General features: G+C 43.6%; 3 protein-coding genes and 1 long non-coding RNA gene across 6 annotated transcripts; 1 reads left to right on the top strand and 3 right to left on the bottom strand.

Moving 5' to 3' along the window:
- Window positions 1–2,835: 2,835 nt before the first annotated feature.
- Window positions 2,836–3,919, bottom strand: LOC123413553. Its single transcript, XR_006613765.1, has 3 exons — window positions 3,842–3,919; window positions 3,262–3,752; window positions 2,836–3,185 (listed from the first exon to the last, which is right to left on the bottom strand). It is a non-coding gene; the product is annotated as an uncharacterized LOC123413553 (long non-coding RNA).
- A 22,016-nt stretch (window positions 3,920–25,935) lies between these two features.
- LOC123443981 (cytochrome c-type biogenesis CcmH-like mitochondrial protein) lies at window positions 25,936–35,948 on the bottom strand. 3 transcript variants are annotated; one of them, XM_045120584.1, is made up of 4 exons: window positions 35,875–35,948; window positions 27,775–27,942; window positions 26,989–27,120; window positions 25,936–26,466 (listed from the first exon to the last, which is right to left on the bottom strand). In XM_045120584.1, the coding sequence occupies exons 2-4, from the start codon at window positions 27,913–27,915 to the stop codon at window positions 26,281–26,283; spliced, it is 459 nt and encodes a 152-aa protein (XP_044976519.1). In that variant the 5' UTR covers window positions 27,916–27,942; window positions 35,875–35,948; the 3' UTR covers window positions 25,936–26,280. The 3 variants fall into 3 exon arrangements, with proteins under 3 accessions (XP_044976519.1, XP_044976504.1, XP_044976510.1); XM_045120569.1 differs by lacking the exon at window positions 35,875–35,948 and adding an exon at window positions 28,914–29,267; XM_045120575.1 differs by lacking the exon at window positions 35,875–35,948 and adding an exon at window positions 28,914–29,267 and having other exon boundaries at window positions 27,775–27,972.
- On the top strand, window positions 35,453–36,211 carry LOC123443999 (cysteine proteinase inhibitor). Its single transcript, XM_045120596.1, has 2 exons — window positions 35,453–35,807; window positions 35,899–36,211. Exons 1-2 carry the CDS (start codon window positions 35,664–35,666, stop codon window positions 36,076–36,078), a joined length of 324 nt encoding a protein of 107 aa, XP_044976531.1. The 5' UTR covers window positions 35,453–35,663; the 3' UTR covers window positions 36,079–36,211.
- Window positions 36,212–36,461: 250 nt separating this feature from the next.
- Window positions 36,462–41,219, bottom strand: LOC123443976 (transcription regulator complex subunit bur6-like). Its single transcript, XM_045120560.1, has 6 exons — window positions 41,048–41,219; window positions 39,329–39,401; window positions 37,939–38,032; window positions 37,479–37,592; window positions 37,365–37,413; window positions 36,462–37,207 (listed from the first exon to the last, which is right to left on the bottom strand). Exons 1-6 carry the CDS (start codon window positions 41,078–41,080, stop codon window positions 36,722–36,724), a joined length of 849 nt encoding a protein of 282 aa, XP_044976495.1. The 5' UTR covers window positions 41,081–41,219; the 3' UTR covers window positions 36,462–36,721.
- Between the last annotated feature and the right edge of the window lie 30,870 nt (window positions 41,220–72,089).

Genomic DNA, 72,089 nt, shown 5'->3' on the forward strand with positions numbered 1-72,089 from the left:
GACCGCGTGCTCCCTGACGCGCCCACCCGTTCCTGATATGAGCCCGGCACTGCCTGCCGCCGCACGCGCATTCCTCTACGTGGCCGCGCGAGCTCCCCCATCCCTGCCCCATTCGTCTTCGGTGTCGCCTCGCCCTGATTCAGGCCGTCCGTAGCTTGCTCCATCCAGTCCGTGGACGGTCTCGCCTCGGGAGTGGAGGTCGAGTTGGCCGCAATCCGGACCGGCCGCGACAATTTAAGACGTGCAACAGCTTTTTCCGACATGCGAAGATGGATTTCGGTAAGTTCCAGGTAAATTCCGGCCAGTTTCGCCGCGGCGCGGTTGCTCCGGCGAGGTTTGACCAGTTTACATGTTAAACTATATACTCCCTCCGAAATTGCACATACAAGGTCTTCGTGGATGAATTTACCGTGCTCTTAAAAATTTTACGGGCGGACAAGTTTTACGGGTTCTGATCCGCACCTTTTTTCGACCGAAACTGTAAACACGCATTTTTTACGGGTTTGATCAATTTAGAGGGTTTGTTAGAGATGCTCTAAGTCCCCATTGTCTTCACATACCCTGTCACTGTTCGTTAAGACTCGAGATCTCCGGTGCACGTCTCTCTGTACAGTCGTGCCGACCGTAATCATATCGACACGAATCCCGTATGCTTAGCCTGAATCTTGCACTCGGTTGTTGGACCGAGACAAAACCTCCGAAGAAACTTTTCTAAAAAAGAAAGCTCTGAAGAAATCGCGCGCGAGACGACGGAAACACATTACCGGAGCTTCGGCACGGATTCCCGCCCGGCGTTTGGGGCAAAAAGCCCTGCGCTTTTTAATCGCGAAAAAAAAAGAAAAAAAAAAAGCACGGCGCTTTGACGCGTCTCCAGGGAGGGCATGGAAGGCATCAAAACGGTGACACTGTCTGCTCCCTGCAATTTTCTTTTCAGGTCAGTCAGAACAAGTCGTCGGCCGATCTCCCGCCGCTGCTGCCGACGTCGGCCACTTTTTTCTTTTACCCCCTGCTGCTGCACAGAGACCGCTGCCGCTGCACCGCGCACCGGAAATATGACGTACTCCTACGCCCTACGCGGCCATATATAGGCCGATTTTCCCCCCTAAACTTTAGTGCAAAAAACACAGATCTGACCCTAGTTTAAAAATACGTTTAAAATTAACCTCTTTACGTGACGCCGACGTCTCTGACGTCTGGGTTGCACAGAAGACGTCAGGGTTTCTGACGTCTGGCTGGGCCTAGTCGATCAGCCTGCCGTTGACCAGCCGACGTGGCGAAGGGGCCACACGCCCCTGACGTGGTCACTCGCGTCTCATAAGTCCAATTTAGTGTAAATCTACTGATGTTTGTTGTGCGCATCCAGACGTCAGGGTCACTGACGTCTGGTCCTGGGCCAAACGCGAGGGACCTGGCATCTCATATGTCTAATTTAATGCAAACCTAATGGTTTCTGTTGTGCGGCATCCTGGTCCTGGCCACATGACCATACGCCAGGGGTCCCCGGCGTTTGGCTCGTGAACCCAACTAGACTATGTGGTGGACTGTTGGTGTGGGTCCCACCACACTCACTTTCCCCTACCATTGATGCTTCATTTATGCTCTCTTCCTATCTCCTTTCCTTCAAGACCCCATCGAATCCGAGCAAGAAGGTGATTCCCTAACATAAATCTGTCCATAAACTTTGTTCCTTGTAGTATTCTCCTCCCATTCATTCAATTTTTTTGTTGAACCTCCTTATTATGATACATTTTGTACATCTTACATTTTTTACATCTTAGAGAAACCCTAGCTAAATTTAGTGTGTATTGAGTAGTTAGTGTGTATTGAGTAGTTAGTGTGTGTTGAGTAGTCATTTTCTAAAATACAAGATGATACCGTCCATTTACGTTGAGGCTTCTGCTGAGGTGGCGACGAAGCGTGAACGCGAATTTATTGAGGAAAAAATGACCTACTGGGTGGCTGACGTTGATGCATCGAATGCCGCGTGTAGAGCCTTTTCAAACTACTGTTTCTGTAAGGACGTTGCCAAAAGAATAATCGATAAAAAAGAGAGCGAGATCAAGAAACTGAAGAAGAGGGAAAAAGATTGTCGGCGTGATCTTGCAATGCAAGTTGCATTGTGTGCAACAAGGGAAGAACATCAACACTTTAACATTCAGAGCCATGGCTAGGTCATTGATTGGTTAGTGAGGCAACCTTTTTCGGCACTGCCGAAGCAGGTTTCTCATTGGGCATGGGTCAAAGAAAGAAATGATGTCATTTGCTACAATCTTGGACCTAACGACAATTAGCCTATGTAATCTTTGTCATTTGGAACTATAATGACATGTATCCACCAGCCTGTTATGTAATCTTTATCATATGAACTATGTAATCTTTATCATTTGAACTATGCAATCTTTATCATTTCAACTATGCAATCTTTATCATTCCAACTATGCAATCTTTATCATTCCAACTATACAATCTTTATCATTTCAACTATGTAATCTTTATCATTCCAACTATGTAATCTTTATCATTCATAACAAGTACACAAATTAAAGATAACATAATAGATGCACTTCATTTCATTTCATGACATGTTCACGAATTCAAGATAACTAAGGTGTTCACTACATGACAACTTCAAGAATTCAAGATAACATAGGTATTCACTACACGACAAGTTCACTTCACGACAGGTTCACAAATTAAAGATAACATATCAAGTGCACTTCACTTCACTTCCTTCTTCCTCTCTTCGCGGCTTTCCCCTTTCTGGTAGGCACTTCCTCCTCCTCTTCTTTGCTAGACTCCTCTTCTCCCTCTACCTCTTCCTCTTCTATATCTTCCTCGTCTTCCTCTTCCTCGTCTTCCTCTTCTTCAATATACCGCATCCCCTTAGGCAAATTCTTACGATTATACTCCGGACTACGAAACCAAGAATTTAATCTCTTCTTTCTCGCCGCATGTGGTGTCTTCTTCTTCCAGGACTGTGACGGCTGTTACGATTGTGGAGCATCAATATCTACCTCATGCTCCTGTGTCGTCTCTTCTTCTTCCTCTTCTTCTATGTCATCGACGGTCAGCTGACGACGTCGAGATCTAGAGGAGCGGCTTGTACAACCTGTAAACACGTCCACGGACTAAGCACCGTGGCAAGAAAGCATAACTGCCCACTTGTGGAACCTTGACTTAAACTTCTGAGAAAACACGAAACACTATGTTAGACGCAAATAAGTAATTCATCAAGACAAACATTTGTAAACATGATCATACCTCCAACGTGGTCCTAAGAGTTCTCTCAGATGATGCACCTTCTCGGGGATGACTAAGTGCTATATTGGCATCGTTCACGCACATAACGAACTCCCTACCCTTCAATTAACTAACACAACAAACATTCAGAATTGAAGAAGACAATGTAATGCTGGTTGGTTCTGATTCATTCACTTACCAGTTCGTCATGCATAGGTGCATAGTCCACTTGACTCCCTCCGGTCTCTCGCACAACCATGTTGAAGGCATGATACCCTTCTACAGCAGATGGATCTTCTCACACCAACTCAGACCACTCTTCCTTAGTCCAACCGGGCTTAAGCTTCAACCGACAACGCTCCACATACCACACAAGATATTTCTGGTAGGCAGAATCATTGTGGAGTCTATTCTCCACGTCAATTAACGTCTCTTTCTGATTCCACATTGCTATCCACGTTTGGTGTTTGGCAACCCAATCCGATATATCCCGATTGTTCCTTCGACTGTACCTAAAACGATGCACGGTAGTTTAAACGATTATCAAACATAAACTTTCACAATGCTATAGTGCAAAATCTCATGAATCATTTTGGCTTACCGATGCAGACTTGTGATTACACTCTTGGTCTCCTCAGTTGGAATACCTTGGCGTTTCCCAAATTGCCTGGCAACACGGTCTACAAAGTGGAACTCGACAGCGTAAAAGCATATAATTGGACAGCTAGACCTCCAAATATTACTATCACGCGTGCACATATGGTTGAGGTTGTACTCACAATCTTCCTCATAAGTCTGCCAGAAAACCTACAACAATAGGACGAGCTGAGATGTTAGGTACACGTTCTAATATGGCCATCAAAAAAATCTACAATACAAGGAACTAAAATGTTGGTACCTGCTCAGCAGTTAAGGTGTCCAGCTCGTTCACATAACACCTCTATCGCACATGAGAGCTTCCTGTGTAAACAGACACCTGATCCCAATGATAGGCAACTGTCGGGCGACGATATGGATCTTCATGATGAAGCCCTTCATGAGGATTGGGGTTTGGGTTATCACGGTTCTTTAACATGGGCCGTCCAACCGGCAACGGCTCCCACATCCACACAGAGAGGCTCCACACAAACCCACATAATGAAGATGATTCTCTTGTCCTCATTGACGCCTGATCCAACTGCAATTAAACATAAATGTTAGCAATGTGTGACACATGACAAATTAAAAAGAAAAATGTCTGCAGATAGCTCTCACCTGACGATACAAGTATGATAGTGCTGCTGAACCCCAGCTAAACGGAATATCTCAGTTCCTTAGGCGCTCCAAATACATCCAGAGTGCCGAGTTACCGGTTGCGTGTGTGAAGACTACTTTGGTTAGTATATACCAAAGATAGGCCCGAGCATATTGCTGCATGACAATATCATCGCCATCCGCAGGACACGGTCGTCCTCTCACTTCTTTTAACCAGGAATGCTTCACTTTTGAGGCATCAGGCTTGGCTGGCAGAGGGGGAGGGGGTTCAACACCAATTAAGATGCCCATCCGCTGTCACCAGTTAACGGCACTGACATGACCCGTAACGGCATCGCAGTTGAGAGGAAGGCCGCTTATCAGTCCGGTGAGCGCTGCATGGTTCACCGGTGGTGGGTTCCTCTTGAATTGCAAAACAAAGGACAACAGATCCAACCTTGCAATGTAGGGCTCGTATCGCACGTCACAGGGAAAGTCATTTGCAGCATGACCCCTTGTAACGACCATGATGCGGTCCTTTCCGATCTGGGGGTCGAGGCCCCCGAATAGGAAAGAAGCGCATCTAAGCGTTTCGCAAGCAAGTAAACATAGCACATAATAATAATTACAGTAGACAATCTGGGATTCAACTGTCTTCTTATTAATAATACATAGTTCAACGCAGATACAACCAAGGTAGTTTCGGTACGGACTACAAAACAAGGAAAATGCTATGCTACCCGCTGCAGGCCCACGATCACGACCACGGCTCAGTCCTCTGGATAGTTCACGTAAAGGCGATCTGTCTCCTCGTCGTACTGCCACGCCAGCTGGGTGCCATCGGGATCATCCGTCTCTGGGGTACCTGTACCTGCTGGGAGTTTCGGAGGAATCCGTGAGCCACGGGGACTCAGCAATCTAGGACCTTGGTACCAAAACTAGTCACGTTATTTGGGTAAGGAAGGGATGAAGTGTTTCCGGCTGCTGCAACCTATGATTGAATAAGTGGCTATCTTATGCAAAAGAGAAGTGAAAGTGGTCTACGCTAACGATCGGGAATACTTGCTCAGAAAGTGATCCTGAACACCTACCTACGGCAATCATAACCCCACCGTGTTCCCGATCGAAGAGAGATCTTCGAAGGGACAGTCACGGTTACGCACACAGTTGGCATATTTTATTAGTTTATGTTTAAGTTCTCTAATACCGGATGTTAACAAAATATTCCAAGTTGCCACATAACCGCGGGCACGGCTTTCCGAAAGATTAAACCCTGCAGGGGTGCTCCAACTAGTCCATCACAAACGAACACAGGCCGCAAAGGCATCCTCTATCACGAATCTCGTGATCTCGTCGGATTCCTTAGAGGAAAACCTCAACTCTGGGTGAAACCAAAGCTTCACTGGGATTCCTATACGCAAGATATACCGCTAAGGTAAGACAAGACTAGCAGGACCTCCCGACGTGTCGACGACCCTGATAAGAGCCGCGTATCTCAGTCTCAGGACACGCCGGATGAGCACAGCGTACGGTGGCCTGATAGACATCTCCCGAGTTGCCCCGGGTTGGCCCCGCACACGACTCAAGTTTGGACCAACGCTCATGAGGAGCACTGGCCCGGGTTGTTGATTAGAATCCTCGGGGTAGCTATTCCCTATGCAGTTTATTATTAAGTGATTAGCAAATTAACACCAAAGTTGGGTCCTGCCGGACAAGCTTTAGCACTACGCGATTTATCAAGGGGGTCCCCATAACAACCCAGAACGTGTTAGGAGCGATCATTATGGAATCAAACACCGGTAACCGGTAACTAAGGCCGCAAAGACGGAACAAGACACCCGGCAAAAGGCTAGGCCTCCCGTCTTTTACCAGGTATATAGATACATTAATTAAATAACAGAAATTAATATAGTGATATCAAGCTCATGTCATCACATGAGTTTAAAACACCTGCAACTAACAATGCTAACATTAGTAGCTGAGCAAGCCTACCTAGCCATGCAAGTTTGCTAGGAAAGAGTAGGTGTTTAGGCTCATGGCATATGGAGAGGCAATATAAGTTTTAGTGGTAGGCAGCGAGTAATTTGTTATGGAACCGAAGCTAACATAACAAGTCTAGAGATGGGATCAAGGTCATATCATCTTGCCTGTGATATTCTCAGCTTGGAATGGTTCTGGATCGTCCTGCACGTACTCTCCTGACTCCACGTATTCGTTCTCTGCTCCCGGTGCTACCCAACATAAGAATAACAGCCAATGAATAGCAACACCACAAAATGCAACACTCATATGATGCATGAGATGAAAGTTGAGCATGCACCACTATTTCTATCACTAGCACAAGCAAAATAAACTACAACAAGTTTCTGGACAGAACTTTGCACTAACTATTTGTACATGCATGGGAATGATATGAGCAGATTCAGCTCGTAAAAACGGTGCAAAACCATATAAATAACTTTGCAAACGGAGGTACGGATCAACGGGAATCAACGAAACACGATATGAAGCCCTACGTGAAAGATTCAACATCACACACACAATTGGCACAAATCTGGTGTTCCCAGGTTTCCAAGACATATATTAACCCAACATGAATGAAATGGAGCAAGGTAGAACAACACAACATCAACTAAGCACAAGCTTTGAACAAAATGGCAAAACTACGCAATCTGCCAGTTTCTGCATCTTAGCTGTTTGTGAGCAACATGCAACATAGCTACAGGTCTTCAAATATGACAAATAATATATGTGGCTGTTGCCAACCAAGAACACTACAAGTCCCAGCAAGAATCACAGCAAAAGGAATTAAAATCTAGAAGATACAAGGCCACAAACTTTCCCAAAACCATCATATCTCAGGGACTTGGTGAAAATTCCTGCACCTGAGTTTCTGTTTCTGTTCTGAAGCTTTTTGACAGCAATCAAAACACAAGCTACTGGACTCCAAATGACTTGCAAATTGACAGGAAGCTTCACAAGCATACCAGGTTCAAAATACTAGCACTGAACTAAGTACAGTTCTCAACAGAATGACCAGCACATCCTCATCTACAGGGGAAGAAAATGTTTCCAGCATTCCAGACTTAGTGAAATTTTCAGAGTTCAAAAATCTGGAATTTTCCAGCCACATGCCCACTTTGTCTAGGCATAGTTTGCACACACATGTCACCAAGAGGTGATTGACACCACTATGGTGTTGAGCACAAACCCCTACTACTAACACACAAAGATCCATGCCCTTGGGCTCCATCTATACCATGGAAACAAAGCCCAAACTTTCAACAAAATGTAAATGCAACTCCCTAAGGTATTCTTCTAAGATGACAATAACATAGGTGAGTTTTATGTGCACAATGACAAAGTGACATGGGGGTTTGAACCACATGTTTGTGTCATGCACATCAACAACACCAACGCACACAATACCTCACTAGCTCTAGCATCAAGCTCAACACAAAAATAACTCTAAGCTACCAAGAGAGTATGCACTCCCCCACATATGGGCATGTGATGGTACACACTCTCACATGCATTACTAGGATCTTCCTAGGAATCATGTCATCCTCAAAGGGCAACCCCCACAACAATCTACCCTAGCTTAACTAGGAAACCACACCTACACATGCTAACATAGATAGCCACCTAGTGCATCTCATCACCTCAAGTACATGTGGTGAGTGGGAGGCATCCACCCCACTAAATCCATGCTAGCACAAGAAACTACAAGATCAACTTAGTCCACCTAAAACTCAAAAGATGGACTACACATGATACACTAGTGCTACTTTCATACCTTAAGAACAACACTCACAAGAAACCACATTATCATGCATAACTCCTACCAAGTGTAACTTCACACCACAAGATGCACTCCTCATAAGCATCACAAGGTTAGCATCATCTAACAAACACTAGTGTGCAAGACACACACACATTTAAATCTAACCTAACTATTCCAACAGAAACAGTAATTTAACACCCCTAATCCTAAGAGATGGTTAATCAGCAGAATTAACAGCAAAACAACCACTTTGTAAAGGAGTTAGGAAAAACAGAAATTAAATAGACAAAAAAAGAAAGGACAGCAAAAGGGACACAGAGACTACTGGGATTCGAACCCAGAACCTCTGGTTCTAGCAACAGCAACACACCACCACACTACTGTCATCTATTCGACAGGATGGAGGAAAGGAACAAGGTGAACTGCTCCCGGTCACTGCACCGAATTAGCAAAACAAAAATAGGCCGAGAGGGGGATCGAACCCAGAACCTCTCATCAGGCGCACACTCTCGCTACCACTGCACTATGGGTCGAAGTCTGAACAGGTACACGCGAGAGAAGTAAAGAAGGGATACCCACGACGTATCCGCCCTCTGATCTATCCTACTCGCCGGAGACAGAGCAGGCCAACCAACCGAACGTGTTAGCGACGACGAGGAGGTCTCCTGGCCACGGTGCTGCTGGCATGAGGGGGGAGATCCACCTCCTACTACAACGAGTCTACCAACGATCTGAACCAAAAGAAACTCACGAACAGCTGCTGGCTTGGGTTCCAACGGGCAGTAGCCTCCCGTCAGAGAAGAAGGCACGCACTCGGCCGCAACAGCCCCTCGCGCTGGGTGGAGGCGAGCCCCTGCTCCAACCTCTTTCCAACAACAGCAACACACGACACTACTACGGCACTACACACACACGCAACCACTACTCCCTGACGAACGGCAACAGAGGAGAACAAAGAACCCTGCCTCGCATCTGGTCCGAACCGAGGAGGAGGAAGCACGGGGCGATGGTCCTCACCTTGGGGAGAAGAGGGAGCGCCGAACGGGGAGGAGGAGCGCCGGAGGGGAAGAAGACGAGCCGATGAAGTCGTCCTGCCGTAGACCGAAGCAGGGGAAGGAGTTCGCCCGGAGCTCGCCGAAGACAAGGACGGTCTCGACGGGAGGGTCGCTCCCCGGGGCTCCTAGCGCCACGAATGGGTCGCGGGGAACCACCCCGAGCCCCCGGACATGGCGGCCGTGCCGCCCGACGACGCACGCGGGGTAGACGCCGACGAACTCTCCCCTCTCTGCACTCTCTGCTACCTACAGGAAGCTTACCTGGGGAGGAAAGGATGAGATGGAGGGGAAGGAAGGAGATGGTGGCGGCAGGAGAAAACCCTATTCGAGGGGAGGCTTGGACGCCCAGATATATAGGGGCCCTCGACGTCCGTGCCACGGCACCGTCAGCTCCTCCCTCTCTCTCACGTGCTGACGGAAAGAAGAAAGCGGGGAAGGAGAAGGAACGCCGTCAGGGAAAGAAAGGAAAGGAGGGGGCTCTCGCGTGGGCTCTCGCTAGAGGGGAGAGCATGGGCCAGTGAACAGGAAGGAGGCCCATGTTGTCCAGGGAAAAAGAAAACGCAGGGGAGGGTTCTTCTATTTAGTTAAAAACACACAGAGGAAAAAAAATAATCCACAAGATAAGCTACCGTGTTAAAAATCAAAAGGAATACCTCCTGGTCATAAGGATTTATGGCCCAATAGGGAAAAAATAGGAAAGTAATATTCGGAGCCATTTGAAATAAATGCAAAACAGTAATTAATTTACTGTTTTGGGTTTATTTGCACCTTTAAAAATCCAAGAACAAGTCAGCAAAAATGCACCTCCTCATAATCACAATTTAATCTAACCACCAGACATTTTAGAATCATTTTTGGGAAGAAGGAATTTTTTACATGAGATAAAAGGAGAAAAAGTATTTGAAATAGCTAAGAGCTTTGAAGTGGCTAGCACTCACTCCTACATTACACACCCCATTATCACATGAGCATCTACACAAAATATTACTAAACCACACCCTCACACCTATCAAGATCACATGCATTATCTCACCACAATACTAACTCCTAGTAAGAACATATGCCACCATGATCATGACATGCAATCATAAGGTATGGCATAGAATCAAGGTATGGCAAAGATGGTATGGCATGGATACATTCATGCAAGAAAACTAAAAATAAGTCACATGAAATCACAAGATCAAGGAGATGACATGTTATGTTATGCTAAGCATGCATGCAAGGAAGATATGCAAGGGACACAGAAAATCATAGACACAAGTGACATCAACATATATCTGACAGGGTGGACCCACATGCAACAGGTTCCAAATAGGGAAGGTTCCACACTTGGGGCATTACACCCCTCATGCGCATAGCTACTACATTCTGCCTTAATCAATCATACCTTACGTAGACAAATAATTGACAAGTCTTCGATTAATCCATCATACCTTACAATTCTCAATTGCACGACCACGGTGCACTCTGTCAAACTTTTCTATTAATCCATCATACCAAGGGCCATTATCATCCGCCATCCTTTGAAAAAATAACATACATAGAATTTTATCATCTCTCTTTTGCAAAAAAATAACCAGAAAACAATACATAAACCTACACATACATATCTAAAAAAATATGCCTAACATATATCATCCAACTATATAATCTAACATATGTCTAACATATATCATCCACTATGTTATACAAAAAAAACCATTATCATCCAAATAACCTATGCCTAACATATATCATCTAATATATCTAACACCTACACATACATATCATCATCTAACATATTTAACTACACAACATATTCAACTATATAATCTACCTAAAACTAAGAACTACATAATCTAATCTACACATACTTATATGTCTAACTATATTATCTACACAAACATATTCAACATAATCTACCTAAAACTAAGACCTACATAATCTAATCTACACATACTCATATGTCTAACTATATAATCTACACAAACATATTCAACTATACACATATTCAACATATTCAACATACAACTACATAAAATCTACCTAAACATATTCAACTATATAATCTAACAACCATCAAACAATCCCTAAAAGTAAGAGAAAATCATCTAATCTAACATAACCTAATATACCAAAATACTATCAAAATATATTGTTAAAATAAAAAATAATTGGATAGTTTGGAAAAGATTACCTCAATGAAGCTCGGGAGAGTCCGATCTGTTAGTTTTGGTGAAGGAGGGAGTAGATCAAGGGGGGTGGTGAGGAGGAAGGTGGGGACGAGAGAGAGACAGAGAACAGAACAGAGAGAGGGAGGGGTGAGGAGGAAGAAGGGGATGGGCATGCGGTAGTTATCGGGGCCAGACGCGAGGGTGCGCGGCGTTTTGGTCTGATCGGGGTCGACACGCCATGGCCCCTCACGTCTGGCCCCTTTGTCACGTCAACCGGTCAACGGAAGGGGAAATGAAGTGGGGCCGTGCCAGACGCCGGATGCGTGACGTCTCCTATGCAACCCAAACGCCGCCATGGGTGGCCCATATATACTGACTACTGTACCCCCAACTTGAAATGGCTAGAATCACGTAGTACTCTACTCTACACGCGACGGGAGGGATCCAGGCCAATTGCGGTGGGGTGGAGCTGTCGTACTCCCCTATCATCCATGGGCATGTCACGGGCACGCGAGAGGGGACCGCGTCGCGTCGTGTACTCCTACTTGCGTCGTGCATAACGAGTCAAACGACCGGTCGTTTGCATCACATCACATCACGTCGCCGAACCCAACCTACCCGGGAGCGCGACCCAGCCAAGTTGTTGTTTTTTTTTAGCTGTTGACCCCGCGCCCGCGTGGAGAAACTCCCAGGCGGCTACGCCTTGTTCGGTGCAGTTCGGTGGGGGTGCCACGCACGGTCGCTCGCCCCGGCGACGAGCGGGCCGGCGTGCGTGACTTTGCGCCGTGGACTCACACACACGTCCCCCGCTAGCTCGGCCAGAAGATGGGTGGTGAGTGGTGACAGGCAGCACCTTGTCAGCTCAGGCGTGCCGGAGTGGGCGAGGTGTTTGTGGTGGTGTAGCCTGTGTATGGAGAGACGTTGAGGTGTGGATGGATGGACACCTTCCATCTTCCATCTTGGTTCTACTATTATACAGCAGTGAGTAGTTCTACTAGTGCTCCTGCGATACACTACTGATGCAACCGACATGGAACAGATGTGACCGAGGCGAGCAGAGGACTTGGCCTGGGTGAAGCGCGCGCGGTCTGTTTCCATGGCACTATGGCATCGGCTCCAAGTTGTTGTATGTGGATGCGGACGTTTCCTTGTGGACGGACGGGGCAACTTCTTCTTCCGGTTCGGGTAAGCTAGGCCTTGATGTTGATGACTAGTACTTCCTTTGTCCTGATTTTTTTTATTTTAGATTTGTTTAGATATGAATGTATCTAGTCATATTTTATTATTTAGATACATTCATTTCTAAACAATTCTGAGACAAGAAGTTTGAAACGGATGGAGTATACTATATTCTCGTCGCGAGGTAGGGTGTGCTCTTATTCGATCCTGATGCAGCCACCGCAACCGACGCGGTCGACACGGCTCCGGAGACGACGATGCCCGCAGCCCATCAGCCGAGCGCCCAACTCTTTCGCACGTGTGCAGTGATGCATTGGTGCTACACTGCCATGGCATCAACCCGACGAGCAGCGTGTTGTGTACTTCATCTGTTTCAAAATAACTGTTTCAACTTTGTACAAGCTTTAGTACAAAGTTATATTAAACTTAAGACACTTATTTTAGATGGAAGGAGTATTAAAAATCAAGAGTCTCGACGGACAACGTGGCCATGGATATGGATGAATCAATGGCCGGCTGAAGCGAGATCCACCGCTTGGAAATCCCGAATCGGGGCGGTTCGCAGCAGCTGAGACGGCACGGCGAGAAATAATAGTAATAAAAGTCGATCGAGGGCGATGGGTTGCAGCCGGAGCGGGTCAGCGCGGCGACATGCTACTGGTAGGTGTGCGAGTGCCACGACAGTGATTCGCCTCTCGCCACCACACATCTCGCTCGTTCACGTCCATTGAATTTTCGTGCTAAAATTCATTCAAAATACCACGTAATTGACTTCCTCGTCGTTGGTCGCAGCTGCTGCCTGCTGGACGTGCCAACCTCCTGCTCTCGGCCATCTCGATCCCCTCTCTCCTCTCTCTGCCTCGCAGAGGAAAAAACCATGATGGACTCGTAGTAGGCCGACGCAATAAGGCCCGCGCATCTTCAGCCCATTTTGAAACCGAGGAAAATTGCAGATAGATTTGCAGGTATTTGCTATTTCCCGCCTTAAGCACTCCATACAGTTTATTTTGCAACTTGGCGCACACCTTCGTCCACTCTATCCGACCCATTTTAACATCTCTCTCTCTCTCTGTGTGTGTGTAAATCGATACAATACCAACACTGAAAGCAATGACCGAGTCGCCCACCCCAGCTGATGTGTTAGGCTTGTGTCAATGCATCGTTTCTTAACACGTTGTTATAGGAGCATTAATAACTTATAAGAGACTACCAGCCAAATGCATTGTTTCCTAGAGGTTGTCTCTAAATTTGATGATTTGGTGCTCAAGAATAGATGTGATTGAGCTATTAACCATTTTTATCAATGGTGACGTGCAAATGTTCATGCCTTTTGTGATTTAGTGCTCATGCAAATGACGTCCAAATGTTATCTAAGATAGAACCCTACTCTCTCTCATCATTAACTAGTGTGACACATCAGCAAAATGTCTATGAATCCGCGCTAAAAAACCTCCGTTGGCACAGGCCTTAGATTCCTTTTTTATTCTTAAACACAACCTGTAAAAGACGCACGTTCATGCCTTTTTATTCCTTTTTCTTTTCATAAATGCACTTATTTTATAAGCTCGTGATTTAAAAAAATGATGAACTTTTTCAAAATTCGAAAACTTTTTCTTCAAAATCGATGAACCTTTTCCCAAATTGTTGAATTTATTTTTTTCAAATTTCTGAACCTTTTACCGAATCTATGAAGTTTTTTGTAAAATCGATAAAACTTTTTTCAAAGAGAAGAACGTTTTTCAAAAGTGTGAACTTTTTCAATATTGATGCACGTTTTTGTTTGCAAAATTGATGATCTTTTGAAAATGCACTTTCTGCAAAACGGACTTCACTCGTAAACAGCCCAAAGAAAGGGAACCAACTTGTAAGAGCATTTGTGCGGGGGAAATCAAGATGCAATCTACAATCTCTCTTGGCATTTCTTGGATTTCCATCAAATAATCAACGCATTAAGTTTGCATCTTCCATACAAGAATAACTTGGTTAAGAAAGGAATCTTAGTTCGTATTTTGAACTCACCTTTGGGGCATCGGTTTCGCATACCAAACGAAAAGAACAACTTCATTTTTCCGTAATTTGATCAGAACTAAATATTATTTTTTGGTTTTGATAATTTCTCCTAAATTCAAACAAATATTTGTGATTTTCAAAAATGGTTCAGAAATTCAAAATATGTTCCTGCTTTTTTTACTTTCATTCGCAAATTCATAATATGGTCACGATAAAAATATATTTACGTTTCCTAATTTTGTTGTAAGTTCCAATTTTTTGAAAATTTCAAGAAATATTCCATTTTCAAATTTTGTAAACAAATTGAAAAATGCTCGGCAATTTCTAAAAATGGTAGCATTTCCTCAATTTTGTTCAGTGTTTCAAAATTATGCTCAGATGCAAAAAAATGTTCCCTTTTTTCCATAAGTCTTCAAGTTTCTGAAAACTGTTAATTTTTTATAAAATTATTCCAATTTTTAATTCTTGCCACAAATTATAGAAAATTCATATATGTTCAAAACTTGTTTGTGTTTGTCAATAATTGTTTGGAATTCAGATTTTGTTTACAAACTAATAAATTGGTCGCAATTTTTTGATACTTGTTCGTGTTTGGCAACAAGTGGTTGGTATTTTGAATAACATATTCAAATTTTGCAATAAATGTTTGAAAAATGAAAAAAAATATGCAAAACTGCCGATATACTTTGTTCTAAAGTATTCACCTTGCGTATTCATCGTAACCAGCGACTATCACCAGCGGCTTGGGTACGTGTGTCTGATCGGGGAAAGGCGAACCAACATGTGGTTGAATAACTAGAGGAATAATGGTTTCCCCAGCCCATCAGATTTTAAGTCATGGTGCTCGCATTATTTCTGGTTTTATTTCAGGATTTTCGGCAAATACGCATTCAGTGGGAGGAGACGTTTTCGTCGAGGACAATGCACCTACGATGACTTCGTAAATCTTAATATGATATGTCGGCTCAGTCTTTTAAAGATGCTAATGGATAAAATGTACATGTATACATTCATAAGGATTAGGGATGAATATATGTATATATATATGTGTGTGTGTGTGTGTTTGCGTTTGTACTGTGTTTAAGAAGATAAAAGAGGAAGATGTCATGAGTTTTAATCATGGCTTGGCTAAGGCGCCACATTTTTGCGATGTTTTTACACCCCTAGAGGCTACTACATTGGTCTAGTTTTGTATTCGGGTACAACTTTAGATAATTTGATGAAATTCTATCCAACGAAGTTGCATATCAAAACGACATATTCTATAGAAGTGCATGTTCACATACATGAGAATATTCAGGTAATCAGGTTCAAACAAAGTCAGTTCAGTATAAGTGTGTATTCACAAACATCAGAACATTCAGGTTCAGAGAAGGCAGCTTTGGCCGTTGAGTTGAGTCCTCTGCGGCCCTCCCCGGTAAGCAGAGCTTCGATATGGCGCTCCTATGTTGCCTTTGTTAGGACTGCCGGTTGTGTCCGCCTGCCCGGTGCTCTCGCCGTTGCAAGCTACCTCTGTGACGACCATCGCTGCAGTAGGGCCATGGCGGACGGCTACTCCGCCTTCGGATGTTGCGGCATGATGGGCAGCGGAAGGCGAAGGCTCCCAGCAGACTGCAGGCACGTCAGGGTCGGCACATGGCATGTCTTTACTACTGAGCAGATGGAAGACGAAGCTATCGAAGTCGAACCATCCATGACTTTTCTGATCGTAAGCACAAAAGAGGCGTTATTTGTAGAACTGTGTTTATGTGGATGGCTTAGATCCCACCTTTGACCAGTGTCGTTCCGCATCGATCCGATGATCGACACTAGAAGTTTTTGGATTTTCAATCAATGGGCGTTTCCACCACACACTTTGCTGTTTTTTTACTTATTTATTAGAAGAAACCGGGACACAAAAACAGAGTAGTTTGTAGTTCATTCACAATTGTCTTTTGCAGTATACGGTCAGTGTGTTACCATCATGGCAAATTTCATACTCCAAATTAGCGGTCAGTTCATTAGTTAGGTCTTGCAATATTCTGAAGGTAATTTTGGTTACAAGTTTTCGTCTTCTAGGCATTCCTGTTATTTGAAGTTTTAAATCTTTAAATTGTACAAAGTTAATTTCAATAAGTAACTATGTCTTTTTGCAACGAATAAGTAACGGTGTTGCATGGTCTTAGCGTTTTCTAATCATTATCTTTAGTAAATGATAAATTTCTTAAACTTGAAAAAGCACACAAGTCAGTTATTTTCACTTTCCATTGGTAGATGCACGCAGTGTTCATCATAGAGTAAGCCTCTTAGTCGATCTAACATATTTTTCTGTTAGGAAATTACCATGAATATTGTATACAAAGATGTGCTCACACAATAGTTGTGTTATGGAGCGTGAAAGAAGACATTGACAAAAAAATAGAAGCAATTATGTTTCCATTTTATTTTATGTTACATATGTTATGAATGAATGAAATTCAAAATTTTCACTCCTCCAAAGGAAAATTTTCTTTCTTAGAATTTTCTTTATGCTTGATCTTCGCCTTAGTTATCACCTTGAACGCTAAAAAAAATGTCTCGTTGCAACGCACGGGCAACTTACTAGTAGGTAAAGTGAATGTTTCTAGTCAACATTGACACTGAAAACTTAGGATATTGGCACTAATATTTGAAGAATGAATGTTAATAAATATGTAACTGGTTCTAAAATGACAATGCTTGAATAGAAACATACATTTTAACTTGAAATCATACAATGCTTGAAGAGAAGCATACATTTTAACCTGAAATCATACAAACCTAGGATTTGGTACTTTTTTCAACCCTTTATTATTATTTACAGCATTTTCCATGTTTTATCTATTTTTTGGATCATTACCCATTGAGTTTAAACTCTAGATTTATTGAATAATTGAGCTTTATTTTGTATGTTTTAGAATGGGGTATTTTTGATAATATTATGAGGTATTTATGCGCAATAACAGCTTGTCAAAATTTATCTATGTTTCCAAAAAAAGGCTTGAGATTTGCTTCAATTCTGGCTCCACCACGGCTTGTCCCCTCGGTTAAAGACCACTTTGGAGGCCGACTAGATATTCTCTGCTCGAGTAGATATCTGTCGGCATCCACTCGCCTCCAAAGTGGTATACAACCCAATAATGAAGGTCTCAAGTCGGGCCTAGTCTCAAGTGCCTACCAAAGTAGGGAAAACTTTTTTTTTCTACATAATCATGAGTGTCATTATGGAACACTAGATATCGTTTGCATAGGGGCAAATATCTTAATGAAAACTAAGTGTAAGAATTATGTAAAGTCATTATCTCTTCATGAACTAGCCTCAACCGCGGGGTCCAAACTGAGAATTGTAGGGCTCTCAACCAGAAGCATCAAATCCTGTTAACCAACCACATATGAGGGTTACCCCTTTGGAGGCAACCACAAGGGTCACTTCTTCGTGGTCCTAAAGCGCACCAAGTGTTACACCCAGATGTCGTCATGTGTCGTGCTATGAACGCGTTTATTTTTTTATTTTATTTTCTGCATTTTTTCTGGTTTTCCTAGGTTTTGGTGAATCTTTTTGGGAAGCGACGTATTTTCGCAAGAATCACACCTACGCTTCCCAAAAAGGTAAAGCAGAACCGCGAGAAGTACAACGTTACTTCCGTGGGAAGCACAACCCGTGCTTCCACAAAACATTGAAAAAAGGAAAAAACACAATATATGCTTAAGAAGCATCCAACAGGAAAAAAAGCATAGTTGTGCTTCCACCAAAATAGGGAAAACACAACATGTGCTTCCTGGAGAAGAACAACTTTCTTTATGCGAGAAGCACAATAGTGTTTCCCCCCAAAAGTGGAAAACATGATTGTGATTTTGTTCTCTGTAACCATTTTTTTGTTTTTTCTTGGTTACCATTTTTTTCTTACCATTTTTTTCTTTAGTTTTTCCTGGGTACCATTTTTTCTTCATTTTTTTGTTTTTTGTTTTTTTGTGATTCTTTTTTGTCGATACATATTAACATGGGATCTGATTTTAAAGATCTCAATGCAAGATATCCAACGAAGAAAACGGTTTTGAATTTGGATGCGAGGTTCATGATATTAAACCGTTTAAAAAGAAGAATCTACAAAAAGGGGGAAGCTACTCTTGTCATCACCAGAGAAGGTTGGAAGTGATCTTTGCAAGGAATAACTATTAACTAGTGATTTCACGAAAAAACATGGCCACACACAGATTCTTTTTCTAATGAAAAAGCCCACATGAAAAACACAGGGCATGATAGCCTTGACAAAACAGGCCCAGATGGCCCACACAATTTGGAGATCTGCTTCACAGATGAGTTAGAAGAATTGATGACATGATGAGATGGTGACAACCGATGAGTTGTCATATTTCCAAACCTGTAAAACCTGCATGCTTGTTTCTTTTTTTTCTTGTATGTGCTCACGTTTCTTTCTCATTTTGTCTGTATTAATTTGTGCTAATGCGTCTCTATGTCTAGACTGAACAGCCCATCGGCTTTATATTTCTGCCAACGTTTACAACTGCCATATACCGATATACGGCCGTATACACGGACGTTGATATCCCTATAAACACATTCATTCTTCACCTGAAAGCACGTGTATATGCCAGTTAGTATTTCTATATAAACATCAAGACGAAGATTAAGTTGATGGGCTGTTTTATCGTAGACACATGGTGCATGTTTATTAACGTTTATCAATACGGACTAGATGGAAAAAGAAACACGATAAAACAACACCGGATAGGCCGTCAGATTCATGTTTTTTTCTTCATCTAGTCCGTATTGATTGACGTTAATGCACATGCACCGTATATCTATGACAAAACAGCCCATCAGCTTAATCTTTTTCCCGATGTTTACAGAAAAATACGAACTGGCACATACACATGGTTCTAGGTGAAGAAGGAATGTGTTTATAGGGATATCCATGCCCCCGTACGCGGTCGTATATGGCAGTTATAAACGTTGGCAGAAATACAAAGTCTACCGGCTGTTCAGTGTAGGCATACAAACGCATTAGCACAAATTAATACAGACAAAATGAGAAAGAAACGTGAGCACATACAAGAAAAAAAGAAACAAGCATGCAGGTTTTACTGGATTGGAAATGTGACAACTCATTCGGTTGTCACCATCTCATCATGTCATCAATTCTCCTAGCTCATCCGCGAAACAGAGACGAGGATCGATCCATCGGATATGCACCCCCGCGCGTGATGAATTGGATCGAGCATCCAAATTCTCATCCCAGCTCTTATCGTCGCCTATAAAACAGACGCCCCAGAGCTAGCTGTAGCGAGGCAGATCACAGATCTCAACTGTCCTCCTCCAAATAACCAAACACTCTGAGAGAGGGCGCAAGGGTTTTAGGGTGGGTGGCAATGGCGGGGCGGCGAGGGCCGGCGGGCAAGGGGCGGAAGAAGGTCGTGATCCAGCCCATCGAGAACCAGGCTGCACGGGACGTGTGCTTCTCCAAGCGCCGCAAGGGGCTGTTCAGCAAGGCGAGCCAACTGGCCGTCATGTGCGGCGCCGAGGTGGCCGCCGTCGTCTACTCCCCGGCCGGCAACGCCTACTCCTTCGGCCACCCCTCCGCCGAGGACATCATCAACCGCTTCCTCGGCACCGGGGGGCAGGACGGGGCGGCGGGGGCTCGCCAGCTGGGCGCCGCCGTCGACCGGAACCGGCTGGCCGAGCTGCAACAGGAGTATAACAAGCTGGGCAAGGAGCTGGCCGCGATGGATGAGCGCAAGGAGAGCTGGGGGGAGGCCATGGCGAAGGATCGCGCGGAGGGGAGCCAGGCGGCGGCGTGGCTGGACGCAGTCGCAGATCGGCGCGACATGGGGGACGCCGACAAGCTGGCCTGCGCGGCTTCGCTGAGGGAGGCGCAGGTCGCCGTGTCGGCGCGCGTCAACCAGGTGCTCCAGGACGGTCGCCGTGAGCAGCAGGCAGCCCTGGCGGCGCGCGTCAACCAGGTGCTCCAGGCCCAGAAGGCACCCCTCGGCCCCGCAGCCCTGCCGCCACAGCTACTCGCCGGCGGCGGTGGGTTTGAGCTCGGTGGCACCAGCGTCAATGGATGGACTGAGCAGATGATTCAGCAAGAGCAGATCATGACGGTGATGCCAACGCCGGGGTTCGCAGGCGGAGTGGGGTTTGAGCTCGGTGGCACCAGCGCCAACGGCGTGATGGAGGAGATGATGTCGGCGATCGCCAGCGGCGGTGGGTTTGAGTTCGGTGGCACCAGCGCGAATGACGGGATGGAGGAGAACTTTCAGCAGCAGCAGATGGTGACGGCGATGCCACAGCTGCCCGGGCTACTTGCCGGCGGCGGGGGGTTTGAGTTGGGTGGCACCAGCGCGGACGGAGGGATGTACGAGATGATGATGACGGCGATGCCACCACCTCTGGGGTTCGCCACCGGAATGGAGATGATGCAGCAGCAGGAGCAGCAGATGATGCCGTCGGGGATGATGCCAACGCCGCCGGGGCTCGCCGCTGGAATGGAGATGCAGCAGCAGCAGACGATGACTGAGCCGCCACCGCTGCCGGCGTTCGCTGCGGGAACGGAGATGATGCAGCAACAGGAGATGATGGCGGCGACGCCACCGCCGGCTCCAGGGTTCACCGCTGGAATGGAGATGATGCATCAGGAGTCCGGGCCGTACGGCAGCTTCCCCAACTGAGAAGAAGACATGATGCAAGGTCGAATCCGAAACGCAGTCCGATTGAGTTCGTTCTTCCGATCGACGCATGCATGGATGGACGGACGTGGATGGATTGAGTCCGATCTACAAAGAGATCCAATGACATCTTTCGATCATTCATTAGCAATAATTTCATTTATTACCTTCTACTCCTAGAAAGGAGGAAATTGTCTGTCTCGTTTTGGTCATATATATGCATGCAGCGTGCTTCTAGAAGGAGGTCAAGTATCCGCCTAGCTATCAGCTGGATGAAGCATATGTACTTGTGTTTGTTTCCTTTTTTGTTTCTCCTATCGGGTTGCGTACCCAACGTAGTGGCTTGTACTGTGTTCTGTATCCATTGCACCGAATTAATGAAAATACAAGCCTTTTTATTATTCTATTTTTTTGGCATGAACTTTTAATAGTTTACAAAAACGTCTTTCCTTGTTAAACTATTGGCTTCTAACTTTCTCATCTGACCACTATTAAACAGGAAAGATGTCATGGACAAAATATACCAATCAACATATCTTGGCCTATTTTTACTATGGAAGATCTACCTATACTCTTTTTTTTTAGAATCGATCTACCTATATAGTCTCTTTTTTTAGAATCGATCTACTTATATACTTAACAGAAATCCATGTGCACAAATTTGAGTTCAAAATTATCTTATTTTATTTGCCGAAGAAGTTCACGATTATTATACCGTAGTTGTCCAGGATTGGTTGCATCTCATCGCAAGATCATGATGATTATTGATGGTAGAAAATTAATATGGTCATTCAGCAATAAATAAATATTTTTAGGGTAATAATCAATAAAATAGATTTTAGGAAATCAATAAAGAGATAGATTTTTTGAGGGAAAATAAATAGATAGATGTAATGAGACTCAAAATATAGTAAGAATTAACCCCAAACAGTGTAAGGCAATGCGGGATGCGGGCTGGGCTTTTAGTCGGATGACAAGGGCCATTGCCCCGTCTGCCATAGAGAGTCGAGCTACGAAAGGATTGCACATACATCTAACATGCTAAGCACTCCATGATGGGACGAGGCAGCGACAGTCTTTGTTGAGTGCGTAGAAGTATCTACTTTGATAGGGAAGGCCAACTTTAAACACTACGCATGTGCTAGAGAATTCCAGTTATTGTAATAAGATTTCAGTGAGATGGACTGGTGAGCCCTCTAGATGCTTTCTAAGTATACTCGTGGACAATGTATATTGTTTCCAGTTTAAATAATGCTATCCATGATGGTCTTCCCTACAAAACATGTTAAGCACTCTCCCTAAAAAAGCATGTTAACCACTCGAACTTGGTTTTTGGAATGAGGGTGATGACTTGCTCAAACTAAAACCATAGAACCATCTCACAATGAACTAACAAACATAGTAGGCTTATATACAAAAAAAAGGAGTTAGGTATCATGCATATTATTTCAAGAAATCGTGTTGATAAAATAAATGATTTTCTGGTGCAAACATAACTTGAGAATTATTATCCAAGGATGATTTTCTAGTGCTTCCATAAAGGAACAAAAGGATTTGCTAGTGCCAAGAAAAAAACATTCTCAACCTGGATTAAAAACAAAACAGACTTAGATCTACGCAACTAAACAAAGTCCGATGCACATGTATTTGTAAAAATCATGCTGATGAGATAAAAGGGTCTAGCATTGTAGAGATACCTTAAAATTTATTACCTTATGTTGACATCATCCAGATCCATCTTCCTCACCATCGGTGCAAGCTAGGAAAGCCACTGATTTGAATAACAACTCTACCGACCTACAGTCTTGTGCCTGACTCTGGAATTTAGTTTTATTGATGTTTAATGTTGTGAATGATTTTCATGTTTCTATTTGTCAGATCCACTCTTATCTACCGGAAGATAGATAAGAGTGTATTACAAACAGAAAAATCTAAACAACACAATATTAAACATCAATCCAACTAAATTGCAGACTTAGACACGAGACGGCAGGTCGGAATGGGAAGAACTTGCTAGTGCCAAGAGAAAACATACTGAACCTAGGTTAAAAACAAAATATACTTAGATCGATTCAACTAAACAAAGTCTGTCGCATATATTTGTAAAAATCATGTTGACGAGATAAAAGGATATACTATTGAATAGATGTCCTAAAATTTATTACCTTGTGTTGACATCATCCAGGCCCATCTATCTCCACATCGGTCCAAGATGAGAAAGCCGCTGATGAGTTTTAAGCCGCAGTGCGGCCAATCGATGGACTCCACCATAACCATATGCACATCACACGCCGGAAAAGTTGCGCATATAGTTCATGGCGTGTGCTAGATAAGCCGGTTAATGATGTCGCCGGACTGGTGCCTCCCTAGCAAACTATGGAGTTCGCGCTTCACAACGGACTTTGGCAAACAACAAGTTTGCCACCCATTGACGGAGAGAATGACAAACTCGCCGAAGAAGATGAAAGATGGCGGCACTGCGAAGAGGGAAAGGACGAAGGAAGAGGAAAACGATGGGTGCGCCGCAAAAGGTTGAGAATGCGGCGTGGGGGTTGGGGTTTGAGTCGCATTAGGGTTTGGGTGGGCATATATAGCACTTCGGGTATTCGTGTGGATGGTTGGATCGAGATCTAATGGCTATAGATCCAACATCCCTTTAATCTATTTTGAGTGGCAGTGAATGGTTGGTGTATGCATTTTTCTAAAATAAACCCCTATTTAATTGGGAATATAATTCTAATCCATGTCACCTTCACAATCATCTCAGGGGTTGGTATTTAGCCATCACGGCATTCATATTTAGCCATCACGATATTCACAATTCATACGACATAATATGTGAAATATATTTTGTTATATTTTGATAGCAATGTGTTGAGCCAGGAAAAACAAATAAAATTAAGGTTGTGTTTGGTTTAACTTTTTTTACCAACTTCTGCTTTAAAAAACTGAAAGCTAACCAAAGAGGTAAATGTTCAAAGCAACTTTTGAGAATCTGTAGATTCTTTCTAGTGTAACTTTGAAAGATGGGGTACCCCAACTTTTCAGATTTCAGCTTTTCCACAACAGCTTTTTTAGAATCTGCAGCTCAATCAAACATAGCCTTAGACAACCAAATGGGGATACTGGTGATGTCCCTCAGCCGTTGTTTTTTTTTGCGGCAAGAACGAGGCTATTCTGTGTCAGTTTTGTACTTCTTCAGGGATGCATCAGTGTCCATTGTTGCGGACATGCCTGAAGTTTTATTTACAAGATGGTTCGCCTCTAGGATTTTCAATCTGCTCAAGGCTTCTACCATGGCGGCTTCTTCTCCGGGACGTGCTCTAGCTCGACCTTAGCACAATAAATTTCTGACCAGGGCGAGGTTGGCTCCGGCAGCGAAGCGGCAATGGCGACACGCCATCAGCTTATTCGATAGATTGAATTTGTTCGGCACTAGGATGACATGGTTGTAACTTCCTTATTTTGAGTGTCTTGTATCAGTGGAAGTCCCTTGATGTAAATCCAGTCTCTTATATATTCCCAAAAAGAAATTAGACGAGCAGTTCAACTTCACAACATATGTATCGTACATCAAACTATGATTGTCTCTTCTTCTTTTGGGGAATCATACAATGCTTGGCATGCATAGTGTCACACCAGAAAATCAAGATCATGAATGGCCAAACTGAGAATCCCATGGAACAAAATTAGGTACGCAAGAATGGCAAGATATGAAGTTCTTCGCTTTCTTCAACAATGCGAATCTACCTCACTCCTCTTGCTAGAGAGACATACTACAACAGATGTGGTCTTATACAAACATTGATCTTGACCATGCAACGAACTATGAAAACATATGCATAACCGAGGACACCACAGGGTGAGATTTACTCATTATTATTCCTGACTCTCTTCACATTTTAACCCGAACTTGCTTCTCAAGATAAGAGAGACAACTCTCTTCACTAAACCCTCTCTCACGCGCCTAAATTCTTCTCAGATTGCCCTGCTACAGAACACCACGAAATCAATCCATCTACATAATCATTCAAACAATGCTCATGGGACTAAAAAAGGATACACTACTGAATTCTTACCATGGGGAGTTTGCGGATGTGATGTATACCATCGTATCTGCCATTGCTGTCGTGCCTGGTGGTGCTGGTCCTCTCCCTCGACAAGTTCCTGCCTCGGAGCAACCCTACACTGTCCCCAAGCTCCGATGCCTCAACACCAAGAAGATGAAGCGCAGCGGCAACCAATCCTCATCTGAGGAGCAGGTCGAGGGTGTGGTGGGACTGCTTGGGGCAGCTGATGGTATCAGGCCAGGGTCAGCAGCATTTGCGGCGCGAGAGCATCAGGACAGCCAGGGAGGGTCGGCATAGGCGCGCGAGGGCTCTGGCATGGCAGAGCGGCCAAGGCAGGAGTGCAGGAGGTTGGGGAACTGTCCTTGGCGTCAACTAGCTGAAAAATACATAGGATCCTCTACCCATCCACAAATACAGAGGATGAGAGGCTTGTTTTACAAGCTCCTCTGAAAATATTAGGGACAGAGAACCATATAGAGGATCTGCTAGAGTGGGTGTCAGTTGCTCTAAAGAGACTATGGAAATAAAAAGTCGTACTCGCCTTATTTTGGGGAGAAAGTTCCGCTACATGAGGGTCAGCAGCCACGGTACATGTTTGTCAGTTCAACCGCACACCTGGGAAGTAAGCAACTACTCATACACTTCAACAGCAGGCTGTTCTTTAAACTTCCAATATCCCGCAACCTGCATGCGGACTGCAACATCTGGGAAAGGCCTCTCAAGATCTGGTTAAACCAAACATTCGTAGTTGAAGCTTCAACGATGTGAGATGTAGACCAAAATCATGCGCTGAATTCAGCCATCCTGTTCAACTGTATAATGCGACCACTGTAAAAGAGTACTTTATGTTGCAACCAAGGACATGAACATCACTTGACAGGCCACCACCACCTCCTGGTTGGCGGAGGCGGCGTAAGGATGTCAATCATTGTCTCCTTCTCCCTTGGAGTCAGGGGAACCCCTCGGACGAGGTTCAGAGCCATAATGTGAACGTTGGTCCTTTGCCTATGCTTTTGGTAAGCCCAGACACCAGCTGCAACCCCACCCACAATGACCTGCACAGAATTTACTATGTCAGGTTTTGAACTACCTACCCTAGAATCGCAGTCGTACATGAAATAATTAAATTCGGGGAATTCGATACGTGAATAATTTGAAGTGTTCGATTTTATCATGGTCTGCTGCAGATTTTTTAAATTTTTACTAAGGAAGAACAAATGCAGTTCAAATAAACATTGCTGTCTGACTGTATTTATACATACGTTGAGCTACAACGACGGATCAGCTAGAAACCAGGAATCCTCAGTTAGTGATTAGCTTCTTTAGAAGTTGAGATATTTTATATCCACAGGTGCAATTTCGCCCATAAATTATGAAAGACAATCATCAACATTTGTGTTCATGCTACCTATTACTTATGAATAACATCTTGATGCAAAAGTTTGTGATAATAGATGGGTTCACCATGACACACAATGCATGCATGAAACGAGGAAATAATGTGCTAACAAATGCCAGTAATAATATTAATAAAAGCATGAACAGTATCAGTATGTTACATTTGCAATTAGGCTTACCGGTGATAACCATATAGCAGCAGTTTGAATATCAAATTTAGGGGCATATAGAACTGTTTCTCCAAAATCGTCTTCTAATTTTTTGTATATCTCCTTATCACTCTTGCCAGATTTTATTTCATCACGAATTAGCTGCAAAAGAATTACACTGATGTGAGTACCTGAGCCGTGAAGTTTCCATGAACAGTGTTCAGGTGCACCAATAGGTAATGTAAATTTAAGATAGCTGAAAGGGCATACTGTGCAAAAATATTATCAAAGTCTTAGAAACACAATCAAGTAGAAAATACATAAATGTATAATCCAAGAATCAAACCAGTTGTGGCATTACCAAGATCATCTTTGTCATTACAAAAAACAAGTATAGTCAGACAGAGTTCTTTCAGATAAATATTTAAATAGCAAACATCATTCAAGTTTCTCAACATTATTTTGCAGTAAACAATTGGGTGCCTGTGAACATCTTTGAATAACCGATAACAAGAAAATGGCTAGTCCATTTCAAATCAAATGGTTAAATCAAACACATTTTATTATACGTCATTATTGATCAGTACAAGGTTTCAAGTTCAAATGTCACCTCAGTTACAAGCGTTATTAAATTTCCAATGTTAGTTATGCTTGGCTTAGATCAAGAGATCAGCAAAGCAAAGGTTGGATGTTGTGGAAACATGAAAAAACATAAATGAATAACAAAAAAATCTCTGCCACTAAAAGCTTTACAACTAACTGGATGGAGAAGGTCAAGCAACTAATCATTACGAGGCATATAGAACAGAGAAGTACCCTTCTAAGGAGAACTGCAACATCTGCTTGTGAATCTTCAATGGACTGGCTGCCACACTCAGTGCACCGGACATTGTGGCTAATATTTCTTGCACGGTCTTCAACAATCTGCCGCTGCTTAACATCCTCTTCGGTGGCCATGATACCAGATAGTATGATTTCTGTTAACTGTAACAAAATAGCTGTATATAAGAGAGCCTGAAAAAATAAAATGTGAAGTAGTTATATCCTTAGTCTACAAAATGATGCCACCCAGAAACTATTAAGAATTTAAGATTAAGGTACTATGGCAAGACCAAACTATCAAGCAGGAACCTAGGCATTCTCAGTTTCAAGTACTTCTTACTTGAGCATTCCACTTCACACATTTTATTGTTGAAGATAACTTCTTAAATTTACGAATAAGGCAGGATCCAAGGATCGAACACAAAGATTACGGCAATATAACCACCTGTGCGGAAGGGCGGAAACATTGAGGTGGCAAGAGATAAAACAGGTGGTCCTATTGATTATGCAGGGATGAATCGAATAAAGTTGGTATTCACTAATAAAGCTACTGTTATTCGAATTGGTCTGCTAGTTGCGTACCATCCATCAGCAAAACAGCATATTCCCCAAATATATTTTTTACAAATCTAAATAGTAACCTGTAGGCATGAATTGCTATCTCCTCATTTTTATCTTTAAAAACTGCCGACGAACAATTCATGTAGCAAACAGATTCAATATGAATCGGTCATATGGATGGAATAATCAATTCTAACTGCAACTAATGAGCTCCAAACTGACTTGTAATCATGAACTGCTACCTACATGTTTTTATGTTCAATTAAATCGTTGTCGATAATAAATCAACACTTGAGCAACCATAATATTGGCTTGAACTAACACTAACAAAGTACTCCCTCAGTCCCAAAATAAGTGTTGCTGCTTTAGTACAACATTTGTACTAACTTAATACTCCTTCCGTTCGGACATAATTGTCCGAAGAATGGATGTATCTAGATGTATTTTATTTTTAGATACCTCCATTATTATCCACTTTTGTGATAAGTAATTTCGAACTAAATTTGCGTCGACAGAGGGGACGTCGGACTAAAAATATTTGCAGTGCCGCGGTAGTACAGTCGTGAACTTACCCGAGTGGCCGCCGGCCGGTGACTCCCCCCGCTTCCCCTGCTCGGCTTCGCCGCGAGAGAATACTGGAGTTCAACCCCCCTCTCCGATGCGTGCGCCTCCCTCCTCCACTCAGGTGGCCGGCGATGCTCCCGTCTCCGGAGCCAAAGACAAACTGGTCCCCGGTCGGTGGCCCGACGGAGGGAAACCCCGGTTCTCTATTTTTTGACGGGAAACCCCGGCTGTCTAGAGAAGAACCTTCTGGCGGTGGGGAATGCTGGCCGGACGCCGGCGGCGTGGCTCCGATCTGGGGACCGGGACCCGCGCGAAGTGGGGAGGAGACGAGGACGAGGAGCTCTGCAGGTGGACATGGGCTGCCCGTGCCCGCGGTACCCACAACCAAGCCCACAAAAATTGCCGGTGATGGGTCGGCCTAGTAGGGACCTGGTTCGGCAACCCTGACGTCAAGCTAATTTCATTTTTTATTTTCCCTATTTTTCTTATTTTTAATCTAAATGGATATTTTTAAAACCCTAATTTTCCTTATATTTTCGAAATTTTTTTAAAAAAAACGATGACATGGTATAAAAAATCTGATGACGCAATTTATAAAAATCCTGTTAGCTTTTCACAAAATGTTCATGACAATGCAAAAATGTTCCTGCGCTTCAAAACAATGTATGTAAAATTTCGAAAAAAGTGTGTACAAGGTACAAAATATTTTGATAACATATTTTTTCTATCGTATAACAAAAAGATGTATGCAACATTTTAAAGAAATATTCTCGTTTTAAAAAACTTCATTGCATTTAAAAAATGATTACAGAAATGTAAAAATAAGTTTGTGTAGGTTAAAACATGTTTATTTTCATTTAAAATGACTTGATATTTTTAAGTATTTTTGTATTTTATAAAATATTTATGGAAATAAAAAATGTTTATACAATCTATCATAACCGAAATCTATGCAGTGACCATAAAAAATCCCATGTACGGACCAAAGGGACCCACCGAGATGATGACCAAGTCAAAACCATGGGGCAAAATCTCAAATGGCACACCTCAATTGGTTGTGAGAGCTTCAACCTCTAGGGAGCTTAGTGAATTAAAGGAATTGTTGGTTGTCATTGTCATCAAATCTTATTGCTTCATTGTGATCAGTGTAATCCACTACCCAATTTCCAAACTGGCTCTTTAAGGGGTTATCATATCTTATTTTGTAATATTGACCATTGCTTTTAAGGCCTTGTTCGGAGAACCTCCACTCCATAACTCCACTCCGGGAGCAGGTGGAGTTCTGGTTCAAAGTGACGGAGCGGCTGTTGCACGGCTCTACAACTCCCAAAATTTCACGGAGCTGGTGAGACTCCGAACACCTCCTAAGTTGGCCAAACCACCAGGTATAGCTCCTGATATTCTATTATTTGCAAGGTCCAAGAAGTGAATATTTACTTGTTATGTTATAACTCAAGTGGAATATAACCAGAGACATATTGTGTCGTAAGAGCATATCTAACAGTTCCTGTACAAAATTCTCTGTAAAAGTGATTTTTATGGGATGTACATATAATTAGGGGAAGTTCAAAGGTTAAGTGTTTTCTTAGTTCCTGCAAAAACTTCTCTAAAAGAGGCTTTTGGTGGTGGCGGTGGGCTCTAGTGGCGACGCACAGTGGACGGCGGTGGTCGTCAACAGCGGGCGGGCGGCGGCGTAATGCGTATGGCATCAACATACTAATGTTGTACTTATTGAAAGGACCAACTTCCCACATATGGAGGGAAATCCTAAAAAATATATTTGCTCGGACGTATATGGAGGCAAACTTCCCATCAAATGTTTTAATGGTTATTGGAGCGGTTGGAAATGTGCACCTCAAACACTTCATATACGTCTGAGCAAATGGCCCGGTCAATGGCCGCTCACAAAATCTTGACCCAGCCGCGCCCCTCAAATTGGCCATATATGTTGAGGCTCACTAGCATCCTTCGAATATAGCCCATATACCCGGCTGATATGAGGAGGCAAAGATGTACTCGGATGTGTCTGTCACATTGTACTGGCGTGCGGGACCCACACAGATGTCCATTGAAACCCAGCGGTCCGGTGAGAACGCAACTCCGACGCGCCACCCGAGGGACCAAATCTGGCTATTTAACCTCGACGACATGCCCCTTCGTAGCCACAGTCCCATTTTCTTCCCCTCCACACCACCACTTCTCGTACGCTTGCAACTCGAACCATGCGTCCGCGTGTAGCCATGGCCCGGGAGCGTATCCCAACTCATGCAATGTTCACTCTGGAACGCTGGTTAGAGTTCCTTGAGGAGATCCGGGCCTAGTGTGAAGTTCGGGTTGCATCAAACATGCCTCCGGACTTGTCAGAGTAGGACACGGAGCAACATGCACCGAACACGGATCTAGAGGAGGAGGAAGGGTGGAAGTCAAGATATATCCGGCACCATAGATTGCCGGATTTATCATGGCCGATGCACTGGGCAAGTTTTAGGTGGCTCCAGCGGAAGAGACGGTGGAGCAGCAGGCCATCCTCGACTTCATCCCCTCAGAGGTGAAGGTGGAGGCAAATTGTTGCCTCCTCCGCAAGGTGATGGTGGAGCGTGACGCACTCTTCCCTGACATGGATTTCGACGTGGCATCGAAGCTGTGGGTGGCGGCCAATGACTAGGAGGTCGGTTTGTATGGCACTACCGACACGGATCATCTACATCTCCAATGATGTGTAATTTCAGCTAGGTTTGTCTATGTAGTACGTAACTTTTGTGTTGAAGGTGTAGCATGCATTTGAGGTAAATGAATGCATCGGACGTAAAATAGGGGATGATCAGGCCCTTTCCACGCAGGCGTCCATAGACATATGAGGGATGATATTTTTCATAAGTGGTTGCATATTTTGGAGGACAGTGATATTTCAGCCCACCACGGTTCAAGTCATAAACTTAACACTGATGCTCACATTTTCCTGGATTGTTTTAGGCCTTCCAGCGATGTGATTTCAGTCGAAAGAGACGTTCTCGTCCACTATGAAGGCGTTTGTGGAGACTTCATGGATCTCAAGATGATGTGTCTGCTCATTTTATCGAAGATGCTCATAAGGATAAAGTATGTATGCATGCATTTATACGGTTGAATGTATGAGGTTTGCGTTTGTAATGTGTTAAAAAGCAAAAGAAGAAAATGTGGCAGGTTCCCTCCTATCCATGTTGGTAGTTCTCCATCGAACGTGTTGTGGGGAAGATCAATTAGTTTCCAATGTGGATTGTACTGTAAGAATTCAGGGCATTTGCTATCTCCCCCTTACCCCCACACTCCTGTCTCCAACTAGAGTTTATGTTTTACGACCATGCGCCCTAGAATGCACGGAAGGCCTTTGATGGAAGGGTTTAGGGCACGAACAACGAGAAACTCTGAATGCAGGAGATCCAATCAAATAAACTAGACCTGCACGAGAGCACATGTGAGATCATGACGACAAGAGACCTAGGACCAAGGAACCCTACGTTGTGATAGCCTCCGTCATCGCGTCTGATTAGCTAGTTGGTGAGGCAATAGCTTACCAAGGCGATGATCAGTAGCTGGTCCGAGAGGATGATCAGCCACACTGGGACTGAGACACGGCCCAGACTCCTACGGCAGGCAGCAGTGGGGAATTTTTCGCAATGGGCGAAAGCCTGACGGAGCAATGCCGCGTGGAGGTGGAAGGCCTACGGGTCGTCAACTTCTTTTCTCGAAGAAGAAACAATGACGGTATCTGAGGAATAAGCATCGGCTAACTCTGTGCCAGCAGCCGCGGTAAGACAGAGGATGCAAGCGTTATCCGGAATGATTGGGCGTAAAGCGTCTGTAGGTGGCTTTTCAAGTCTGTCGGACCAAAACACGAACCGTCACCTTTAGGGATGGACCTCTCTCGACAACGGGCACAACTGAATTGGAGGCACTAGGAAATTTCGAAGGCACAATCTCACCTCGACCGTCTTTGTCCTTTTGGGCACGACTGTTTCGATGGTAACCAAATCACAAGTGATTACTCCCTCCATTTCTAGACATAAGTCCTTTTAGAGGTTCCAATATGAACTATATGCGAAGCAAAATGAGTGAATCTACACTTTAAAACACATTTATATAGTACATCCGTATATAGTTTATACTAAAATCTCTAAAAAGACTTTTATTTAGAAACGAGGGAAGTACATTTCTAGAAAGTGATTGGAGTACTTACTTTGGTGGTAAAAAAGACATATATTTTCATTAATGACCTAAAAATGTAGGAGTGGCAAACCGAATAAAGCAGCTCTTTTGGGAATCATATATCGTTTTTCATGGATAGACAAATGGTTTTACCGGGTCTACTGCTCTTTAGGGTATTTCTAACCGATTCTTAATAAATAGATGAGGATACCGTGGAGTAAACCCTTAAAGTATATTTACTTCACTAAGATCTAGTCGAACCTAGCTGATCTCCTATATTTAACGGAGTAAATGTTTGTTTTTTTCTAAACTTTACAATTCTAGTATACATTGCAACTACATATTAGCACACATATAGAAACTAAACATAATTTTTAATGTTCAAGCAAATACAAATATAGTTTACGAATCGAATTCAAAGTTTACAAACCAAATTATTCAAATTTAAACATGTTGGATGGTTCAGATGTAGCAAATAACATGTGATAGAACAACTAGGACTCGGTATGGTGTTGCCAGTGATACACAATAAGATCTTCTTGGAGCTGAGCATGAACTTGTTTTTCTCAACCTTGCGATGCTCTTCAAGGAATGCCAGGATCCTATTCGGATCACATTCTAGCTCAACATGAATCTCATTGGTGATGTACCGAAAGTTCTCAGGCATATCCCTCTCGTCTTCAATGATCATGTTATGCAATATGATGCAACAAACCATGATCTACCATAAAACCATAGAGCTCTCATACTCGGCAAGACCACGAACAATTGCAAAGCGCTTCTGTAGCACACCGAAGGATCTCTCCACGTCTTTCCTAGTAGCTTCTTGACATTGGGCAAAGTGAATATTTTCGTTACCTTTTGAATGCCGAATTGTTTTGACCAAGCTGGCCCATTATGGATAGATGCCATTTGTAAGGTAGTAACCCACGAGTATATTTGCCCATTGACTGAGTAGTTGCATGCATGAATATCTCCTATAATAAGCCTAGCGAACAGTGATGATCTCGACAACACATTCAAGTCATTGTGAAAGCCAGGTAAACAAAATAATGAATGCCATATCCAAAGATCCTTCGTTGCAACCACCTCAAAAATGATCGTTGTTTGTTGGTGTGGCCTTTGTGGTGACCCTTCCACCCTATAGGACAATTCTTCCATCTCCAGTGCATAAGGTCAAGTGATCCAAATATCATGACCATCCTCTTACTTCATTGTCTGTCACCAACCTTTGGGTATCTTCTTCTATGGATGCTCTCAAGTACTCCGGATCAAAGACATCGATCGCTGCTTTAGTGAACCTTCGAACGGCCTTCAAGATTGTGTCTTCACCAATGTGAACATAGTCGTGCCAAGACTCAACAGTCGCAATGCACTTCATCAGTGGGCTTGCACTTATTTCTTCAAAGCTTGAACCAGTCATCATACCTTTCGACAATTTTTGCAATGGTCGAAAAAAGACTTGTGTGCATTCGAAAGCGCCGACGAAAGTACTTTCGGATAGGTTGGATTTGGATCAAAGTAGTCTCATGATCTTTGCATGACCCTTCACTCTATCACGGTTGATGTGTATGCGGCCAAACTACGACGATGTGTTTCACCTTGATTCCAATGACCCTCCAACCCTGTCACCGGAATCCGACGAATCAACAACGAGGACAATGTTTCACCTAGCTTAAGAAGAAGTGAAAAGTAAGCAAGTTGTCATCTAGTGAGAGCTAAAAGACACGGAGAACATCCCCCCTCTATTTGTCAATAGCTTCCGCCTTCCTCTCTTTCATTTCACGTCGGTTCAGCCAAGCCAATAGATTCCATAGGCGGGTCAGTTATAGCTGTAGTAGCCTTTGATTAGGTCCTTTCAATAGACTTTCCGTAGCTATAATTCGATAGACTTTCCGTAGCTCAGTACTGCTGATCGTTGACGCCCGCAATATTCCGATGACAGGGCTAGACGGACTCGACGTCGAATAGAAGGGCAACGGGTGTGAAGAAAGGCAACGATGTAGCGGCGAAGCCGACGAAGTTGCAGTGACAGGAGGCGACGCGAGGAAGAGACGTGGCTTTTACTCGGCCGCCGAACAATGGAGTATATTTAAAAAAAAAAGGATACGCGGCTGAGAATAATTTATTCTCCATTACAACGAATTGGGGATGGCTAAGTGCCAGTTAGAGAAATAAAACCGAAATTTTAATTTTCTAACCGGTTATTAGAGAATCGGTTAGAGGTGCTTATGCTTCGCCAGCACTTGCCTTCAGAGCTAAGCATTGCAACGTCGCCATCGCACAACCAGCGCTGCTGCGTACCGCGTCCGTCGCGTCGGCGCACAGCGCCAGCGCTCCGCCCATCGCCCATAGCTGTCGCGCCCCCGAAAAAAATACACGTCGCACAAAAACGGAATCCTTCCGCCCCCAGACTCCACATGTCGCTATAAAGTCCCGACCCCCACTCCGCTCGATCAAACATCGTGTTGGCTCACGGAAATAGATCTGTTCTCTCTCAGACCCTCATCAGCAGCCAATCCGTCGTGCACTCCTCCCTCGGCTCAGCGCAACCCTCCGGACGCACGGCAGCCATGGCCGAGGCGGCGCAGGGCGGTGGGCTACGCGGCCGCGGCGTGCTGCTGGGCGGCGTCCAGGACGCGCCGGCGGGGCGGGAGAACGACCTCGAGACCATCGAGCTCGCGCGCTTCGCCGTCGCCGAGCACAACGCCAAGGCCGTAAGATCATCCCCGCCCGCCCGATCGATCCCAAAGTCATCTGATACGATTAACTGTAGTGGCTGACCTGTTAATTCTGTTTTGGGCGCAGAACGCGTTGCTGGAGTTCGAGAGGCTGGTGAAGGTGAGGCAGCAGGTGGTGGCCGGGTGCATGCACTACTTCACCATCGAGGTCAAGGAAGGCGGCGCCAAGAAGCTCTACGAGGCCAAGGTGTGGGAGAAGGCCTGGGAGAACTTCAAGCAGCTCCAGGAATTCAAGCCGGCCGCCTAATGAAAAGATGTAGATAATGCTAGTATGTTATATACTTATATGTAAGCTGAAGCTTGTGGCTCGAGCCTATCCAACATGCCAGCCTCGCTGGATACTGGCGTAATATGATGAAATAAACCTGCTCCCTACCTCATGTAGTTGCTCTGATTTTCCCAACGGAACATGCTGAGTTCCCAGTATTTTCACCTACTATCAGACACGTTGACTTATACTCCCTCTGTCCCAAGTGTCAAAAACGCTCTCATATTACGTGAGATGGGACGGAGGGAGTAGTTTGCAATTCACCTCCAAAATATCTGGACCTCTTGCATCACAGAAACAACACAAGATTGTCAGCATTAACCACCAAAGCAAGAGAGAAAAATCCACAGCTAACAAGCATAAGCATTGCGACATACCATCTGATCTAAGAGCGGCCGTGATTTACAACCGGTGAACCTGTCTAGTTATATGGTTGCTACACAAAAGATACTATAGCTACTACTGGCTACTGAGCCATCAACATATGTGACATCCTAAATTACTTCTGCAGCGTCTGCGGGTACACATACTACTAAGAGAATTGCTACTACATTGTCAAGCTGGGCCTGCTAGGATGTACATCATGTCATGTCTACCTACTAAATCCACGCTGGAGTCACCGTCATTCTTCATTGTCATAGTCTTCGTCCTCCTCCTCTAATCTATGGTTTGACGACAGCGCAAACTGGACCGGATCCAAGGCCATCTTGTTCATCTCAGGCAGTTGCCAGCCCAGGAGATCCTTGGTCTCCACTTCTTTCAACAGTGAAACCGACGGCCCTGAAGTCTGGACTTGCGACGCCACGATCACCACCGGAGCTGCAGGATCGGCTTGCGGTGCCACTGTATCCTCCTCATAGTCAGCAAGATCTAAGTTCAAGTCAATGTTCCTTAAGGAGGCCCTGGCATTGCTCAAAGGGGTATGCTCCTTGGTTTCAGTTGTGTCAAAACCATCTCCAGTCTCTACCTTTAGGTGGCCTGGGTTGCTAAATTCAGTGCGAGCTAATTCATGGTGTTCAATCTCCCTCTCAGCTCCACGCCCGGCACGGCGACCTCTCCCGCGTCCCCTCCCACGCCCTCTGCCGTTGCTTGTGTGGCATGCTGCCTCCTGCATGTGCAAAACTTTTATCAGCAAAAGGAGGTTGAATGGGCGACATAAATTAGCAGAGAAAATGGAAGTCATGAGCATTTACTAAAAACTTTTCACAAAAAGTACATGTAAGAAGTGTAACATATACAGAAAGGTATGGATCACGAAGACTAACATTTCTTGTCCGCTTTGTTTCCTCCTCGCTTTCATCTTCACCATGTTTCCTGATGAAATTTCAGCAATTATTAAAGTTCATATCACTCTAATTAATCACAATTTGACACCTTACCTTCTTTTGCCAAGCTTATCATCAGCATTAGAATCAGGTGCACCCAAATCTGGGACTTTGCTGGCTACGTTCTTCAAAAAATCATACACATCATAACTATGAATGCACTGTTTCCTGTAAAAGCATAATACTGAATAAGATAATGGGACCATCAGAAAAACAAATGTTTTCCTTAAGGAAATAATACATATCAGTATTAAGAAAACACGCCCCATTTCTAACTACAAAATGAAAATGATGCAGCCACCACCCAACTGCATGTCTGAAGGACCCCCACCAACACAGTAATACTCAAAAATCAGCACAGCCCACCACAAGACACATGCTTATCTAGCTTTCTCTTTCAGTTCAAGAACATGTATCTAGGAATATAATTTTACAGCTTCCACATAAATCATCAATCCAGTCAAACAAAAAGGTATTTTGATCTGACAAAACATACAAGGTCTAGTAAACTTACAAATGCGATGAACTCACTGTTTTGACCCCTTTTTCAATTGTGATATTATATGTCCTATCACACAAGTCTTGCAAAAATAGCTCCAACGCTTTGGCTGCAAATCATGATCACAGAAAAATATGTTAGTTGAAAGTACATGCATGATGTGAGTTACAAAAAGAAACTAATAAAATACAAGCATGTAGGTGTACCAAGGGGTCGAGTTGCTTTGTTATCGCTTATAGCTTGTGTCAATCTTATATCAACATGTACATGCGAGTACTAATTAATCATATAGTTCAAATAAGCACATGCAATTAAGCTATACTTGCAGTTGATGTTATCTATACTGCTTATACAAGTAGGAGTTCGCCTTCTACCAATGCACCTCCATTTTTGTATATGCATCTAAAATAGAATATACTGTGCCATGTATAATACGAGTTCTTCCCACACCTAGCCTTCTCCCAGATTTCCCTTTCCCCTCACCATGGCTGCCCGCCTAACTTGTGCCCATCTTCTCCTTTAACCAGTTTGACCCACCAGGATATGTAAAACATTGACTAGCTACAAATCAGGGGAACAGAAAAGGCTAAATCATGAACACATGGTGATAGCATATCGGCGGAGCTAACAGGGTAAAGATGAGGTTCTTGGTGGAGGAGCCAGTCAGAGGTCACTCGGGCATGGAAATATGGTGGTGGCGCGCCTGTGGGGGGAAGAGGTGTAAAGGCAACTGTGGATGTGGGGATCAATATAAGAGAATAGGCTTACATGCTGCTTGAATGTTTGTGAATGTTGTGTGTGTGTGGAGGGGGGGTTGACCATTGAGCCTGAACTCGGTTTCCCTTGGCCATAGGATTCACATTTGCGCCTCAGCTCTCATGAACTCAACAGTAATTTCCTCCTTCTATCAAGAAAGATGGCTACTGTTGCTCTACTTCACTATATGATTTATGATTAGTATGATTCTCTAGTTTGAAATCGAGATTTAGAATGACCATATATCAAATCATGTCATCTGAATCAAAGTGTCGTGCTGACCAACTGACAGCTGCAAACGTGTCATGCTCCAAACAATAGAAAACACGACTCTGTAAAGATAAATTCAGAGGATTTATCCGTCAACTTCCCCAAAGGACCAAATAGTTCCTATTGTGCCTATGTTTTGTTTACACTGAGAAGGTACAATGGATACTAATATCTGCAATTATTTTTAGCTTCGGTTTAAATGAGAATAATTTGGTCTAATAAAAGAAAAAAAGTATGTTCTAAGACGGTAGTCAGCACTGTCATTTCTCGTTAGCAATGGATGGTGAAAAAAAGATGATGTATGTAGGGAAATAACTCTGGAACTGATAACAGGTGAGTTAAAGGAAAGTTCTTAAAAAAGAGGTTCTGGAAAACTTACACACAAGAACAGGTACAGCTAGAGCAATCTTGCCAACATCTTCATCTGCTTGCATGATCTTCTTAATCCGAGGCTGTACAGAAAAGTACAAGAGTAAGCTTATATCAGATTAATAGAAGAGTGCCATGATACCATCTGGAAAGTAGTAGGAATCTGCCATTTTGAGGTAATGACAACATGCCATCATCAGTAAAAGACCAACTAATCATAATTATGATTGCCGCATACTACAGTGCAAATAACCAACGATGCTGCTTTGATGGAGAAAGACGTGACAGCAGTATCACGTGTGGTTATAAGCACTGGTCCTAGCAGATGAAGAAAATAGATTCTGCTAGTTCCTTGTGAAAGAAAGGGTAATGAACAATGTATCTCTATCCAGTAGAAGAACTTTAGTATCATGAGGACTCAACACTACAGCAAACATATGTCATCAAAACACTTGCATCTTCTCCCAAAGATGGACCAAAGACAGATCAGAGAGTTCACCATGCTTAGAATGAGATATTCCTCTGAAATTTACACTGCATATTTTTATCGATTGTACACAACTTTAACCAACATTCACCGCCTGTTGTAGGCCATATATGGTTAAACAGTAGAATCCTACTGTCCATTTAGCACTGGAATATAGTACAAAGTACTAACTCGGTGGGTTAATAAGCTTCCCTGCAAAGGCTGTCACTATAAGAAGAAATGAACATTTGCCTATCACTATCTAGATCTAAACAATCACGATACCAATGTCGACAGATCGACAACTATAAAAAGAACTCATGTGCTTAGTACAGTTAACATTTTATACCAACAATTATGTTCCTCTTTCTATATAGGAAAAATGAAGAAGCACTGGCTGTTTATTAAGCGGTGATAATAGTTTATGTACAATTGGCCCGGTTTAAAGGGAACCAAACCGTAACTACCAAAACCAGTAAAGCAAATACTCCCCACTCCTCGAGCTACCGAGCAAAACAGGAAACAGCGCAGAAGACCTGGCGTTGATCTTCTCCTGAGTCCTGGGACAGGTAAGCCACCTCCGCTGAAGTTAAACTCTCATTCCTAAAAATACGTATATATTGATAAAAAGAGTATTTAATAATCACGTCCATCTTTTTCAGTAAATAGTGAATGCAAGTAATTTTGGTTTCCTTCGTAACAAACCTATCAGTTGAAGCACAAAGGTTGACCCAAGGATTCAATCATAACAAATTATGCAAACATCAAATAAATTGACCCTTGATATATTAAATTAATAGGGCACTCTCGTCCGCACCAAAGCCATACGAGTGAAACATTAATAGGACAGGCAGAATCTACACAATCCAGGATTTTCCACGCATCCACTGCCTACATCATATGTGCACCCGTGAAACAAGCCCAGGATGAGCACCATAAAAACAAACGTACATGAAACAAGCTCAGGATGAGCACATGCAAGAGGCTAAAAATCCTAACCGTGCTGCGAAATCTACACCTATTACGTAGCGATAGCACCCGAAAAATTCCCCCAAACGTGCATCTACCAAGCCCAGCAATGGAGAGAAACAGATAAACATGCATATCGCGGATCCACTGGCGTCAATTTACAAGGAACCTAGCCGCCGGAAACAAAACCGTAGACGAATCACAAATACTCCGCAAAATCTACGGCGCGCACCGCGTAGGGTAGGGGGGAGGCCTGAACCGGCAAAAAAAAAATCGCAGGGGCATGGGTCTTACCGCGGGGAAGCGGGTGTCGAGCTTCTTCCTCATGGCGCGGAGCCGGCGGCGCCGGAGGGAGCGTCCCCGGCGGAGAGAACGCGGCGGCTGGAGGTCGGATCGGCGCGGGGGACGAAGGCGGGGACATCGGATCGGAGGGAGAGGAAGCCACAAACATAAATAGCGATTCGGATAGATTTCTGATTTGGGGATTAGGGTTTCCGTTATCGCTACCTTTTCACTTTTTTTACGGGGAAAATTAAAACAAACTGTTTTTTTTTTCCATAAACAGCGCGGCCAATGGCCGCGCGAAGCGGGCGAACCCTCCGGCGCGTGGACGCTAGGCTCCTGGACCCGGTGCATGCACCTTACCTTAGCCTCACGTGCGGCGCTGGAAAGCGTGGAGGGTTCGTGCGGGGAGCGCGACGGACCGGGTCCAGGGAGACGTTTCGCGGTGGGTAAAAGCTCAGCGCGATGTGGGGGCCCGCGTAGCCGCGTTTGCGCGCGCGGCCGCGCGTCAGCCGTCCGTGTCGCGTTCCCCGGATGAGGTTGTTTCTGGGCCGGTGCGTGGCGCTCCGTGTGTCCGCCGTCCGATTCGGGGGTGCGGCGGGATCCGGCGGCTGTGGCTGCGTGCCTGGTTAATCTTGGCCCTCGCTGCCACGGCGACGTCCATCCATTTTTTGGGCTCTACCTTTATCTCGGTTTAGGTGCGACCGTTCGTAGAGAGTTTGTTCCGTTTTAGACTCGTCTTTGTGGGAGGGGAATGGGATTATGTGCGAGCTAACGTCACGCTGTTATCGTTTCTGCTCTTGCGTCACCACAAGCACAATGGGAAAGAAAAATATTTATATTTTACCGCACATTTATGCCATTGTCACAATGGGATGTTTCTCCCGTAAAATATAATTAGAGCATCTACGGCTGAACTTTGCAAATCTAGCTCGTCAAACGCCCGCGTACGTGTTCGGACGTGTTCGCCTCATTTACCGGGCACGCCTCATATTTACTATTCTGCATCCGCATATTTTATATCGAACACTCTATATCTATACTACACATTTAACATTGAACTACTCTACGTGATCAATAAAACCGGAAGCAAACAATACGCAAGATCGGCTGCAAACGAACATCAAACATCATAGCACGCCTCCGATTCCACAGTGCGCGTGTGGGCCAGCAACACCAACACTCGCACCCACCACTACCCGCGTGGAGGAGCTGCGTTGTCCTTTCAGAGCTATGCGCGGGTCGGGAGGGAGCTGCGGCGACGGTCCGGATCCGGAGTTGCCGCCGGTGTCCACCTTGGACCGCTCTAAGGCAATGCGGAGGGCGAGCTCCTCATCATAGTCAACGTTAGAGTCGGGGCAACTGTCGGAGCTCGACATTGAAGTGGATGGAATCGAAATCGAATAGGGAGAGGAAAGAACAAAGCGAGAGAGAATGAGCTAGGGTTCGGAGCGAGACGCCTGAAGTGGATTTTTGTGGAACAACGATGGTGACGATGGTGGGCCGGGTCTGTCACATAGGACGTGACGGACGTGCCCGGACGTGATCGGGCCGACCCATATCCACCCTAGATTTGGACTGGATATGAGGGGTGTCGTTTAGCCCGGGCGTTTGAGGCGAGTCTAAGAGGTTTGGTTGGGTCGTGTTTTTATGATGGGTCATTGACTAGACGACATGTGTGAATGTTTGAAACGGGTATGAGGGGTCTGGTTATAGATGTTCCTAAAAGGGAAATTGCTTCTGAAGTTTGAGGAGAAAAGATAATGAGATTGAGAGGCAATAGTTTCCCACAATTGTGAGGAGAGAACGTAATAAAAAATGCAAGGTTGAACCCAGGGCCGGGCCGACAAAATCCAGGGCCCTGTGCGAAACGAAAAAATGGGGCCCTATCTTACAAAAAAATGAACTAACGAGCAACTATAATGTATATATGTCTTGCAATTTTTTTGTAATGTATATAATATAATATTTTACATAAAAATTGGACATATAAAAAACTCATACCTAGCCCTGTGCGAAACGAAAAAATGGGGCCCTATCTTACAAAAAAATGAACTAAAGAGCAACTATAATGTATATATGTCTTGCAAATTTTTTTATAATGTATATAATATAATATCTTACATAAAAATTGGACATATAAAAAACTCATACCTATACAACTCCCGATTGCTGTTTATTTGAACATCCTCATTCTTGCAGTATTCTTTGAAATAAAATCTTCAATTATATCCTCGTAATCAATCTTCTCCAAGACTTCACTCTCAAGTGCTATTGTGGCCAAATCATTGAGTCTTTGTTGTGTCATAGTAGTACGCATATAGGACTTCAATAGTTTCAATTTAGAAAAACTTCTTTCTGCCGATGCAACTGTCACAGGAATGGTCAACAGAACTCTATATGCAATACTTGCATTGGGAAAACAATCATGCCGCTTTAAAAAATTCAGAATTTCAACAGGTCCGATATTTTCTTTTGGCATGAAATTTTGAAGAAACTTCAACTCAACAAATAGTTCATTGGCATCAATATCAGGTTGTTCATCCTTCATAAGGGAAGCCTCAAGATTAACACAAGAAGATTGCAAACTATCCTTATCCAATGAACGCAATGTTTCAGAAGTAAATAAGAAATCAAATATTTTCTGATAACCTTCGTATTGCTCAAATCTCCTTGTGAGTGAGGAAATTGCTTGATTAACAACACGTATGAAATAGTTGACTCTAAATGATTCATGTGCAGACTGTGTGGCAATATTTGTGTCGTCTGGGTTCTCATCAAACTGTTTCTTTCTTTTAATTTCTCTTCTTTTACGAAATGTTGCATCAATATTCATCTCAAGTGCAATTTCTTTGGCTATCTGCAATGCTTCTAAGAAACCAGTTTCTCTGTACCCCTCAAAGAAAGAAATAAGCCCTTTCACTTTCTCAATTGCAACATCAATAAGCATATCCTTTGTTTGCAAGTTCTTGCTTACTAAATTAATAGCAGACAATACCTCATACCAAATGACTATTGCCACGATAAATTCATACTCTCCAAGTTCATTGTTTGCCAAACCTAGAGCCTCACTGCTTGCCTTCGGATCACTATCAGTTTCAGATACCTGAAATTAAAATAAAGTTCATAAATGTTATGGTTGGACTAGTCAAAGTCTGAATGAATTACATCATTATCAATATGAACATATTGGTTACCTGAAGTAGAGCCTCGTGAATGTCTGAACATTGAAATCTAATTGGTTTAACACTTTCAACACGACTCTCCCAACGCGTAGCTGACACAGACTTGAGAGTCAATCCTGATATGTTTTCTTTCAAAATATGCCATTTCTTAGTAGAATTTGCAAAAATTGTATAGATGCATTGGATGATCCCAAAAAAGTCTTTTGCTCTACCACAAGTCTTGGCCATATCACAAAGTGTTAAATTAAGGCTATGACAACCACAAGCAGAATAAAAAGCTCTAGGATTTACATCCAAAAGTTTTCTTTGTACCCCTTGATGCGTTCCTTTCATATTTGATCCATTATCATAACCTTGTCCTCGCACATCATTTATATCAAGATCAAGAAGTTTTAGCTCATTCTGTAGCACCTCAAAAAGTCCTTGACCAGTTGTATCATTTACATCAAGAAATCCTAGAAAAGACTCTTCTATGCAAACTTGACTTGAAGATGAATCCACATATCTTATAATTAAAGACATTTGCTCTTGGTGACTTGCATCAGGGGTACAATCAAGTATGTGAGAGAAATACTTTGCGCTCTTTATTTTCTTGATAATTTCTGACCTAATACAAGAAGCAAGCAAGTGTAGCAATTCATTCTGAATCTTATGATCAAGATAATGAGCATGAGTTTCTTCATTTGTAATACGACGAACATGCTCCTGAATAATGGGGTCAAATTCAGCCAACATCTCTACCAAACCCAAGAAATTACCATTGCTATCTTCATACAACTTGCCTTTAGTACCACGGAATGCTAGATTATGCTTGGCAAGAAATTTCACAATGCAAACAATTCTGAATAATACCTTTCTCCAATGGTGCTTCTCTTTCTCAAGTTGTCGTTGAGCTGTTTTATCAATAGTTTGATGTTTTTCCAATCTACTGCGCAACTCATACCAATTAGTCATACTCAAAACATGATCCCCACTTGTCTCATGGTCTTTTAGTCTATTGGTCATATGTGACCAATCATTACAACCCTCATTTGCCAATTGACCTTTCTGATGACTTTTTCTAAATAACTTACAAGCAAAGCAAAAGACTCTATCAAGTTGTTTAGAATAGACAAGCCAGTCTCTATCACAACACTCTCCATTTGATAGAAATCTAGTATAGAATATTGCGGTAAACCTTTTACGACATCTATCTTTAGGACCTTTCTTAATTGAATTGTCTCTTTTTGGACCCTTTTGTGCTGAGATATCAATCTGTTTAGAATCAGGAGAATTCCAGTTTCTTGGATCAAATATATCAGACTTAAAAGAATCATCAACATCCTCACGAGGTGAACTATTCAAGTAAACATCAATATGATCTTTCTCTACCTCCATATTATCTGTCTCTGTCTGACCATCTCTATCATCATTGTAAGGAACAATTGCAAGTGCAAGGGTAGAAGGATCAACAGACTGATTACTGGATGACACTTGCGGTGTTTTTTTTCTAACAAATTTGTCCATGCCGCCTTTATAAGATTTATTAATTAAATTTTGTTCTTCTGCTTTTTTCTTGCGCTTATAGGCACCAGACTGATGTTTCCCCATGATGATTCAAATCTGTATTATTGAAATACAATATTAAAAAGATGAATACAATGAAATTGAAGTTATACAGTAGCATGATGACACTTAGACGAACTGTCTAACTCACCTAGTTTTGGATCCTTCACGGATGAACTGGGATCGATCCGACAAGACGACGAGTCTCGGCGGCGGCCTGAATCGGATCGCGGGATCGATCTGATGAACAGATGAACTGATTAGTGATGATGCGAACGACGAAGGCGACGAGCACCTGACGACGAGATATTCTTTTCTTACCGATGTCGCGATAGTGCGATCACGTCTACACAGGGTCTGCGTCTACAAATTCCAGATCGATGGGAAGCATGCGTGATGCTGGTGCCTGATGGGAAAACGTTTCGGCGACGGCGACTCGGCGAACCGCGAGCACGAGACGGCGAGCCGCGAGCACCAGAGCCTCACATTTCGAGATCACATGTTTTGGCGAGCGACAAGGGCGAGCGAAGAGCAATCTCTTGTTTTGCCGAGCGACAGGCCTGGCGAGCGACAGGGGCGAGGCGGCGAGCGATTGCTGGATCACAGAGTCGTGCCTCGATCATGGGCTCGATCGATGGTAGCGCTGTAGCTGACACGGGATGAGGCCAGGGCCCAGGTGGTAGTATTAGCCTCACGTACACCGTAATAAAGGCCCATTTGCCCAGGCGGCAGGTGCCCAGCTGGCCAGCTCGCTCCAGGAGCCCACGACGCGGTGTCCAGATGCACAGATCGATCGATCGAGGCACGACGCCCACGTCCAGCCGATTTTCCTTTTTATACAACTATATTCATATGCATATATATATATATTGGGGCCCCCCAAAATCGTGGGCCCTGTGCAGGCTGCACATGTGGCACCACTGTGGGGTCGGGCCTGGTTGAACCCTAGCAAACGGTGTCCTCGTCGCCGTAAACAAGGTCGCTCCTCTGAACAACGAGCCGGGGCCGAAGCCAGAGGACTCCGTCAACATCGTGCTCAAGATCGTCACCCTCCAAGCACGCTACATACGCGAGTTTGGGGTCGTGCACACCAATGAGGAGGAGCACGCTATGCTTGTAGGTTGTGGCTGCCTATCGTGATTCAGACTCCTACACATTCCTTGACGAACTAGAAGAGGAGGAGGATGGGGAAGACGAAGACTACGGGTAGTATAGGTAGATTTTTTTTGTTCATATAAAGCTCCCTTAGCGAGAACATGAGGCGGCCCGATCACGCCCGATCGGGCCGCCCCATATTCTGCATCTCTTGTAATAGGTTAGCAGTGGCAGGAAGTCAGTGGCGGCTTGTTTCGGCCCATAGCCCGCCACAGATAGCCATTTTGCACCCGCCACTTCTAGTCATTTTTGTAGTAGTGCTAGTAGCAACAATAAAAATGTTGAATCTAAAGATGTTGCTTCTAGTAGTTCTATTGACTACACTGATGATTCTCTTATCCAAGTTATACTTGAGCAAGAAATTGATTTATTGAAAGGAATTATAGGAAAAGGTGGTTGCAAGATCCTTGCGGGAAGTAAGCAATTTGAGGAGATTGTGCGCAAGCAAGGATGGCACCGAAAGAACCAATGTGTTGGTTTTGAATGGAAGTTCCATGCCAATGGGGTTTAATGGGAAGAATATCAATGTCCCAAGACGAAGTTTGTTCCCCAAAAGGAGAAGTATGATCCTACTCTCTCTAAGGGAACACAAGCTCAAGATGATCTTCCACCACAAGATGACCACAAGCTCAAGGGCAAAGACAAGCTTCAAGAGGAGATTGACTCTTTCGAGGGAGAATCTCAAACCATGGTCAAGTGGGTTCCCAAAGCCACTACTGGATCTACTTCATTAAGTGCTACTTCAACTCCAAGGATCCCCATCAAGTTGGTGTGGGTCCCCAAGAAGAAGAACTAGATAAATTGTTGAGGGGTGACTCCCCACCAAAAGTCACTCACATTCATTTTTGGCAAGAACTAGTGCAATCAGCTCCAACTTTATGCAATAGTTCAAGGAGTCAGAAAACCCCTCGTTGGTAAGCAAGGGACAAGGTAATTATTGTATCAATGGACATCATCACATATGTGCTTCATTCCTTGTCCATAAATATCCTTGTATTTGTTCCTTGTATGGTACTAACCCGTGTAGGTGAGAAGAGTACGAAACAACAAGGATTGCTCCCAACTCAAGACGATTTTGATCAACAAAGATCATCTACTACTACTTCACCTCCATGAAGTCTTAAGTGACAAAACCCAAGGTTAGCTTATCCTTCTAAAAGGGGATATCACATCAAGGGGGAGATTTACTCTAAGACTTGAGTTAAAGCATCTCAAATCATGTGAACACATTACAAGCTGTATGTAAAAGTGGCAACCCCGCTTTTTCTTAAACGGTGAGTATGACCTATGATCACACATTCTTTCTTGGATCCTTAAGTAAATATACTCATATACAGATGACTCCGTCATCACCAAAGTGATTGGTAGATAGTAGAGTGGTTGTGCATGTTTGACATATTCTATTTGACATCTTATTGTGTGAGCATGTTGGTATGCATCTTTTTCTCCATTCAAGGACATCCAATTATTGTTCTATTTGGTTTTTATTTTCCTGGCCAATTGAATGTACAAGAATGCCTAAGTACCCCCTATAGCTATATATGCTTTCTCATCTCAAATTCAATTCATGTTTCCTCACAAAATTTGAGCAAGCACTTTTCGGACCCTCCAGGTGAGGAGCACCTCGAAGCCACCAGTTCGATAAGGGCTGACTGTAAGTGCACCTAGTGACCGTTAGTGATTTTGGTGTACTGAAGACTTATAGGTTAAGAGACTAATGTGTTTGTGAGTGTACACAGGCTCTATAAGTCGCTGAGGAGTTTGAGTTATTCGAAGAATATCGACCCCTAAAAATGTATGTCTTCGGCTGAAGACTTTGGTATTTCCTTGAAGACTTTCAAAGTGAGTAAATTGGTGTGTCCGTGAAGAAATTGATGCGAGGACTTTGAAGCGTGAAAACTTTCATTTTTGTTGTTTCATTTCCTGTATTCTGTGTCATAGGACCACCATATTGTTAAAGGGGGTCGAGGTAAAACTAAGGAAAAGTTTCCAAGTGATGCTCATATCAAAGCCTACACATACAAACCCTTTGAGTGATGCCTTTGGAAATCTTCAACAGTTTAGTCAAATAGTTCACTCACACAGACGAAGATCTTCTGGTCTCTAAGGAATTTGCTCTAACTAAGAAGTTAGGTTTTCGCCAGCGTGAATTACCTACTAGTGAGGAACATGAGTGACATGAGGACTTTCACAGTTGAAAGGTTCCAACCGTTGCTACGCCGCGCGCCAGCTGTCCTTAACCTTATCCACATAACGGTAATATCATTAGGGCATTTATGTCAATTCATGTCAGGATTGCACCAGGGCTATAAATAGCCGCCCCCATAACCACTAGTTGGTCGTCTGCTCCGCGAGAAAAATGACACTTGTCATTTGAGAGCAACCCATGTTGAAAATATGCCCTAGAGGCAATAATAAAATAGTTATTATCATACTTCCTGTTTCAAGATAATCGTTTATTATCCATGCTATAATTGTATTGAATGGAAACATAAATGCATGTGTGGATACATAGACAAAACAATGTCCCTAGTGAGCCTCTAGTTGACTAGCTTGTTGATCAAGGATGGTTAAGGTTTCCTAGCCATAGACAAGTGTTGACACTTGATGACGGGATCACATCATTAGGAGAATGATGTGATGGACAAGACCCAAACTATAAACGTAGCATATGATCGTGTCATTTTGTTGATATTGTTTTCTGCATGTCAAGTATACATTCCTATGACCATGAGATCATGTAACTCACTGACACCGGAGGAATGCCTTGTGTGTATCCAACGTCACAACGTTACTGGGTGACTATAAAGGTGCTCTACAGGTATATCCAAAGGTGTCCATTGAGTTAGCATGGATCAAGACTGGGATTTGTCACTCCGTGTGACGGAGAGGTATCTCAGGGCCCACTCGGTAATACAACATCATAAACAAGCATTGCAAGCAATGTGACCCAAGAGTTAGCCACGAGATCTTGTATTGCATAATTAGTAAAGAGACTTGCCAGTAACGAAATTGAAATAGGTATGTCGATACCGACAACGAATCTCGGGCAAGTAACATACCGAAGGACAAAGGGAATGATATACAGGATTGTGTGAATCCTTGACATAGAGGTTTAACCAATAAGATCTTCATAGAATATGTAGGATCCAATATGGACGTCCAGGTCCCGCTATTGGATATTGACCGGAGAGTGTCTCGGTCATGTCTACATAGTTCTCGAACCCGCACGGTCTGCACACTTAAGGTTCGGTGACGTTTTCGGTATAGTTGAACTATTGATGTTGGTAACCGAGTGTTGTTTGGAGTCTCGGATGAGTTCCCGAACGTCACGAGTGTCTCCGGAATGGTCCAGAAACGAAGATTGATATATAGTATTATTGCATTTGGCTTCCGGCAAGATTTCGGGCACTACCGGTAAAATACCGGGAGTGACGAATGGGTTCCGGGGTTTTACCAGGAGGGGCCACCCACCCGAGAGAGGACCTAATAGGCCCCTGGGTGGTGCACCAGCCCTTTGTGTGCTAGTGAGGCCAGCCCAGTAATCCTATTTCGGTGGAAGCAAAAAAAATGAAAAAGGAAAAAAAGGAAGGAGGTGGACAAGATGGGAAGGACTCCTCCACCAAACCGAATTGGAGGAGGAATCCTTCCTCTTGGGCTCGGACGAGGAGGCAAGCCAACCCTCCATCTTGTTCCTCATATATATAGTGGAGATTTGAGAGGGCTTTTGCACCTCAAGCCTTTGTGCAACCCTCTCTCCCTCCACTACTTCGTGACACCTCGTAGCTAGTTCAGTACGGTACGACCCTGTCGGAGTAGCTCCACCATCATCACCGCCACGCCGTCGTGCTGTCGGAGAATTCAGCTACCTCTTCGTCTCTCTTGCTGGATCAAGAAGGCGGAGATCGTCATCGAGCTGTACGTGTGCTAAACATAGAGGTGTCGTCCGTTCGGCGCTAGATCGGGACGGATCGTGGGACAACGATGATTTGGATCGCGAAGACGTTCCACTACATCAACCTTGTTTCTTAATGCTTCCCGCTTAGCAATCTACAAGGGTATGGGGATCCAATCTCCCTCTCGTAGATGATCATCACCATGATAGGTCTTCGTGTGCGTAGAATTTTTTTTTGTTTCCCATACAACGTTCCCCAACAGTGGTATCAGAGCTAGGTTCATGTGTAGATGATATCTCGAGTAGAACACAAAAGAGTTTGTGGGCATTGATGTTTGATTTGCTGCCCTCCTTAGTCTTTTCTTGATTCAACAACATTGTTGGATTGAAGCGGCCCAGACCAACTTTACTCGTACGCCTACGAGAGATCGGTTTCATCGACTGACATGCAACTTGTTGCATAAAGATGACTGTCGGTTGTCTGTTTCTTCAACTTTAGTTGAATCGGATTTGACCAGGCGGTCCTTGGAGAAGGTTAAATAGCAATTTGCATATCACCGTTGTGGCTTTGCGTAAGTAAGATGTGATCATACTTGATACCCATAGCAACCACGTAAAACATGCAACAACAAATTAGAGGACGTCTAACTTGTTTTTGCAGGGTATGCTTGTGATGTGATATGGCCAATGACATGGTATGATATATTGGATGTTTGAGATGATCATGTTGTAATAGTTAAATATCGACTTGCACGTCGATGCTACGACAATCGGCAGGAGACATAGAGTTGCCTTTAAATTTATTTTGCACTTGCATATGCTCTTGCTATATTGCTAGGCAGTAGCTTTAGTAGTAACATCATAGATAGCGCGACAACCTCGATGGTAGACAATAATGGAGATCATGGTGTGGCGCCAGTGGCGATGGAGATCATGCCAGTGCTTTGGTGATGGAGATCAAGAAGCAGAAGATCATGGCCATGTCATGTCACTTTTTGATTTGCATGTGATGTTAATCCTTTATGCACCTTATTTTCCTTAGGACGAGGTAGCATTATAAGGTGATCCCTCACTAAAATTTCAAGATAAAACTGTCACTGTTGCGACTGTTCGTCATTTTGAGATCCCACGTGATGATGGGGTGTGATAGGCTCAACGTTCACATACAACGGGTGCAAAAAAGTTGCATGCGCGGAACACTCGGGTTAAACTTGACGAGCCTAGCATGTACAGACATGGCCTCGGAACGCAAGAGACCGAAAGGTCGAGCATGGATCATATAGTTGATACTATCAACATGGAAATGTTCACCATTGAAACTAATCTCAACTCACGTGATGATCGGACTTGAGTTAGTGAATTTGGATCATGCGACACTTGAATGACTAGAGGGGTGTCTATTTGAGTGGGAGTTTATTAGTAATATGATTAGCTAAACTCAATTGTCTTGAACATAGTCTAAGTAATATTTGCAAAATTTTATGTTGTAGATCAATGGCTCGCGCTGTAGCAACCCTAAATTTTAATACGTTCCTATAAAAAGCTTAGTTAAAATATGATGGAAGCAACTTTGTTGACTGGGCTCATAATCTGAGGCTTATCCTCACAGCTGGCCAAAAGCAATATGTTCTTGATGCCGTGCTAGGTGATGCACCACCCGCTACGACGACCCAAGATGTTTTGAACGATTGGCAGTCCCGTAAGGATGACTACTCATTGGTTCAATGTGCAGTTTTGCATGGCTTAGAACCAGGACTTCAAAGACGTTTTGAACGTCATGGAGCATATGTGATGTTCCAGGAGTTGGAGTTTATCTTTGAGAAGAATGCGTGGATCGAGAGGTATGATACCTTCGATAAGTTCTATGCTTGCAAAATGGAGGATAATTCGTTTGTTAGTGAACACGTGCTGAGAATGTCTGGGTACTCTAACTGTCTAGCTGAGCTGGGTATTGAACTCCCGCAAGAAGCTATCATTGACGGAATTCTTCAGTCACTACTACCTAGCTATAAGAGCTTCATGTTGAACTACAACATGCAAGGGATGAATAAGTCACCTGGCGAGTTGTTTGCGATGCTGAAAGTCGCTGAGTCATAAATCCAGAAAGAACGTCAAGTGTTGATGGTCAATAAGACCACTAGTTTCAAGGAAAACGGCAAAGACAAGAAGGGTAACTCCAAGAAGAGTGGCAAAGTTGTGCCCCTCTAACGAAGAAACCCAAGGCTGGACCTAAGCCAGAAACTGAGTGTTATTATTGCAAGGGAACTGGTCACTAGAAGTGCAACTGCCCCAAGTATCTTGCCGATAAGAAGGTGGCCAACGGCAAACAAGGTATATTTGATATACATGTTATTGATGTGTACCTCACCAGCTCTTGTAGTAGTGCCTGGGTATTTCATATCGGTTCTGTTGCTCACATTTGCAACTCGAAACAGGAACTTTGGAATAAATGAAGACCGGCGAAGGATGAAGTGACGATGCGCGTAGGAAATGGTTCCAAGGTTGATGTGATCGCCGCCGGCACACTCTCATTTCAGTTCCCATCGGGATTAGTGATGAAATTAAATAATAGTTATTTAGTGTTTGCATTAAGCATGAACATTATATGTGGATCTTGTTTATTGCGAGATGATTACTCATTTAAGTCATAGAATAATGGTTGTTCTATTTATATGAGTAATATCTTTTATGGTCATGCACTCAATGTGAGGGGTTTGTTCATATTGAATCTCGATTGTGATGACACTCATGTCCATAACATTAAGACCAAAAGATGTAGAGTTAATAAGGATAGCGCCACTTTCTTGTGGCACTGCCGCTTAGGTCATATTGGTGTAAAGCGCATGAAGAAACTCCATGCTGATGGACTTTTGGAGTCACTTGATTTTGAATCACTTGACACATGCGAACCATGTCTCATGGGCAAGATGACTAAGACTCCGTTCTCCGGAACAATGGAGCGTGCAAGTGACTTATTAGAGATCATGCATACTGATGTGTGAGGACCGATGAGCATAGAGGCACGTGGCGGATATCGTTATTTTCTCACCTTCACTGACGATTTGAGTAGGTATGGTCATATCTACTTGATGAAGCACAAGTGTTAAACCTTTGAAAAGTTCAAGCAATTTCAGAGTGAACTTTAAAATCATCGTAACAAGAAGATCAAGTTCCTACGATCTGATCGAGGAGGTGAATATGTGAGTTACGAGTTTGGTGCTCACTTAAGACAATGGGGAATTGTTTCACAGTTGACACCGCCTGGAACACCACAACGCAACGGTGTGTCCGAACATCGTAATCATACTTTATTAGATATGGTGCATTCTATGATGTCTCTTACCCATTTGTCATTATCATTTTAGGGCTATGCATTGGAGATAGTTGCATTCACTTTAAATAGGACACCATCAAAATCCGTTGAGACGACACCATATGAGTTGTGGTATGGCAAGAAGCCAGAGTTGTCGTTTCTTAAAGTTTGGGATGTGATGCTTATGTCAAAAAGCTTTAGCCTGAAAAGCTGGAACCCAAAGCGGAAAAGTGTATATTCATAGGTTACCCAAAAGAGACAGTTGGGTATACCTTCTATCTATGATTCGAAGGTGAAGTGTTTGTGGCAAAGAAAGGAGCTTTTCTTGAGAAATAGTTTCTCTCGAAAGAATTGAGTGGGAGCAAGATAGTACTTGATGAGGTTGCGAAACCTCTACTTCAACAAGATGGTGGCGCAGGGAAGGAAGAAATTTTTGTCGAGGCAACACCAGTTGAAGAGGAAGCTAATGATGGAGATCATGAAGCTTCAGATCAAGTTACCGTCGGACCTCACAGGTCGACAAGAGCACGTACTGCTCTTGAGTGGTACGGGAATCCTGTCTTGTCAATCATGTTATTGGACAACAATGAGCCTGCAAATTATGGAGAGGCAATGGTGGGCCTAGATTCCAACAGATGGTTAGAAGCCATGAAATCAAAGATAGGATCTATATATAAAAACAAAGTATGGACTTTGAAAGTATTACCTGAAGGTCGAAAGGCTATTCAGAACAAATGGATCTTTAAGAAGAAGATGAACGCAGACGGTAATGTGACCGTTTATAAAGCTCGACTTGTGGCAAAGGGTTTTTCACAAGTTCAATGAGTTGACTACGATGAGACATTCTCACCCGTGGCGATGCTTAAGTCCGTCTGAATCATGTTAGCAATAGCTGCATTTTTTGATTATGAAATCAGGCACATGGATGTCAAAAGGCGTTCCTTAACGTGTTTCTTAAGGAAGAGTTGTATATGATGCAACCCGAAGGTTTTGTCGATCCAGAGAATGTTGACAAAGTGTGCAAGCTCCAGCGATCCATTTATGGACTGGTGCAAGTATCTTAGAGTTGGAATCAACGCTTTGATGAGGTGACCAAGGCGTTTGGGTTTATACAAGTTTTTGGAGAAGCTTGTATTTACAACAAAGTGAGTGGGAGCTCTATAGCGTTTTCCTAATATTATATGTGGATGACATATTGTTGATTGGAAACAATGTAGAGTTTTTGGAAAGTGTAGAGGAGTACTTGAATAAAAGTTTTTCAATGAAGGACCTAGGATAAGCTGCTTACATATTGGGCATAAAGATGTATAGAGATAGGTCAAGGCGCCTCATAGCTCTTTCACAAAGCACATACCTTGATAAAGTTTTGAAGAAGTTCAAAATGGAACAATCCAAGAAGGGGTTCTTGCGTGTGTTACAAGGTATAAAGTTGAGTAAGACTCAATGTCCAGCAACTGCAGACGATAGAGAAAAGATGAGTGTCGTCCCTATGCTTCAGCCATAGGGTCTATCATGTATGCAATGCTGTGCACAAGACTAGATGTCAGCCTGGCCATAAGTATGGCACGCAGGTTTCAGAGTGATCCAGGATTGGAGCACTGGGCGGCGGTCAAGAATATTCTGAAGTACCTCAAAAGGACTAAGGAAATGTTTCTCGTTTATGGAGGTGACGAAGAGCTCGTTGCTACGTCGACAGAAACCTTATGTCGTCTCTTGAGCTTGCGGTGGTTTTCCCTTGAAGAGGAAAGGGTGATGCAACACAGGAGCAGTAAGTATTTCCCTCAGTTTGAGAACCAAGGTATCAATCCAATAGGAGAATCTCGTCAAGTCCAGAGTACCTGCACAAACACAAAGAGCTTGCACCAATTGCTATAAAGGGGTTGTCAATCCCTTCAAGATTGATTGCAAAGTGAGATCTGAAGGCGGAAAGTGCAACGAAGAAAAAGTGTAAGGCTGAAAATATGGTGTGGAGTAGACCCGGGGGCCATAGTGTTCACTATAGGCTTCTCTCAAAATAGCAAATATGACGGTGGGTGAACAAATTACTGTCGAGCAATTGATACAACCGCGCAAAGTCATGACGATATCTAAGGCAATGATCATACATATAAGCATCACGTCCGAGACAAGTAGACCGATACTTTCGGCATCTACTACTATTACTCCACACATCGACCGCTATCCAGCATGCATCTAGTGTATTGAGTTCATGACGAAGAGAGCAACGCCTTAAGTAAGATGACATGATGTAGAGGGATAATCTCAAACCAATGATGAAAAACCCATCTTTTTACCCTTGATGGCAACAACACGATGCGTGCCTCGCTACCCCTTCTGTCACTGGGTGAGGTCACCGCACGGTATGAACCCAAAACCAAGCACTTCTCCCATTCCAAGAATCATAGATCTAGTTGACCAAACAAAACCCACAACTCGAAGATAATTACAAGGATATGAAATCATGCATAAGAGAGATTAGAAGAAACTCAAATAAGATTCATAGACAATATGATCATAAATCCACAATTCATCGGATCTCGACAAACACACTGCAAAAGAAGATTACATCGAATAGATCTCCATGAAGATCACGGAGAAGTTTGTATTGAAGATCCATGAGAGAGAAGAAGCCATCTAGCTACTAGCTATGGACACGTAGGTCTATGGTGAACTACTCACGCATCATCGGAGAGGTCATGGTGTTGATGAATAAGTCCTCCGTATCCGAATCCCCCTCTGGCAGGGCACCAGAACGTGTCCCACATGGGATCTTGCGGAGACAGAAGCTTGCGGCGGCGGAAAAGTCCTTTCGATGATCTCTTGATTTTTCTAGGATTTTAGGGAATTTATAGGCGAAAGTCCTAGGGCAGAGGTGGCCTAGGGAGCCCACAAGCCTGGGAGGCGCGGGCCCCCTGGCCGCGGCTAGGGGGCTTGTGGGGTCCGTGCTGGCCCCCTGCCCTGATTCTTAGGCTTCCCGATCTTCTTCTGTTTCGGAAAAAATCTTTTTGGCAGTTTCGTTCCGTTTGGACTCCGTTTATAATCCTCCTTTGAAAGGGGTCAAAAACATGGAAAAAACAGGAACTGATACTTGGCACTGAGTTAATAAGTTAGTCTCAAAAAAAGATATAAAAGGCATACGAAGCATCCAAAGTTTGACACGATAATAGCATGAAACCATAAAAAATTATAGATACGTTGGAGACGTATCAAGGATCCCCAAGCTTAACTCTTGCCCGCCCTCAAGTAGGGAAGTGATAAATAATGAATTTTTGATGTGGAATGCTACCTAGCATAGTTGTCCTTTGCAACTTCTTTCATGTGACATGAATGTTCAGATCCGTAAGATTCAAAACAATAGTTTGCTATTGACATTAAAACAATAATACTTCAAGCAAAGTAGCAAGGTAATCATGAACTTTCAAAATAACAAGGCCAAGGAAAGTTATCCCTACAAAATCATATAGTCTGGCTATGCTCCATCATCCTCACACAACTAATGTAAATCATGCACAACCCCGGTATTGGCCAAGTAATTGTTTTCGCACTCTTACTTTCTCAAACTTTTTATAACTATCACGCAATACATGAGCGTGAGCCATGGATATGTTGGAATTATGCCCTAGAGGCAATAATAAATATAGTTATTATTATAATTCCTGTATCAAGATAATCGTTTATTATCCATGCTATAATTGTATTGAATGAAGACTTATATACATGTGTGGATACATAGACAAAACACTGTCCCTAGCAAGCCTCTAGTTGGCTAGCCAGTTGATCAAAGATAGTCAGGGTCTTCTGATTATATACAAGGTGTTGTTGCTTGATAACTAGATCACGTCATTAGAAGAATCACGTGATGGACTAGACCCAAACTAATAGACGTAGCATGTTGATCGTGTCATTTTGTTGCTACTGTTTTCTGCGTGTCAAGTATTTGTTCCTATGACCATGAGATCATATAACTCACTGATACCGGAGGAATGCTTTGTGTGTATCAAACGTCGCAACGTAACTGGGTGACTATAAAGATGTTGTACAGGTATCTCCAAAGGTGTTCGTTGAGTTAGTATGGATCGAGACTGGGATTTGTCACTCCGTGTGACGGAGAGGTATCTCGGGGCCCACTCGGTAATACAACATCACACACAAGCCTTGCAAGCAATGTGACTTAGTGTAAGTTGCGGGATCTTGTATTACGGAACGAGTAAAGAGACTTGCCGGTAAACGAGATTGAAATAGGTATGCGGATACTGACGATCGAATCTCGGGCAAGTAACATACCGAAGGACAAAGGGAATGACATACGGGATTATATGAATCCTTGGCACTGAGGTTCAAACGATAAGATCTTCATAGAATATGTGGGATCTAATATGGGCATCCAGGTTCCGCTATTGGATATTGACCGAGGAGTCACTCGGGTCATGTCTACATAGTTCTCGAACCCGCAGGGTGTGCACACTTAAGGTTCGACGTTGTTTTATGCGTATTTGAGTTATATGGTTGGTTATCGAATGTTGTTCAGAGTCCCGGATGAGATCACGGACGTCACGAGGGTTTCCGGAATGGTCCGGAAACGAAGATTGATATATAGGATGACCTCATTTGATTACCGGAAGGTTTTCGGAGTTACCGGGAATGTACCGGGAATGACGAATGGGTTCCAGGTGTTCACCGGGGGGGGGGGGGGGGCAACCCACCCCGGGGAAGCCCATAGGCCTTGGGGATGGTGCACCAGCCCTTGATGGGCTGGTGGGACAGCCCAAGAGGGCCCTATGCGCCAAGGATAGAAAATCAAAGAGAAAAGAAAAAAAAGAGGTGGGAAAGGAGAGAAGGACTCCACTTTCCAATCCTAGTTGGACTAGGATTGGAGGAGGACTCCTCCTCCCCTTGGTGCGTAGTCCTTGGGGCTCCTTGAGCCTTAAGGCAAGCCTCCCCTCCCTCCTCCTATATATATGGAGCAATTAGTGCTGATTTGAGACAACTTTTCAAAGGCAGCCCGACCACATACCTCCACGGTTTTACCTCTAGATCGCGTTTCTGCGGAGCTCGGGCGGAGCCCTGCCGAGATCAGATCACCACCAACCTCCGGAGCGCCATCACGCTTCTGGAGAACTCATCTACCTCTCCGTCTCTCTTGCTGGATCAAGAAGGCCGACATCATCGTCGAGTTGTACGTGTGCTGAATGCGGAGGTGCCGTCCGTTCGGCACTAGATTGTGGGACGGATCGCGGGACGGTTCGTGGGACGGTTCGCGGGGCGGATCGAGGGACGTGAGGATGTTCCACTACATTGACCGCGTTCACTAACGCTTCCGCTGTGCGATCTACAAGGGTACGTAGATTGGAAATCCCCTCTCGTAGATGAACATCACCATGATAGGTCTTCGTGCGCGTAGGAAATTTTTTGTTTCCCATGCGACGTTCCCCAACAGTGGCATCATGAGCTAGGTTCATGCGTAGATGTCTTCTCGAGTAGAACACAAAAGTTTTTGTGGGCGGTGATGTGCGTTTTTCTGCCCTCCTTAGTCTTTTCTTGATTCTGCGGTATTGTTGGATTGAAGCGGCTTGGACCGACATTACTCGTACGCTTACGAGAGACTGGTTTCATCGCTACGAGTAACCCCCTTGCTCAAAGATGACTGGCAAGTGTCGGTTTCTCCAACTTTAGTTGAATCGGATTTGACCGAGGAGGTCCTTGTATAAGGTTAAATAGCAATTCATACATCTCCGTTGTGGTGTTTGCGTAAGTAAGATGCGATCCTACTAGATACCCATGGTCACCACGTAAAACATGCAACAACAAAATTAGAGGACGTCTAACTTGTTTTTGCAGGGTACGCTTGTGATGTGATATGGCCAACGATGTGATGTGATATATTGAATGTATGAGATGATCATGTTGTAATAGATAATATCGACTTACACGTCGATGGTACGGCAACCGGCAGGAGCCATAGGGTTGTCTTTAAACTAACGTTTGTGCTTGCAGATGCGTTTACTATTTTGCTAGGATATAGCTTTAGTAGTAATAGCATGAGTAGCACGACAACCCCGATGGCGACACGTTGATGGAGATCATGGTGTGGCGCCGGTGACAAGAAGATCGTGCCGGTGCTTTGGTGATGGAGATCAAGGAGCACGTGATGATGGCCATATCATGTCACTTATGAATTGCATGTGATGTTAATCCTTTTATGCACCTTATTTTGCTTAGAACGACGATAGCATTATGAGGTGATCTCTCACTAAAATTTCAAGACGAAATTGTGTTCTCCCCGACTGTGCACGGTTGCTACAGTTCGTCGTTTCGAGACACCACGTGATGATCGGGTGTGATAGACTCAACGTTCACATACAACGGGTGCAAAACAGTTGCACACGTGGAACACTCGGGTTAAGCTTGACGAGCCTAGCATGTGCAGACATGGCCCCGGAACACATGAGACCGAAAGGTCGATCATGAATCATATAGCCGATATGATTAGCATAGGGATGCTTACCACTCAAACTATACTCAACTCACGTGATGATCGGACTTGAGCTAGTGTAAGTGGGTCATGAACCACTCAAATGACTAGAGAGATGTACTTTTTGAGTGGGAGTTTAGCAAGTAATGTGATTAAGTTAAACTCTAATTATCTTGAACATAGTCTAAGTCCACTTTGAATATATTTGTGTTGTGGATCATGGCTCACGCGATAGTCACCCTGAATTTTAATACGTTCCTAGAGAAAACTAAGTTGAAAGATGATGGAAGCAACTTTGTAGACTGGGCTCATAATCTTAAGTTGATCCTACAAGCTGGGAAGAAGGATTATGTCCTTAATGCTGCGCTAGGAGATGAACCACCCGCTACGGCTGACCAGGATGCTAAGAACGCTTGGTTAACACGTAAGGAGGACTACTCAATAGTTCAATGTGCAGTCTTGTATGGCTTAGAACCGGGACTTCAACGTCGCTTTGAGCGTCATGGAGCATATGAGATGTTCCAGGAGTTGAAGTTTATCTTTCAGAAGAACGCCCGGATCGAGAGGTATGAGACCTCCGATAAATTCTATGCTTGCAAGATGGAGGAGAATTCGTCTGTCAGTGAACATGTGCTCAAAATGTCTGGGTACTCAAACCGTCTAGCTGAGCTGGGGATTGAACTCCCGCAAGTGGCTATCACTGACATAATTCTTCAATCACTGCCGCCAAGCTATAAGGGCTTTGTGTTGAACTACAACATGCAAGGGATGAACAAATCACCCGGCGAGTTGTTTGCGATGCTGAAAGTCGCAAAGTTTGAACTCCGTAAAGAGCATCAAGTGTTGATGGTGAATAAGACCACTAGTTTCAAGAGAAACGGCAATGGCAAGAAGGGCAATTCAAAGAAGAGCGGCAAGCCTGTTGCCAATCCGACAAAGAAACCCAAAGCTGGACCTAAGCCTGAAACAGAGTGCTACTATTGCAAGGGTATGGGTCACTGGAAGCGCAACTGCCCCAAGTATCTGGCTGATAAGAAGGCGGCCAAAGAAAAATCAGGTATATTTGATATACATGTTATTGATGTGTACTTAACCGGCTCTCGTAGTAGTGCCTGGGTATTCGATATCGGTTCTGTTGCTCATATTTGCAACTCGAAACAGGAACTGTGGAATAGGCGAAGGCTGGCGAAAGATGAATTGACGATGCGCGTAGGAAATGGTTCCAAGGTTGATGCAATCGCCGTCGGCACAGTTTCACTTCAGTTACCATCGGGATTAGTTATGAACTTGAATAATTGTTATTTAGTGCCTGCGTTGAGCATGAACATTATATCTAGATCTTGTTTATTGCGAGACGGTTACTCTTTTAAGTCAGAGAATAATGGTTGTTCTATTTCTATGAGTAACATCTTTTATGGTCATGCACCCAATGTGAGAGGATTGTTCATATTGAATCTTGATAGTGATACACATATACATAACATTGAGACCAAAAGATTTAGAGTTAACAATGATAGCGCCATGTTTTTGTGGCACTGCCGCTTAGGTCATATTGGTGTAAAGCACATGAAGAAACTCCATACCGATGGACTTTTGGAGTCACTTGACTTTGATTCACTTGACACGTGCGAACCATGCCTCATGGGCAAGATGACTAAAACTCCGTTCTCCGGAACAATGGAGCGTGCCAGTGACTTATTGGAAATCATACATACCAATGTGTGCGGTCCGATGAGCGTGGAGGCACGCGGCGGATATCGTTATTTTCTCACCTTCACTAACGATTTGAGTAGATATGGTTATGTCTACTTAATGAAGCACAAGTGTGAAACATTTGAAAAGTTCAAGCAATTTCAGAGTGAAGTTGAAAATCATCGTAACAAGAAGATCAAGTTCCTACGGTCTGATCGTGGGGGTGAATATCTGAGTTTCGAGTTTGGTGCTCACTTAAGACAATGTGGAATTGTTTCACAGTTGACACCGCCTGGAACACCACAGCGTAATGGTGTGTCCGAATGTCGTAATCGTACTTTATTAGAGATGGTGCGATCTATGATGTCTCTTACCGATTTGCCGTTATCGTTTTGGGGTTATGCATTAAACACAGCTGCATTCACTTTAAATAGGGCACCATCAAAATCCCTTGAGACGACACCATACGAACTGTGGTATGGCAAAAGGCCAAGGTTGTTGTTTCTTAAAGTTTGGGGATGTGATGCTTATGTCAAAAAGCTAGAACCCAAAGCGGAAAAGTGCATCTTCATAGGTTACCCAAAAGAGACAGTTGGGTACACCTTCTATCTCAAATCCGAGGGCAAAGTGTTTGTTGCTAAAAACAAAGCTTTTCTCGAGAAGGAGTTTCTCTCGAGAGAATTGAGTGGGAGGAAGATAGAACTTGATGAGGTTGTCGAACCTCTCATCCCTCTGGATGGTGGCGCAGGGCAAGGGGAAACCCCTGTCGTTGCGACGCCGGTTGAGGAGGAAGTTAATGATGATGATCATGAAACTCCGGTTCAAGTTCCTATCGAACCACACAGGTCGACGAGACCACGTGCTGCTGCAGAGTGGTATGGTAATCCCGTTTTGTCAATCATGTTGTTAGACAACAATGAACCTGCAAATTATGAAGAAGCAATGGTGGGCCCAGATTCCAACAAATGGCTGGAGGCCATGAAGTCCGAGATAGGATCCATGTATGAAAACAAAGTGTGGACTTTGGAAGTACTACCTGAGGGCCGCAAGGCTATTCAGAACAAATGGATCTTTAAGAAGAAGACAGACGCTGACGGCAATGTGACCGTTTATAAAGCTCGACTTGTGGCAAAAGGTTTTTCACAAGTTCAAGGAGTTGACTACGATGAGACATTCTTACCCGTAGCGATGCTTAAGTCCGTCAGAATCATGTTAGCAATAGCTGCATTTTTCGATTATGAAATCTGGCAGATGGATGTCAAAACGGTGTTCCTTAACGGTTTCCTTAAGGAAGAGTTGTATATGATGCAACCCGAAGGTTTTGTCGATCCTAAGAATGCTAACAAGGTGTGCAAGCTCCAGCGATCCATTTATGGACTGGTGCAAGCATCTCGGAGTTGGAACAAACGCTTTGATGAGGTGATCAAAGCATTTGGGTTTATACAAGTGGTTGGAGAATCTTGTATTTACAAGAAAGTGAGTGGGAGCTCTGTGGCGTTTCTAATATTATATGTGGATGACATATTGCTGATTGGAAACAACGTAGAGTTTTTGGAGATCATAAAGGATTACTTGAATAAAAGTTTCTCTATGAAGGACCTAGGAGAAGCTTCTTACATTCTAGGAATTAAGATCTACAGGGATAGATCGAAACGCCTGATTGGACTTTCACAAAGCACATACCTTGATAATGTTTTGAAAAGGTTCAAAATGGAACAGTCCAAGAAAGGGTTCTTGCCAGTTTTACAAGGTACGAGATTGAGTAAGACTCAGTGCCCAGCAACTGATAAAGATAGAGAGCATATGAGCACCGTCCCCTATGCTTCAGCCATAGGATCTATCATGTATGCAATGCTGTGCACTAGACCGGACGTTAGCCTGGCCATAAGTATGGGAGGTAGGTTCCAGAGTAATCCAGGAGTGGATCACTGGACGGCGGTCAAGAATATCCTGAAGTACCTGAAAAGGACTAAGGAGATGTTTCTCGTGTATGATGGTGACGAAGAGCTCGCCGTAAAGGGTTACGTCGATGCAAGATTTGACACAGATCCGGACGACTCTAAGTCGCAGACCGGATACGTATTTATTCTTAATGGGGCTGCAGTAAGCTGGTGCAGTTCCAAACAAAGCGTCGTAGCTGATTCTACATGTGAAGCGGAGGACATGGCTGCCTCGGAGGCGGCTAAGGAGGGTGTCTGGATGAAGCAGTTCATGACGGATCTTGGAGTGGTGCCAAGCGCACTAAATCCAATAACCTTGTTCTGTGACAACACAGGTGCCATTGCCTTAGCAAAGGAACCACAGTTTCACAAGAAGACCAGACACATCAAACGACGTTTCAACCTCATCCGCGACTACGTCGAAGGGGAGGACGTAAATATATGCAAAGTGCACACGGATCTGAATGTAGCAGATCCGCTGACTAAACCTCTTCCACGGGCAAAGCATGATCAACACCAGAACTGTATGGGTGTTAGATTTATTACAATGTAATTCACATGATGATGTGAGGGCTAGATTATTGACTCTAGTGCAAGTGGGAGACTGTTGGAATTATGCCCTAGAGGCAATAATAAATATAGTTATTATTATAATTCCTGTATCAAGATAATCGTTTATTATCCATGCTATAATTGTATTGAATGAAGACTTATATACATGTGTGGATACATAGACAAAACACTGTCCCTAGCAAGCCTCTAGTTGGCTAGCTAGTTGATCAAAGATGGTCAGGGTCTTCTGATTATATACGAGGTGTTGTTGCTTGATAACTGAATCACGTCATTAGAAGAATCAGGTGATGGACTAGACCCAAACTAATAGACGTAGCATGTTGATCGTGTCATTTTGTTGCTACTGTTTTCTGCGTGTCAAGTATTTGTTCCTATGACCATGAGATCATATAACTCACTGACACCGGAGGAATGCTTTGTGTGTATCAAACGTCGCAACGTAACTGGGTGACTATAAAGATGCTCTACAGGTATCTCCGAAGGTGTTCGTTGAGTTAGTATGGATCGAGACTGGGATTTGTCACTCCGTGTGACGGAGAGGTATCTCGGGGCCCACTCGGTAATACAACATCACACACAAGCCTTGCAAGCAATGTGACTTAGTGTAAGTTGCGGGATCTTGTATTACGGAACGAGTAAAGAGACTTGCCGGTAAACGAGATTGAAATAGGTATGCGGATACTGACGATCGAATCTCGGGCAAGTAACATACCGAAGGACAAAGGGAATGACATACGGGATTATATGAATCCTTGGCACTGAGGTTCAAACGATAAGATCTTCGTAGAATATGTGGGATCTAATATGGGCATCCAGGTCCCGCTATTGGATATTGACCGAGGAGTCACTCGGGTCATGTCTACATAGTTCTCGAACCAGCAGGGTGTGCACACTTAAGGTTCGACGTTGTTTTATGCGTATTTGAGTTATATGGTTGGTTATCGAATGTTGTTCGGAGTCCCGGATGAGATCACGGACGTCACGAGGGTTTCCGGAATGGTCCGGAAATGAAGATTGATATATAGGATGACCTCATTTGATTACCGGAAGGTTTTCGGAGTTACCGGGAATGTACCGGGAATGACGAATGGGTTCCGGGTGTTCACCGGGGTGGGGGGGCAACCCACCCCGGGGAAGCCCATAGGCCTTGGGGGTGGCGCACCAGCCCTTGATGGGCTGGTGGGACAGCCCAAGAGGGCCCTATGCGCCAAGGATAGAAAATCAAAGAGAAAAGAAAAAAAAGAGGTGGGAAAGGAGAGAAGGACTCCACTTTCCAATCCTAGTTGGACTAGGATTGGAGGAGGACTCCTCCTCCCCTAGGTGCGCAGCCCTTGGGGCTCCTTGAGCCTCAAGGCAAGCCTCCCCTCCCTCCTCCTATATATATGGAGCAATTAGTGCTGATTTGAGACAACTTTTCAAAGGCAGCCCGACCACATACCTCCACGGTTTTACCTCTAGATCGCGTTTCTGCGGAGCTCGGGCGGAGCCCTGCCGAGATCAGATCACCACCAACCTCCGGAGCGCCGTCACGCTGCCGGAGAACTCATCTACTTCTCCGTCTCTCTTGCTGGATCAAGAAGGCCGAGATCATCGTCGAGCTGTACGTGTGCTGAACGCGGAGGTGCCGTCCGTTCGGCACTAGATCGTGGGACGGATCGCGGGACGGTTCGTGGGACGGTTCGCGGGGCGGATCGAGGGACGTGAGGACGTTCCACTACATCAACCGCGTTCACTAACGCTTCCGTGTGCGATCTACAAGGGTACGTAGATCGGAAATCCCCTCTCGTAGATGAACATCACCATGATAGGTCTTCGTGCGCGTAGGAAATTTTTTGTTTCCCATGCGACGTTCCCCAACAGGATATAGCACTATAGGTGGAATAGAGTGTGGTGGTGGTTGTGAGACAAAAAGGGAGGAGATGGTCACATTGACTCGGCGTATCAAAGGGCTATGGAGATGCCCATTAATAGATATCAATGTGAATGAGTAGGGATTGCCATACAAAGGATGCACTAGAGCTATAAGTATGTGAAAGCTCAAAAGGAGAACTAGTGGGCGTGCATCCAACTTGCTTGCTCATGAAGACCTAGGGCAATTTTGTGGAAGCCCATCATTGGAATATACAAGCTAAGTTATATAATGAAGATTCCCACTAGCATATGGTGGTGACGAAATGAGAGGCTCTCAATCATGAAGAACATGGTGCTATTATGAAGCACAAGTGTGGAAAAAGATAGTAGCATTGTCCCTTCTCTTTTTCTCTCTCTTTTTTTGGGCTCTTTGGCCTCTTTTTTTCTCTTTCCTTTTTTTTCATTTGGGCTCTTTGGCCTCCTTTTTTTATTTCCTCACATGGGACAATGCTCTAATAATGATGATCATCACACTTTTATTTACTCACAGCTCAAAGCTTAGAAATTACTCTATAGGAAATGCCTCCGACAGTGTACCGGGATGTGCAAAGATCTAGCTTGGCGTACGATGTTGAAACATCTCGCTAGCTATCTTACGATCATGCAATGGCAATATAAGAGTGACGACACAAGTCATGAGACGGAACGGTGGGAGTTGCATGGCAATATATCTCGGAATGGTTATGGAAATGCCATAGTAGGTAGGTATGGTGGCTGTTTTGAGGAAGGCATATGGTGGGTTTATGCACCGGCGAGAATTGCGCGGCACTAGAGAGGCTAGCAATGGTGGAAGGTGAAAGTGCATCTATCCCATGGACTCACATTAGTCATGAAGAACTCACATACTTGTTGTGAAAGTTTTTATTAGTAATCGAAACAAAGTGCTAAACACATACTCTGAGGGGAAGGGTTGGTAGGTGTTAACCATCGCGCGATCCCGACCTCAACACAAAGGATGACAATCAATAGATCAATTATGCTCCGACTTCCTAACATAGCGGTTCACCATACGTGCATGCTACGGGAATCACTAACTTCAACACAAGTATTTCTAGATTCACAACACCCTACTAACATAACTCTTATAGTATTACCAAATCCACGTCTCAAAACTAATTGAGAGGAATCAAAACTTCTCTTTCTACTCAATGCACATGAATATGGAGGTTTTTGTATCCTCTTTGGGTACCTATCTCCTTTGGGACTACTTTCATAGCATAAATCAACTACCAATTCATGCACCGCCGTGTTCTAAAAGATCTAAGTGAAGCACAAAGAGCAAAATTATCTAGCTCAAAAGATATAAGTGAAGCACTATGAGCATTCTAGCAAAATCACGATGAGTGAATGTATCTCTCTAAAGGTGTGCAGCAAGGTTGATTGTGACACAACAAAAAGAAAAGACTCCTAAGATACAAGACGCTCCAAGCAAAACACATATCATCTGGTGAATAAAAATATAGCTCCAAGTAATGTTACTGATGGATTGAAGACGAAAGAGGGGATGCCTTCCCGGGGCATCCCCAAGCTTAGGCTTTCTAGTGTCCTTGAATTTGGCTTGGGATGCCTTGGGCATCCTCAAGCTTGAGCTCTTTCCACTCCTTATCTCTTTGTCCATGAGGACATCACCCAAAACTTGAAAACTTCACAACTCAAAACTTAAACAGAAACTCGTGATAACATTAGCACAAGAAAACAAACTACCACCTCTTTAGGTACTGTAGCAATCTTGATTTCTATTTATATTGATGTTGGGCTACTGTATTCTAACTTTTCCATGGATAGTACCCCCGATACTAACCATAGTTTCATCCAAACAAGCAACCAACTCAACAAAATCAGAATCTGTCAAAAACAGACCAGTCTGTAGCAATCTATATACTTCGTATACTTCTGGTACCTCAAAAATTCTGAAAACTTACGACTACCTGGGAAAAAGGCATATCAACCAGAAGCAAAAAGAATCAACTCAAAATCTCTTTCTGAATAAAAATTAAAAATCATCTCGTGAGCGAAAAGTTTCTGTCTTTTTCGAGCAGGATCAAACAACCATTACCAAGACTAATCATAAAGGTTTTGCTTGGCTCAAACACAAAAAACACAATCATAAAAGAATTATGATAGTGTGGACGCAACAAAACAGAAAGAAAAAGAAATAAAATCATTGGGTTGCCTCCCAACAAGCGTTATTGTTTAACGCCCTTAGCTAGGCATGAGGCGATAGAATCACGTATCGTCGTCTTTGGTGCTCAAACCACAAGTGGCCCTCATCATGGATTCATAAGGCAATCTTATTTTCTTTCTAGGAAAGTGATCCATGCCCTTCTTTAAAGGTAATTGAAATCTAATATTCCCTTCCTTCATATCAATGATGGCACCGATAGTCCTTAGGAAAGGTCTACCAAGAATAATAGGGCATGTAGGATTGCAATCAATGTCAAGCACAATGAAATCCATGGGTACATAGTTCCTATTTGCAATAATAAGAACATCATTGATCCTTCCCATGGGTTTCTTGACAGTAGAATCCGCAAGATGCAAATTAAGAGAACACTCTTCAATCTCATTAAAACCCAGAACATCGCATAAAGACTTTGGAATCGCGGAAACACTAGCACCCAAATCACACAAAGCATTGCATTCATAGTTTTTGATTTTTATTTTGATAGTAGGTTCCCACTCATCATGAAGCTTTCTAGGGATAGAGACTTCCAATTCAAATTTCTCTTCAAGAGATTTTATCATGGCTTCGAGGATATGATCGGTAAAGGCTTTGTTTTGGCTATAAGTGTGTGGATAGTTTAGCATGGATTGCATCAAGGAAATGCATTCAATCAAGGAGCAACTATCATAATTGAATTCCTTGAAATCCAAAGTAGTAATTTCATTACTACTCAAAGTTTAAATATCTTGTACTCCACTTTCAATGCTTTTAGCATCAAGATAGATGGACTCCGAATCATTGGGGCGTATTTCAGCCAAGGTGGATTCATATCCAGCCCCATCATCATTAGGTTTGACACAAGAAAACAAAGATTCAATGGGAGTCACACCAAGCACCTTAATATCTTCGTGATTCTTATCACGGGAACACACCTTTTTAAGCCATTCATGTCTAGCACGAATTTGGGTGGCTCTTTCTTTGCTCTCGCTCATGGAAACACGCATAGCTTTCAAAGTTTCATCCATATTGATCTTGGGAGGAGAACATCTAACTTTCAAAGCATCAGTATCACTAGACATTCTATCAACGCTCTTAGCCAAATCGTCAATTTTGAGTAGTTTTTCCTCTATGGATGCATTGAATTTTTTTGCGAGTTGATAAACTCTTTGATATTACTCTCTAGATCAGAGGGTAATCTATTGTAATTTCCATGAGTATTGTTGTAGGAGTTGCCAAATTTATTAGAGGAGTTACTAGGAAAAGGCCTAGGAACATAGTTTCCTCTAAAAGCATTGTTGTTGCCAAAATTATTCCTACCAACAAAATTAACGTCCAAGCTAGCGTTGCTACTCTCAATCAAAGAAGACAAGGGCATATCATTAGGATCTAAAGGAGCACTTCTACTAGCAACCAAATTCATTAACTCATCCATCTTAGCACTCAACGAGTTAATTTCTTCTATAACATGTACTTTCTTAGTAGTAGGTGACCTGTCAGTGTGCCACTGAGAGTAGTACGTCATGATATTGTCTAGGAGTTTCGTGGCTTCTCCTAACGTGATTTCCATGAACGTTCCACTTGAGGCGGAGTCCAAGATATTTCTAGAAGCGAAATTCAAGCCAGCGTAGAAGATTTGTATAATCATCCAAAGACTCAAGCCATGAGCGAGACAATTTCTAATCATCAATTTCATTCTCTCCCAAGATTGTGCAACATGTTCATGATCAAGTTGCTTAAAGTTCATGATATCATTATGGAGAGAGATAATTTTAGCCGGCGGAAAATACTTGGATATTTAAGCATCTTTGCACTTATCCCAAGAATGGATACTATTTTTGGGCAAAGACGAAAACCAAGTTTTTGCTCAATCTCGCAACGAGAAAGGAAAAACCTTCAATTTAATCATATCATTATCCACATCTTTCTTCTTTTGCATATCGCAAAGCTCTATGAAGGTATTAAGATGGGATGCGGCATCTTCACTAGGAAGGCCGGAAAATTGCTCTTTCATAACAAGATTCAGCAAAGCGGCATTGATTTCGTATGACTCCGCACTAGTGGCGGGAGAAATCGGAGTACTAATAAAATAACTATTATTAGTATTCGAGAAGTCACAAAGTTTGGTGTTTTCAGTCATGGTGACTTCGGCAAGCAAGCAAGCACACAAGCGAACAAAGAGCAAGCGAGAAAAAGGGCGAACGCATAGGCAAACGAAAAAGGCAAATTGGTGAAGTGGGGGAGAGGAAAACGAGAGGCAACTGGCAAACAAAGTAAATGCAAGAGATGTGTTTGCGACACTTACTTGGATGAGTTCTTGACTTGATCCTCCCTGGCAATGGCACCAGAAATCCTTCTCCTACGTCGACAGAAACCTTCTGTCTTCTCTTGGGCTTGCGTTGGTTTTCCCTTGAAGAGGAAAGGGTGATGCAACACAGGAGCAGTAAGTATTTCCCTCAGTTTGAGAACCAAGGTATCAATCCAGTAGAAGAATCTCGCCAAGTCCAGAGTACCTGCACAAACACAAAGAGCTTGCACCCAACGCTATAAAGGGGTTGTCAATCCCTTCAAGATTGATTGCAAAGTGAGATCTGAAGGCGGAAAGTGCAACGAAGAAAAAGTGTAAGGCTGAAAATATGGTGTGGAGTAGACCCGGGGGCCATAGTGTTCACTAGAGGCTTCTCTCAAAATAGCGAATATCATGGTGGGTGAACAAATTACTGTCGAGCAATTGATAGAACCGCGCAAAGTCATGACGATATCTAAGGCAATGATCATACATATAGGCATCACGTATGAGACAAGTATACCGATACTTTTTGCATCTACTACTATTACTCCATACATCGACCGCTATCCAGCATGCATCTAGTGTATTGAGTTCATGACAAACAGAGTAACGCCTTAAGCAAGATGACATGATGTAGAGGGATAATCTCAAACCTATGATGAAAACCCCATCTTTCTACCCTTGATGGCAACAACATGATGCGTGCCTCGCTACCCCTTCTGTCACTGGGTGAGGTCACCGCACGGTATGAACCCAAAACCAAGCACTTCTCCCATTGCAAGAATCATAGATCTAGTTGGCCAAACAAAACCCACAACTCAAAGAGAATTACAAGGATATGAAATCATGCATAAGAGAGATCAGAAGAAACTCAAATAAGATTCATAGATAATCTGATCATAAATCCACAATTCATCGGATC

This window comes from Hordeum vulgare, chromosome 1H (genome assembly GCF_904849725.1).
Source record: "Hordeum vulgare subsp. vulgare chromosome 1H, MorexV3_pseudomolecules_assembly, whole genome shotgun sequence".
NCBI lineage: Eukaryota > Viridiplantae > Streptophyta > Magnoliopsida > Poales > Poaceae > Hordeum > Hordeum vulgare.

What these genes read in the sequence shown, in the direction of transcription:
- LOC123443981 (XM_045120584.1), bottom strand. Translation starts at nt 27,915, where the DNA reads ATGGCCACCGAAGAGGATGTTAAGCAGCGGCAGATTGTTGAAGACCGT. An exon ending in TTGCAGTTCTCCTTAGAAGG is followed by an intron (nt 27,121 to 27,774) that starts GTACTTCTCTGT and finishes ATTCTTTTGCAG; the next exon opens with CTAATTCGTGATGAAATAAA. An exon ending in CTGCTATATGGTTATCACCG is followed by an intron (nt 26,467 to 26,988) that starts GTAAGCCTAATT and finishes AATTCTGTGCAG; the next exon opens with GTCATTGTGGGTGGGGTTGC.
- LOC123443999 (XM_045120596.1), top strand. Translation starts at nt 35,664, where the DNA reads ATGGCCGAGGCGGCGCAGGGCGGTGGGCTACGCGGCCGCGGCGTGCTG. An exon ending in CCGAGCACAACGCCAAGGCC is followed by an intron (nt 35,808 to 35,898) that starts GTAAGATCATCC and finishes TTTTGGGCGCAG; the next exon opens with AACGCGTTGCTGGAGTTCGA.
- LOC123443976 (XM_045120560.1), bottom strand. Translation starts at nt 41,080, where the DNA reads ATGAGGAAGAAGCTCGACACCCGCTTCCCCGCG. An exon ending in ACAGTGAGTTCATCGCATTT is followed by an intron (nt 37,593 to 37,938) that starts GTAAGTTTACTA and finishes ATGCTTTTACAG; the next exon opens with GAAACAGTGCATTCATAGTT. An exon ending in AAACAAAGCGGACAAGAAAT is followed by an intron (nt 37,208 to 37,364) that starts GTTAGTCTTCGT and finishes TTGCACATGCAG; the next exon opens with GAGGCAGCATGCCACACAAG.